The sequence below is a fragment of the Rosa rugosa genome, chromosome 6 (genome assembly GCF_958449725.1).
Source record: "Rosa rugosa chromosome 6, drRosRugo1.1, whole genome shotgun sequence".
NCBI lineage: Eukaryota > Viridiplantae > Streptophyta > Magnoliopsida > Rosales > Rosaceae > Rosa > Rosa rugosa.
Genome location: NC_084825.1, coordinates 38,503,517 through 38,575,300, shown reverse-complemented (window position 1 = coordinate 38,575,300; position 71,784 = coordinate 38,503,517). Strand labels below are relative to the sequence as shown.

Genomic DNA, 71,784 nt, shown 5'->3' with positions numbered 1-71,784 from the left:
GCGGAAAGGTGGTCGATGACTTCCTTGGGGATTAGCCATCCCTAAACCTCCGAAGGGTTAACTACACCGGTCAGACGGTGCGCAATCGCAATGACGACCCTGTTCCGTGTGTGTAGCTAGTGTGTTAAGTTTGGCGCTCTGTGACTGGTAAGGTCAAATGTTGGTTCTACGGAACCAGGCCATCAGGTAAATCGCACGTAGTTTTCTAATCATGCATCGAGTTTTAAGATGAATGATATTTTAAGTTTGTCGTTCTTACATATATATTCGCTTTGTTTTCACACTGGGCCCAAATCCAAATTATTAATTTATTACAAAGTTTTAGTTGATTTTTCAAACTTAGCCGGAGTAGGTCCCATAGAGCAGCGAGGACGAAAGCTCACCCCTACAACAGTGTATGTGCAGGTACTGTGCACTGGTAACGGGATTGTAGCGGACGGAGCTGGGTACGCGGAATTTGATAACCCTTCCAGACGGTAAACGAGTTTCTGATGTACTCTTGATCTTTATTTCTTGATCCACGCCATTCTAAAACTTGTTGTTGAGTGTTCATTGTGTGGTTAAGTCTATTAGTCCTCGACTATTCAAAAATGACAAGTTCTAGACGAACAAAGTGAATTTTGTAATTTCAAGAAGCTTTCACCTCAAAAGTATTTTAAATTCCCGCTGTGCGTTTTACGAAAAGTTTATCAACAAAAATGCCTTGCGGTTCTCTAGAATGTAATTCAAGCTTTCGGTTTATATTTTAGAGACTCGCGGCACTGTGACGTGCTCAAGCTGGCAAGGTGCAGTTTGGGGCGTTACACCTACACTGGTGGCCGGAAGACTAGAGTTCGATTGAGGGCTCGAGGCGAAGAGATGAGAGGTGAGAGACTGAGAAGTAAGAGGCAGAGAAGTGAGAAGAGTTCGATACTTCGATTTGGTGTCGTAATACCTAGTTGACTTCATCAATCACATGTGGTCATGTCTATACTAGTAGTATAGACTTCAAAAACTAACCTATAAATGGAGGACACATACACATTTTCGGGTTTTCCGGTCCACGAAGTCAACAAAAGTCAAGGATCGGAACTGGACCGGCACCTCTGAGTACTGGGACCGAACCGGACTGAAAGCAATAATTTTAAGTGTAAAACCCGGCCCGAACCTGCCTGTCCGAATCCGTTCCCATCAATTTTTCAGTCTTTCGGTCATTTATGCCCAGCCCTAGGTGGGACATGGCCTTTTCTTCCTGGGAACCTCGCATTAGTAAATTGCATTTACTAGTGTTGAGAGTGTACATGCATGGTATTTACCGTGATGATGCAATCAATGAGGCAGTCCTAATTACTTAGTTTCCTCGAATATCTTAGAGAAATCAGCTAAACTCATTTGAGGTGTGTATATATATTCCAACGAGCAAAACAAAAATGAGAAAATACCACTGCTCTGCACCTCTCACATTGATCCTTCCTAATGGATAATATATAAATATATCAAAATCACAAAATTGTTATTAACATACACTTTGTATGTGTTTGGCTACTATGTTATTGTGATTCTTATATTCATTCAAAATATAAGGCTATAATCATATAAATCTCTCACAATTTTTTCTTAATGGACAAAATATTAGAATTACAAATATACATGCATACAATCCATGTGTTTGGCAACTATATATTGTGATGCTCATATTCTTTCAAAATACAAGTGTACGTAGAACCATACATTTGTTTTTGTTAACCACACAGCTTGGTTGCTATAATATTACGAATGCAAAGCTGCAAATATAAAACAAGCCAAAAGACAATACTAGTGTTGGAGACTAGAGTCATCCCCTACAAGGCTATAACCATGCATTGATGGAGCCAGCCTTCATCTAATCAAGAATATTTGAATAAATTGTTCCCTTGCACTACCCGACAAAAGAGGCAAGAAAATTCAAGCCAACAAAATATTGGGAAAACTATCTCAATTATGTGCATGGATATATATTCTTTTTTTGAAATGGGCCTGGTGCGGCTGCCCTCAAGTCTTGATTAAAGAAATTGCAGAATACAAGGGGGGGACGTAGAGTCTGAACCCCAAATTACAATAAGCATAGAGAGAACATCCTAGAATAAAACCCGGATTCTCCACAAAATCTATGTATTCTAACAAGCACCAATTAGCAAAGAGTGCAGGACAGTCTTTTAATTTGTTTTTCTTATTGATGTTAGAGGATAATGGACATTACTTCGCTAACCAGGGCTGGTTAGCTTGGGCTGACCACGGCCAATAATAGATCGACACGTGTGTGAAGTGGGAATTAAGGCCAAAGCAATGAAGAGCAGGAGATAATAACTCCTTAGCCCGGCTGATCAAAAATACGGCGTCACTGACCTTCAACCCGACGACTCTTGAGCGGCACGAAGGTCTCGAGAATGGAAGCGCTGCTGGTGACGAGGTCCTTGATGATGAGGTAGACCTGGCCGGGCTTGAAATCCTTGATCAGAAAAAGGAGAGAACTTGACGAGTTAAAGCTTACCGGTGGAGTGATTGACCCAGGAGACGACATCGGAGACGAGTTGCTCGGTCTTGAGGCGCGAATCACGGATACCCCACTCGTTCTCGACGGCCAATTGAAGCGTCGACCACCGCGATAGAACTAATCGGACCCATTCTTGGAACACAGCCGTAGCCGGCCATGGGGATGTCATGGGTTTGTGATTTTGATTTGAAGGGTTTGATTTCATTCCTCTCTGTCCCGCTGTCCCGAAAACCTGAAATTTTGGGTGGATTGGATTCGATAAAATTTTGGGTTTTGTTTTGTGAGGAAAATAGATGAACAAGTTCGTATCTTTATTGGAGAATTGAGAATAGATGAACAAGTTTTGTTTTCAGAATTGAGAATTGAGAATTTGGTTAAATTTTGTTTTGTGATGAGAATAGATGAACAAGTTTGTATCTTTATTGGAGAATTGGAATTGGACTTTCTCTGTATCTTGATCTGGCTTTCTGATTGTGCTCTTAGAACTATTGAGTCTATGTTCGCTTCTCTGTTCTGTCTATTCAAAACCAGTGAAAGGGTTTAACTTTGCCTACTTTCAATTTCTGATCTTTGGCACAACAAACATTGTCATGATAATTGTAATTAGTGTACTTGGAGTTGTTGACTTAACTTTGTTATACCTGGAGTTTTGCTTTAGGATCAGCAATTTGGGAGATGGGGACACCGCAGATGAGGTCGTAGCGGGTGGTGGAGGGGTTCGGGTTTGAGAGATTTGGCAGAGGAGATGGGTAGGACTGTAGGAGACGATGAGGAGAGGCGGAGGTCGATGCAACCATGCTGAGTTATTATCTCCTGCTTTTCATGCTTTGGCCTCAGTACCACTTCATACACGTGTCGATCTATTATTGGCCTTGGTCAACCCAAGCTAACCAGGGCTGGTTAGCGAAGTAATGTCCTTACTTTTTATAGTTTAATAAAAGTGAAAGAGGTTTGCCATCACCTGAATGGACCATTGAACTTATTATATCAAAGGAAATAGACTTTACATAAGAGGTGCCACCCACCCTCTGGTTTCATGGATTATTGATTGTTTTAATCATAATGTTTAAGAACTGACATCAACTATTGGAACAAATCACCATCAGTCAAGGAGCTATACATTGTCATTTTCATTGGATAGAAAATTGTAATTGTTTTGTTTGTGAAGGATGAAGTGAGAATTTAATGGTTGATGATAGAATTTAATGATTGATGCAAAATTCAAGCTACTAAATTCCAAATCTCAAACTCGGATTCACCATTAACCCTAAAACAGAATGAACTGAGGGGAACGTGCAATTAGAATAAGTTAATACAGGTTTTATAATATTTGGTAGTGCACACAAGCCTTTAGGCCACAAGGCAATGTCCATTTGGAAAAGCAGCATCACCCAATTTCAATTTCAATTTCAATTTCATATAAATCATAATCTTTCCATCGTCACATCTCCACCAAGCAAAGTCCACCACCATTTTTAAAGCAGTGTGGATCTTTGTCACTTCTCAACCAACCCACACAAGGCAAGCGGGCAAAGTTGAATACCCCACTTTCAAAATGCACAATGCCACATCAAATTCTTGATCATTTTCACGTAAAATACACGTGAGTATGGAAAATGGTACTAAATTAAAACTTGGGTTATTGGCTGATTTGGCTCATTGCCAGATTCATATATTGTAGCAGAAAGGAACACAAGCAAATAAATTTCATTTCATAATAGACAGGAACTCAGGATTGGATATTTCCAATACAAAGAATAATATACCCATATGACCATGAATGAGCAGTTTTATCTGCAGGTACATTATAGTTATGTATACAGCTTTTAGAACACGGATGGGGTTGAAAGGGACGCTAACAGGGAACAAAAAAGAAAACAAGTGCAGAAACAAAGGAAAAATCTCAGAAAAAAAAAATGGTCTATACCACCACCAGATCAATTGTCAATCGACAGACATCTCAGGGATTTACTTCAAGCCGAGGTTCGAAACAAAAACCAGAAAAGAGCTGGAGAGGAAACTTCTTTGTTACCGGGCACTTCTGTGACCATCTCCAATGTTTCAAGTGCATGTCAAACGCAAGAAGAGCTGGAGCTCCATAGCTCTGGATGTATATGAGATCATCTATACCACTGCTGGCAAAAACATCATCCAATTCTCCAAATCCTTGGAAAAACTTGTGAGGCATACGGGCAATCTCTTGCCACACCTTCCCATTTAGAATCCAGATACCAATCCCCTTAATTATGTCAGGGCGATCTAGTTTCCCAATTCCTCCCACCATAACCAGCTTCTCCCTCAAGTTCATTAGACGGCCACATGTAAGAGCACAAGGTACAGGAATGAAACTACGGATCAACTGCCCATGGGAAGAGCGAGCAGAGAGATTGTAGGAGATTAGGCCATGACGATTCTCTGGCATCCCACCCCCAGTAGAGTAAATCAAGAAGTACAAAACCCCATCACAGACCACACTCTCATCCCCACCTCTCCATCCTGTCAGAACTTCTGTCACAGGGGACAGCCACATTGTTGTTTCTGAATCATAAATGTGAACAGAAACATCCCATTGGAAAAAATTTCCAGGAACTTGCTTAGATTTCACCACTGTAATAGTATAACTTCTTGAGATCCTGTTAGCCGAAATTGCAAGTGCACCGTAATCAGAAAATCTCAAGCCAGGAGGCTCCTCAAGCTTCTTGTATATTTTCGTAAGAGGGTTGCAGACGTATAAATCACTTCTACTATCATTGTCCATAAAGCAAACCAAACCGCATGAGGAAGCAATTGACCAATTTGATGTTTGAATGCAGGGGAGCTCAATGCCATACCACTTTCTAAGTACAGGATCGTATGCATAACCAATTGGTTCATTGCAGCTTGTAAACATAAAGTACCAAGGTTTTTGCGGTGGCAAGGGTGAATTGGTTGATATATATTTTTTTGAACTAACAATGCCATTCCACCTTTTGCACACAGACTGTGCTCTGAAAATGCTCGCAATTGGTAGATATGCTATTATCCGCTCCAACAGTTCATCAGGAAGGAAAGATTCAACTGACACTACAGTAACTTCTTGATTCCCTTCATCACTCAGGTCTGCAAATGACTCATACTCCCCAATCTCTCTTGGCCTGTCATCAAGGTTATGGCTAAACCATGACGTTTCTTCTGCCATGATCAAGAGGTGTAAACAGAAAAAACCTGATCATACAAAGAATACACAAAATTATGTTACAGCAGTACACTAGATAAGGATTGTGAGATATACTTTACATATGGAACCAGTGATCTAAACCAATACAAGTCAGATGAGAATTGAGGAATCAATTAGAATGTCAGATACAATAAGTCTGTTATCTAATTTTTCACTGTTACTAATCCCTCCACCTTACAAACATATATGTACTTGCATAACACAGAAAAAGCATGACTCAACATGCAGATCTCAGATTTAAGCCTGTCACTGAGTAGTTATAAGCCAAAAACAAATAACAAAACAAAATTCTGGCAAGCACATTAAAATCAAACCAACTTCCAAGATTCATATTCCTTATTCCCCTGACAGAGATTCATATCAGAATATCCAAACCAATCCCATCCCATAAACCTTCAAGCATTCCATTTGAAAAGTAAAAAAGAAAAATTAAAATATAAAGATGCAGCCACAGAAGAAACATATTTCTAAGCCTAGATACTCACCATACCTGAACAGTTTACAGATACAATAAATGCAGCATAACAAAGTTCAATCTTGGAACTGTCAGAGAATCAATTACATTCCAAAGAAACGAAAAAAAATCAAACCCAGACAAAAAACCAATCACATATGAGAATGCATGCAATGATACAATCCCAGACCCCAGAACACCAGAAGGTGAACATCAGAAAATGAAAACTTCCCAACAGGCCAATACTTTTTCTAAAGTTTTGTAATCCACATCCCAAGTACTGTTGAACAAAAATTAAACTAAGATAACACAAAAGCAAATTGACCATTAACAAAGAGGAAATTATACCAAAAATGAAAAAAAGAATGGAACTTTTTTTTTACCAGATTTCTTACTGCAATGGAGACCGGACTAAAACAAAGACTCCTGTTTTGCCAAAGAGAAAACCTTTTCTGGACCTCAAAATCTAAGAGTGATTTGTGACATGAGCAAATAAATAATGTTAGATGAAAAGCGATTGGTTCATGGATACCTATCATTCAAACATCACAACCTTCACAAATCCAGAAACCAACACCATCAACAAAACCAAATCCACACCTAACATTGATGACACAAACAAAGCACAAAACTGAAATTCACACAAGAAAAAAAGCAAAAGCAGATAAAACCAATTCCGTAAACGAAACCCATCAAGAAAATTTACCTGTGTGGCCAAATGGGTCTGCTTAGATTTGTTCAGAGACTCCAAAGAACTGAACTTTCATACAAAACATAGGTAATACACATGGGTTATGCCCAAAGTCACAAGCTTTCTCATTCAAATGGTTAGTCAGAACTGGGTTGCTATAGAATTGGCTTATGAGTTGTGACCCATATGCCTCAGCAAAACCCAATTTTAAAGAGAGAGAGATTCACAGAGAGAGAGAGAGAGAGAGAGAGAGAGAAACTGTTTCCGTTTCTTTTTCGATGCAACAAAAACGACAGGCAGGTAATGAAGTAGGGAGGCGTTTTGTTTCTCCTATAGGGGTCTCTGTTTGTGTGTGAGAGAGGGAGAGAGAGGCTCGTGAGGGCGCGTGGGAATGGAGTTGTGCTTGTGTGCATACAACACAGAGTGAGCTCGAGACATGGGTCTGTGGTTTTTATGGAGGTATTTGATGGGTTTTGAAGAAGAAAGGGATTTTGGCCACAACACAAAAACAACCAAAAGGGAAAAGTATAATGCTGTCTTCCTCATCACCCCTTAATATTTTTAACCTTTTCTTTTCCTTTATTTGTTGTTGTTCTCTTCATAATTTCCTATTGCAATTTGCAATTTTTGCACCCAAAATTTTTCACCTACTTCATTTTCTCCCCTTTAATTGCTCTTCTGTGAAGTAGGCATATACTTTTCCCACCATAAAACTATGCATATACTTTATCAACTATAACAAGGCAGTCCATACTCCATAATACCAAACCACATGGGGTAACCTTCTTTTCCTCTTTCCATGTTGTTTAAAAACAGTAAAAGAGGGTGATGGGGTTAGAGCCTTTTGGGTGGTTAGAGGCACAATGACCCTTCTTTACCTAACTAAAATGTCATGCATCATGCTTCATGCTTCTATTTCAAATCATATTGAATCTTTGATGTTAAAGTTTTGGTAAGGTGTGAGTGTGTGACAATTCACAAACCTATGCTTTCAACAAAAAGAAATATCGATATTTTCTACACAACTTTTTAAAAATTTAATAATAATTAAAAAATTAGTAAAAAGACGCATCATTTCTTTAAATTATAAATGAAAATAAATAAATAAACACAAATAGCTTTTATAGAGGCTATACATGGTTGCCATTTGGCTTTGATCAGAGCAAACTTCCTGATAAATTCTTGCCTACGTCAGCCGTACCACATGGCGGTGCGGTTAACCAATCAAAAGCCAGAAATTTGTATTCTTATTCTGAAACTATTCATACTTTTTAAAAGTGAAATGCCCAAAATACTCCCTGCTAGAGCACTGATTGGGCAGTCGTACCAAACATGTGGTATGGCTGACGTATGCAAGAATCTCTTGAACTTCCTTTAGAGGTAAGTAGGTTGTCGATTGACAATTGAGGCGAGCACCACTAGAGGCCTACCATAAATGTTGGACGCCAATTGGCAACTAACTTTACTGCATACGAGGCAAGACATGGTTGCTAATTAGCCTCCATAGGCATAACGTGAATGCCAGTTGAAAAGCCAATTTTGTAGGGTTGGGAGAAAATGACCAAAAGATCAACCCAAATTGGCCAGTTTGGTTATGTTTTTGTTCTAAAATTTCGATATTCGATGGGGTTTAGGTCTTACAGAGTAGAACCAGTTTGGTTCTCGTTTTTGAATAGGGTTTAAGGCCTTACAATGTGTGATCGATCGATGTTTTCTAGGTTTGCGTAGGTTCATGGTTTCTGAATATGTGATAGATCAATGGATTTCTGGTTGGAAAATTGGTTTATGATCTCTCTTTTAGACGGTTTTGAAGCGATCGTACTCATTAAAGTTAGATATACTTTCTACAAAATCGAATTTGTTGTTTGCGAAATCAATCATTGATTCCATCATGAAGAATTGAAACCCGAGCCAAACTGAATTGGTTTGGCCATGTTCAGTTTCAAATCCTAAACACATTAAACCTGAACCAAACATGAATTGTTGGTTCCAATCTCGATTCCACTAGTTTCTGGGATTGGACCGACCCGCGCCTAGCCCTACAATTTCGCTATATACAATGCATTTAAGCTAATGTGTCACCATTAATACCAACTCAATAGAGGCCTAGCATGAATGTCAATTAGAAGCTAACTTCAGTGGATACAGGGCATTGCTGCTGATTGGACACCATTGAGGCCAACCTCACTAGAGGGTAGCATGGATGCCAATTAGAAGCAAACTTCATTAGATCGGGGCATGGTTTTCGATTGGCTGCCATTAAGGCTAGCCTTACTTAGATATGGCAAAATATTATGTCGTGTTGTGTTCGTGTCTTATTAAGTACGTTTCGTATATTGATCATGGAATACGATAACAAACTATTAAACTAAAGTTTGGAGGATGCTAAAACCAAAACCGAAGCATTAAGTTTCATGTTAACCGTTAAAATCCATTAATTAAGACCCATTAACATACAAAATCTTATAGGCCTAAATTAATATAAAACACACAAATAAATATTTAACAAACAGTTACCTTTTCAAACACTAGCATACCTTGATATCAAAAGTGAAAACCCATGGAAAAAAAGGGTCGGCGGCGGCTCAACTAAGAGATTGCTCTCGTCCGGCGGCGGCTATGGCATTCGGGCTGGCCTTTTGGCCTCACCAATGACGCGTGATCTACTGCCGGACGGGACTTGATGGCTAATATCTCGGAGGCTCTGGTGTGGGTTTGCTCGAAGGTCTTTGCAGGTGGTTTTTGGTTCACGATCGACGGAATTTCTCTGGGATGCGTGCGGTGCAGTTATGGTGGGTCTCGGTTTGTAGATCGACGGCGTTGCAGATGTTGAGGAGCGCTGGGTCGTGGCGGTTTCGACTTCGGCAGCGGCGTAGAATCGTGGAGCGATGGGTCGTGGCGGGTTCTGTGGCGGTGTTTGCATCGTGACGGCGGGAATCCTGCCGGAGCGGGCATGAGCATGGTGGTGGCTGAGGACTACTATGCTTGCTGCACGGGTTTGGAGATGGAAGTGTGGTCTGGGCCAATCTTGGCTTGTTGGGCTTCAGTAGGCCTGCTATTGGAGCTCCTTGGGACAGAAATTTGATGGGCTAAGGTTTTTCTCTAAGCCCATCCCTATGTTTTTAGTTTATCTAATTACAACAAATTCCTTGTATTTTAAGGGACCTATGCACTTTTGTTTTTTATGTGCCTATTTACTATGAATGTTCATAGTTCATAGGCTCGCTGAATATGTGAGCACTGGTTGTCTAATGGGTGGTGCTAGCATACCACGTCCTAAACTTGTCCTAGTTGGCAAGGGAATGTATGTATCCGTGTCATTCTGGCTTGAGATGAATGAATGATTATTGGATCAAAAAAAAAAAAAAAAACAAACAGTTACCTTTTTATATTTAAAATTTGAGAACTGAGGTTGTTATCCTGATCGAAAACTGAGAAAGGGGCTACGATGAATTAGAGAGATGCAGAGAAACTCAAGCTTACAACAATACCCGTTTGTTAATGGTTCTTATCATGTTAACAAATTAACACTAAACCAAACTATTAAAATTCGTGTTCTTATCTTTGTGTTCCTATATGAAATCAAACTAATAAACCTTAAACCAAATTCATATAATTTCTCCGTGTTCGTGTGGTGTGTAATTTTGTAGCTAACCTCACTAGTGGCCTTATATGGATGCTAGTTGGAAGCCACCTTGTTGTATACAAGACATGGTTGCCAATTGCTCACCAACAAGGCCAACTTCATTAGAGGCGAAGAATGACTACCAGTACGAGGCCAATTTTATTGAAGATTAGCATTACTAACCCAACTTTGGGATGCTTGTTTTTAGTTTTCATTCATTTTGTGTTTTTAGATGTAATTTGCTTCATTCAAAAAAAAAATTATATGTAGTTTGTTTATCGTTTTCAATAATTTCCGACCATCTTATGATTCGGATACATACTCTGTGTGCCTTGTTTGGCCAATCGAGGCAGCAAGTCTCTCGTATGATTAAATGGACGCAACCTCTTAGTGACGGGATGAAATAAAGTGTAGCCGGTTTGAATCATGGTCGTCAACATAGTGGGAAAGTTGTTTTAATTTTATTATAGTATTGGTTTAGCATTATCTTTCCGGTATGCCACCATTTTAAACTAAATGAAGTTACGCAGATTGTTGGTATGGCAACCCTTGCTAATTGGTGATAGTTGAATACATAGGATTAATAGATGTTCATGTTATTATCATGATGCTATCTCGTACACATACATATCATTTTAGGAATATCATTAATGCATTTAAGCATGGGTACGAGATAAAGGCCAACTTTGCTGGAGTTTAAAGGAAGGATTTATGCCAAAAACCTTTGCTATAAGGACCAAGCATGATTGTTGGTCGTCCACCATCAAAGCCGACCTCACTAAACCACGGCTCCAATTGGTAATAGAAGTCAACCTAGTCCAAAGTAAGCACAGAGTGACCTTTTCATTTAAAATATGTCTCGAAGTTTAAAGAAATAAAATCTTAGTATTTTTAGAACATTGTAAGAGTTTGGTCACCAAGCTTAAGCAAAGCATGGAAACCAGTTAGAGGTTAACTTCGTTAATAGTTAAGCATGATTATATCGATGAGCCATGACCTGTTGGTTAGATGATTTAATTAACTCCGTGGAGTTTATAGGTTTAAATCTCATTGGCATTAAAGATTAGGTGGGGTGGGGATTTATAAAATAAAATAAAAAAATAAAATAAATAAAACTAAGCATGATTTTCAATTTGTTTTTGTTTTTTTTTCTTAAATATATATATATATATATATATATATTTTTTTTTTTTGAAAAAAACCCCACCCCATTCCCACCCTTGATGGGGCTCGAACTCCTGACCTCTTATATATGAGACCAAAGCCTTACCACCCCACCAAACACACACACCCATGATTTTCAATTTGTTGTCATTGAGTATATTCCTAAAGATTTATGTACTATTTGGGAATTACCGCTTATTTTCTCAACATTATTGTGTCTCTTTTCTGAAGTATAAATTTTTCTCTTCACATTTTCTAAAATTCAAATAAGTTTTTCATTAAATGAAACATAAACAAGAATTAAGTTGAGGCAGAAGCAGAAGCAAGTCATACAAGAAACTGAGGCAGATCTAGAGTGCCAATTAAATTTGCTCATTACAAAAGGGTTATTGACCACATGATATATAGTGTCAAACACAAAGTAGAGAGGCAAACTTTTACAGTTCTAGCAACTGAAACTCAACTCTGAGATAAAGGAACTGCGCGCCATAAGAAAAAACAAGTAGAGAGAATAGACATACTATAGTATATACGATCCCAAAGTTCATTTCTATAAAGTTATAAACTAATAATAATTATTGAAATGGGAATATTTTTAGTGCAGTTTCTGCATAATACCAACAAAAATTGCTCAAATTATATAATCGTAAAATAACCCAGCTCATCTAAATAATGCTTAATTGCATAGTGCGTGGAGCCTCATCAACTTTTCTAGAATCCAAATAAAAAAGAAAATTGGCTAGCTCAATGGGCAAACCAAAGATCAAAGAATTGACCTTAATTTGGATTTACAGAGTTTTGATTCTGTGCTGTTTAAGAAGAATTGAAGAAATGTAACAAATTGTAGTGGCAGTGGCTGCACCACTATATATATAATTATATATATATATATATATATATATATATATATATATATATATATATATATATATATATATGAGCAAATCTCCTTTCTGGTAAAAGCCACTTTGTGCACATTAAGTCAGGCCTCACTTGTAATAGTCTATTGACAGTCTTTGCAAAACAATAGTAATATGCATGTCTTGTTATGTATAGGTTTTGTCAAGGAAAAGCGACCAAATTCATTTGAAGTTTTCAGACATGGATTTGAAAAGAGAGATCTACTGCCAACCAATCAATGAAAGTGATGTTTGAGAACTAAGCATGTTACATCTAGAGTTCAAGTTAGAATAATGAAATTAGGTCATGTTAGCCCCTTTTTCAATCAGATTTGTTGGAATGTTCATCTAACCCCATGCTATGGCCTTTTAGTAATGCTTGCAGCCGTGAATCTTGAAATTAACTTGTATGACTCATTGTCTCATGAGGTATATATGAGATCTCAAGATAAATTTCAAATATATGTTGACTTTTTCGTTGCACCTGTTCATAAGTTTCTACGAACTTAACAAAAAATTCGGCTACGTAGTCAAGATTATACCGCGTATTATTTCCCTGCTTTTAGAATAATGTTTTATGTCAAGTTCAACCGTATTCTAAATGAAGAACGATATTGAATCAAAATATGTCATAGTGTCATTATTGGTAGGGCATGATTTTTACGAAATGATCCAAATGATAGTGCTTGAGGAGACACTATTAGCTTGTTTTGTAATGGGCACTGTTAGCCTCACTGAAGGCATGGCCATTACCACTTCCCACAAATTTGACACTCAACTAGCTCAAATTGATTCCGCTCACGATTGTGCATCAATTCAGTTGAAGGTTCAAAATTTCTGTTATAGGCTTTACCTTAGTCTATATTGTTGAAGTTTTGAATCATCAAATTGGCTGGTACGGCTAACTGTCTCATCAAGTATAAGATTTTAAGACAAATTTTGTTACATGATATTTGACTTTTGTGTGCCTTATCAAACTAGAAGTACTTTCTATAGTTGTAATAGGAGAGAATGTTCTAGATTCCTATTTCTAATTAGAATAGGATTCCTTGTACTCAAAGATTATGTACTTGTACTCCCTATATATAGGGGCTCCTATTATCAATGAAAGACACAACTATTCTCCCAATTCTCTCTACAATTCTCTTTTCCTTAAACATGTTATCAGCACGAGCCCTAACCCTGAATCAGAAGCCAAAAACTCTCTTCTTCTTTCTTCTTGCCATGAAACCCTAGAACCCTACCCTAGGACCACCTCCTGCGCGCCACCATCTCTACGCATGGCTTTGGGAAGAAAACCACAAGGCTACAAGGAAAAGAACAAGAAAATCAAGCATCAAGAAAGCACCAAGTAAGTTTTAAATTAAAGTTCTTACTTTCTGAATTTTAATTTTATTTTCTTTTTCTTGGGGACTTCCAAAATCTCTTCTCCTACATCCCACCTTTCTTGTAACGTGGGTTTGATTCATAAAAGCGAAACCGTGGGGAGTTCACGCTAAATTATGAACTAAGAGTATTCGTAAGCTACGGACTAAGAGCGTTCGTGAGCATCAAAATTTGAACAACTATTCAAACATCATTGTTTCGGTCTAATCCAAATTTCTTGAAAAAATAATTTCTTGGTAGCAAAGAGGCTCAGAAATCCTTAATTAGTGGTCGTGGAAGTATTATACTCCGAAACTAATTTATTTTCCAAGAATATATGTAATGGCATTTTGACTTAAACTATTATCAATAAAGACATTGGTTATAACTCTTTCACAACTAGGCTTGTCCAATTAATTGTGATGTCTAGGAAAATAGTTGAGATAATTGGTACTTAAGAGAGGTTTGCTTGATCGACATCTCCTCTTACTTTCCTGGTTATGCTTAATTGGAGTTACCAAAAGGATTGAGTAACGACTATTAGTCGAGAATTGATTATAATTATTTTGAATTAGAAACTTTGATGTAACTGTTGGCTATTATTAATAAAGTGTCAATTCTTTTAATTCGAGCTTTATTTACTTAGGTATGTTTCCGGGAGAGCAAGAATGCCTCGCAGATAGTGCTACTACGCACACCATATCTTGACATAGGCAATTATTCTTTGAGATGATGCCTACTCGATCTTCTGTGACTACGATGACAGGGCCATCTAAATTGATTCATGATTAAGGACTAGCTCAATTTCTGTTGCCAAATGGCACATTGATTAATGTCACTGAAGCTCTCGATGCTCCTGGGGCCGGAAGAACCCTTTTGAGCTTTAGAGATATTAGAGACAACAGTTTTCATGTGGAAACACATAGTGAGAATGGACATGAGTTTCTTTGCATTACCTCTAATGACTGCGGACGAAAACGAGTATTAGAGAAGGTTATGTGTCTCCCTAGCGGGTTATATATAACCACTATTTGAGTAATTGAGTCCAACAATGTTATAAGAGATGACATTTGGAACACCGACACATATAGGCTTTGGCATGACCAACTGGGGCATTCAGGTCGTGATATGATGATTTGTTTATTAAAGACTTCACACGGACACCCATTCTTTTGAGCGAAAAGAAGTATGAATCAAAAGTTGATTCGTGGAGACACTCGGACCGCCACAACACTGCCGTCGTCCATCGCCAGCAGAAAAACGGCGATGTCGTCACTTACGGCATAAACTTGGCATTGACGACAAGAATGGCATTTTACCACCTCTCCTTACTTCTCAAGTCAATTGTGACTTTGTGGCTCAACCAAAATCCTCGTTGGTTGTTTCTATGGCCCATCGCTCGTTTTGTAAAGCCTGTTCCTTAGGAAAATTAGGACCAAGATCGTCCTATGCAAAGGATACAAGTGTTCTCATTATGTTCTTACATAGAATCCAAGGGGTTGCTGTGGACAGATTCAACTAACTTGCAGACCGCTTAGATGTTTTATGGTGTTGGTTGATATGCGAACATGCTAGTCACGTGTCGCGCTATCGTCCACTCGTAATGTTGTTTATGCTAAAACTCCTAGCCCATATCATATGGCTAGGGCTCACTACCCGGATCATCTTATTCAGTCAATTTGACTTGATAATGCTAGAGAGTTTTACATCAAACATTTTTGATGACTATTGCATATCATTGGAGATTGATATTGGGCATCATATTTCCATGTACACACCCAAATGGTCTCGTGGAAAAGCCACTATTAAACGATTACGATGGTAGCCCGGACATTGGTAATGCGCACCAATATTTCCGCTTGGGGTTATGCAATATCACATGTAGCTATGCTAATTCGTCTATGACCTACCGCCACTCACCTTTCTTTGCGTTACAGCTAGTGACTGGGTGCAAGTTTGTTATCTCGTATTTATGCATATTTGAGTGCGTGGTTTATGTGCCAATCGTGCTGCCATAATGCATCAACATGGGTCATTAGCAACGAATGCATACATATTTGTGTTGGATATAAGTCCGCTATGTAGAACCCTTTATAAGCGATCTCTTTACCGCTAGATTTGCAGATTGTCATTTTGATGAGACATTTTTTCTGTCGTTAGGGGGAGATTAGAACGTCAATGTTCAACAGGAACGACATGAATTGTCATGGTCTGTCTCCATTATGTCTGATCTCGATCCCCTAAAAGTGATGAGATCACATATACCTGCTGCAAACATTCCTGCAAGGATTGATGTCCCTTCAATATGACATGGCGCCACCAAGTGGAGATGGGTACAGCACCGCAACCATGGATGATGGCATGGTGACGCCACAAGGTGGCATAATGTCGACACAGGCCGTGGGTTCCGCTAGAGAGTGTAGGAGACTCGGCCCATAGGTTCGATGGATTCTCGCCCTAGGAAGAGAGCGAGTTTGGCACAACATGATCCATTGATCATTGGTACTCAAAATCCGTCTCATGAGAATATTCTGGATTGTTATGTCCAAGAGACATCGTTGGGGGACGCCTCAATGTTGGAACCAATTCCTGAGAATATAGAGATCTCTACAAACTACACTAGTATACATGAGGACGTGGGATTATTGAGACCAATGACATCGAACTTACTCTGTTGAAGAATGTCAATGTAGAGAAAATTGACATAAATAGAAAGATGCGATCCAGGTTGAATTAGATTTACTAATGAAGAGGAAGGATTTCGGGCCTGAGACGCCAATGCCTCCTAACATAAAACCTGTTGACATTTATAGGTCTTCGTTAGAAAGCGTGATAAAAAAAAATAATAATAAAAAAATAAAAAAAAGATTATAGAATCGTCTCATGGCGCAAGACTTCTCACAATGCCCTGGAATCTACTACGAGGAGACATATTCTCTCGTAATGGATGTCATTGCACTCCACTACCTTTTTAGTTTGGTAGTTTCCGAATAACTGAATATACAGATTAAGAATGTGGTCATTACATATCTTTATTGGGATCTAGATACGAAAATATACATGATGTTCCCTAATGGACTTCATTTACCCAAACCAAGTGGCTCTAGACCACGGAGCGCGTTTGCAATGAAGATGCAACGCTCACTAAGTGACTACTTGATTTGGAAGGGATATGATGAACTATGCCCACGCGTTTCCATGACAAGTTCCAGATTTGCAATTTCGCGGTTTATGTTGATGAACATAATTAGAACCCTTGATAAGTTAAGGGAAACTGCTGAACGCCTTAAATTCGAGTTTGAGATGAAGGACCTTGGGAGAACACAGTTTTATCTAGATTTAGAACTTGAATACCGTGTCAAATAAATGCTTAGACATTTTGATAAAGTCAAGAAGCACTCCCATGGTTGTTCGTAGTCTTGACCCTAAGAAGGATCAGTTTCGTCCCAGGGATGATGGCGAAGATGTGTTAATTGGCAGAAGTGCCCTACCTAAGTACAATATACGCATTATTGTACTTAACATAATACAAGACCGGACACCTCATTTGTTGTGAACTTGTTGGTTAGATGTAGCCATGCACCAACGCAACGCCATTGGACTGGTGTAAAGACAATCTTTTGATACTTAAAAGGTACGATAGATATGGGCTTGTTCTATTTCTGTAGAGAGAAAAGAATGGACGACAAGATGGAATCAGACTCTATATGCCCGAAGGCTATCATCACCGCCGCCGCCACCAAGGGTAGTTGGCGTCCTCCCTCCTTCCGTCAAAACGATGGTGATGTTTTGATGGGGTTTGCTGATGTAGGTACCTCTCTGACCCGCACAAAGGTTGTTGCCAAACTGGTTATGTCTTTACCATGGGAAGCATCGTGATATCTTGGAGGTCTACGAAGCAGATCATTGTCGCTACTTATTCGAATCATGCAGAGATTATTGCTCTTCATGAAGCAATTCATGAATGCATATGATTGAGGTCCATAGTTGCACATATTCGAAGAACTTGTGGTTTGAAGTCTACCACAGATGAACCTGCGTGCATTTATGAGGATAATGCAACTTGCATTGAACAAATGAAGCAAGGTTTCATCAAGGGCGATAACAACAAGCATATATCGCCTAAGTTCTTTTATCAGCAACAACACACACACACACACACTTCTAAAGAATGAAGTGAATCAAATCCGATCAGAGGATAATGTAGTGGACTTATTTACTAAGTCATTACCTAAATCCACCTTCGAGAAGCATGTGAAAAGTATCAGAATGAGGAAATTATCCGAACTCCCATGATTGTAGCAATCAGGGGGATCTCGACATCAGAGGGAGGCATGATGTCTACATGTTTGATCTCAAAGAGTGAATGGCGTGTTGTACTCTTTTTCCCCTCCTCGAGGTTGTGTTTGTCCCACAAGGTTTTTATTACTCGAGCAAGGTTTTTAACGAGACAACATTTGAAGCGCCATGGTGTCATGATGACATCAAGTTTGAGCAGCACAAGGGGAATGTTGAAGGATATTTAACTTTTGTGTGCCTTATCAAACTAGGAGTACTTTCTATAGTTGTAATAGGAGAGAATGTTCTAGATTCCTATTTCTAATTAGAATAGGATTCTTTGTACTCAAAGATTATGTACTTGTACTCCCTATATGTAAGGGCTCCTATTATCAATAAAAGACACAATTATTCTCTCAATTTTCTCTACAATTCTCTTTTCCTTAAACAAATTTAAAATTTTTAAATATAAAACCCAAATTCATATGAATGTAGGATTCACTATCATACCAAGTACAAAATATTTTAAAGCAAATATATCCCAGAGGGTTAAATACTGTTTACTCCTTGAACTTTCAGGGAAAAAACAGTTTAGTCCCTCCCTTTTTAATTTCACACGTTTACTCCCTCATCTCTCAATTTTGGACCAATAGGTCCATTCCGTTACTCTCCGTTGAAAAGCTCTGTTAATTGGATGACGTGGCAGTCTTTCTGCAGCAAAATGCCTATTCTACCCTCACATCCTTTTTTTTTTCCTTAATTTATTGTTTTATTTTTTATCTTTTTTATCTCCTTTTCTGTTTATCTCTTCTTCTCCCAGCTCTCTCCCCTCCACCGCCCACCACAGTCTGTTTCTCTCACATGCTCTGTTCTCCTATTCCACCCACCTCACACACACTAATCTCCACCGCAAACTCACATCCACCAATCCTCCTCATCACCCATCACTGCCCTATCCTATCCTCTCCACCGCAATCTCACATCCACCAATCCTTCTCATCACCCATCACCGCCCTATCCTATTCTCTCCGCCGTTGCACAATTGTCCCTCATCTCACGCTCGACACCCTTCCACCACCACCATGTCCCCAAAATCAAAACCCAAAATGCGCAAAACCCCAAAATCAGTAATCCAAACATAAACACCATTACCCCAAACAACATTACTCCAAATCAGAGAGTTTCAAAAACAGAGAATGAAAAACCCATATCGATCTTCCTCCAATGCCGCCTACGAATCCATGCCCCAATCCCCACTGCCATCACCAACGCCGCTGCTCCGCCGCCTAAAACCCTGCTCCCCAAAAACAAGATCAAATCTTGTCCCTCCGTCGCCTTTCCCAGATCCTTTGTCGCCCACCAGAGCTGCCGTCTAGCGCCGCCGTCGAACAAATCAAATCAAATCAAATCTTTCCTCTTATCATCAAACTCAAATCAAATCCATCATAACAGAATCTCTAGGGTTTTCTTCTTCCAATCTTTCTCAGAAACATAGAGTTTGAGAGAGAGAGAGTGAGAGACAGAGAGAGAGAGACATGGAAGATATGATGTACCACGAGGTGCAGGAGTCGAAGCTGTGCGCCGTGCATTGCGTCGTGGTGGCGTTGCAGGGTCCTTTCTTCTCCAAATTTGATTTGGCGGCACTCACCTCTAATCTCGACAGGAAGGCCCGCCAGACGATGCAGCTCAACCTCCAAGCCGGACCCAACGCCGCCGCTAGCGATTTCCTCTCCGAGGAGTCCCAGAACGTCTCCCTCAAGAGGAGTAGGCCTTCACCGCAATACAGAGATAGAGAGAGAGATCTGAGGAAGGAAGAGAAATAAAAGAGAGAAAGTTTAAGAAGAGAGTGAGGAAGTGAGGGCACGACATTGAGGAGTCTCAGAGGAGGAAGTGAGGAGGAAGAAGAAGAGATAAACAAAAAAAGAAAAAATAAACGCATCAAAAGAAAAAGGGTGGTTCTATTCAGACCTCTCTATTTGCTATATGGACCTCCTTTCATATTTTTACACATCAAACTTCCAATTTTGCCCATATTTTTTCTTTTTTCAGTTTTGCCTCCTCTTCCCCGTCTCAACTGTTATCTTTGCGACCTAAACCTTGTGACTCTCTCTCTCGACCAAAACACTCTTAACATAATTGTTGTGAAGCAAGATGGATGACTTCATCTCCGAACTCCTAAGTTGATCAAACTCTTTCTCTCTCTTTTTGTTTTCTTCCATCGATGTTGATGGAGGATGAGAATTGAAGGAGCTTTCGTTAAGCTCTCACCTTGAATTTTGATTAATAAACCTTAACAAAAATTCATATAAAAAATCAAGACCAATTAAAGTAGCAATAGTTTTGAGAACTGAGAATGATTCACAACCAAAGGTATATTGAATTGTGAATAATGCTTTACCCAGATTTCAAAATGAAAACAATTCTAATAATTGTAAAAGACAAAATGAAGCATGAAGAAATTATGGGATTTTTGTTCATTATGCTTTGGTTCTTAATTGTAATCCATCCCGTCGTTAGCAGATTGAAGGAATAAACTTTGATGTCATAAGCCAGAAATCACTCTCCTACGTCTAGGAGCAGTGACAGCAACGATCTTGAAGACCTCAATTTCCTTTTTTTTTTTTTCTTTTTTTTTTTCAGGGGTAGATTTGGATTTTAAAATTTTTTAAAAATTAAGGAGGTCCAAATATTAAATTTGGAGGTCTAACTAGAATCACCCAAAGAAAAAAGGAAAAAAAAAAGAGGAACTAAGGGTATATTAGACATTTTAGCGGGGAGGATGTTGCCACGTCACCTACTTAACGGATATTTTGGACAGAGAATAATGGTGTAATACCCGAAAAAATCCAAATTAAATTCCGTGGATTTTTAGAATGATTTCACGATAGTAGGAGCGAGTACGAAGCTTGGAGAAGTCGTGGAATTAGTTCGAACGATTTTATTTTCGAAAACGAACGTTTTTAGGGGGTCAACAAAGTTGACTTTTTATACGTTCAAAATTTGGGAAAACTTCCTTCATGAAAGTTGTAGAGCTCGTCGATACGAGTTCGTGGACATGTGGAACGCAATATTCGGAGTTCGTATGATTAAGTTATGAATATTTTAAAATTGGGTTTTTTCTATAAATAGAGAAATTTTCCAAATTCTTTCATTAAGGACGAAACTTTTCCCTTTTTGCTAAATAGTCCCTCCGGTTCTCTCTCTCTCTCGATCGAAAACCCTCAGACCCGGAACTATTCGACTGACCCGACCCGGACCCATCTCCGGCCTCCGGCGTCCTCCGGCCACGACCCGGCCCTCCTTGTGATCGCCGCAAGCCGCCCAGTCGCCTGGTGCCACTGTCTTGCACCACCGTTGCCCCCAAACCTGGATCGAAGCGACCCCAGGCGAAGTAACCGACCCGACCGGATCTCATCGACGCCGGTGTTGCACGGGCCGATCCTCCCCATTTTCGTGATCTCCTCCTTCCCCTGATCATCCTCATATCCTCCTTGCTTGACGATTTGGAGTGTGGAGTGAAAGATCACGAGTTGAAGATTTCGACGTCCCTGATTCAATCTGGAATCTGATCAGACGCACGAGATTAATCCAACTTCAACGCTTGATCTAGGACGATCTAGGCCGAACCAGGCTTAGCTCCAGGTATGAAAGTCGACCACCCTTTCATTTTGAACCAGTTTGTAGTTGGTCACTTTGCCATCTGAGGTGGTTGACCGGCGTTGACCGCCGCGTTGACCGCCCACTGACCACCGTTTGTGGCGGCGCATCAGACCATATTTCGAGTTTTCATTATCTAGGCGATGATCTATGCATCCATACGAGCGTTTTGATATATAACATGGTCATGTTAGAAAAAGTTGATAAATAGTGGATTTACGTTTTGACGTTACTATTTAACGTTTTTACGTTTATCTTCGGGTTACGATCTGTGAAGATCTGACCATCGGTTTTGCTTCAATTTTGGATATGTTGATCGTATGACTGTCCCGGTGACCTTGTGAGGTCACGGGCGAAGATCCGACCGTTGGATCTTCGTATAATTGAGAAATAGTGATTCGGAAGGCGATTCGTGAGAATCTGACCGTCGGATTTTCATATAATTTTGTGGAGATGTTAGTAAAGGCGATTCAGGAAGATCTGACCGTTGGATCTTCGTGATAATTTTGGAGGATGATCCTAAAGGCGATCCGTGAGGATCCGACCGTTGGATCATCATTAAATTCAGATCCGACCGTTGGATCATCGTTTAATTTGAATCTGAGCGTTGGATCGTCGTTTAATTACATATTTGAGTTGTTGGCTAAGTCAAGATCATTATTGGACTAGGTGATTGACGGTTTGAGTTGGTGGACGATTGTGGATCGTATTTTGAGCTGAATTGAAGACGTAGCGGGATTATCGAGGTGAGTAAACCTCACGTGGTTCATATTACGAACCCAATACAATTAATTGCTTTATTTTGTTGCAATCATATGAACTATTGTTGGTGTTACTAGACATTCCTGTGTGAATGTCTGTATATATATTATTACGTGAAATAATATGTATTGTTGGAGTTGTGTTGAGTTATTGTTGAGAAACAATATATTGTGAGAGATATTGAGTTTATTGTTGAGAAACAATATATTGTGAGAGGTGTTGAGTTTTATTGTTGAGGAACAATAAATTGTTGTGATCTGTGGAGATCACTAGGTCACGAGGTGACCATGGCATCTATTAGTGAATCACGCTCTCGTACCGGGCTGGTGGTTATTAATAGTATTAAATCGTAATCACGTCTGTGGCCGGACGAGTGGTTACGTTCAGTTAGAGCTCTAGTCTGTCTGCCAAATGTGGAGTGAACTTATGAGTGAAATTGAGAGTAACTCATAAGTGTCAATATATATATGGTAACCTTATGAGGGAAATTGAGAGTAACTCATAAGGGTCTATATATATATATGAGTCTGTCTACCAAATGTTGGGAAATCTTATGAGCGAATTTGAGAGTAACTCATAAGTGTCTATATATATATATGAGAGTGAGTGATCTTATGAGCTAAATTGAGAGTAACTCATAAGTGTCTATATATATATATGAGAGTGAGTGATCTTATGAGCTAAATTGAGAGTAACTCATAAGTGTCTATATATATATATGAGAGTGAGAAAGTAACGTGGGTTTGTGGTAGTCTTGAAATCTAATAAATCAACAGTTCTTTCTTGTTTACTCATACTGGCTGTAAAAAGCTTACCGGGTTTTGTGTTGTTGCAACTCCCGGTACACTATTCAAATTGTGTAGCGGGTAATCCTACAGGACAGGAGAACCAGGACGGTGATCGTGCGGTTAGAGCAATTGTTAGAGTTTTACAACAATTGTAAGTTGTGAGGTGTGTTATGCTCATTTGAGCTTTATAATATATTGTGAGAGTGAATTGTAATAATGAACTCGAAGTTTCGAGATTTGGTTTTTTGTAATTGTAATTATTCAGGTTTCGGATTTGAATTTATTATTCAAAATTCGGGGCGTGACAAATGGAAATGACTTATTGGTCTAAAATTAAGAGATAAGGAAGTAAACGTGTGAAATTAAAAATGGAGGGACTGAACTGTTTTTTCTCTGAAAGTTCAGGGAGTAAACAATATTTAACCCTATCCCAGAATACAAAACTTTCTTAGTTGTTATATGCTTGAATTTGGCTTAACAGCATACCTGAAATGGAGAGTTGACTTAATGTGGCCTGTAGTTTTCCAGTTGAGCACGCCTTCAAAATAGACCTAATGCATGATAGGAAAAGGTAGAAGTAAAGGAAAGATAGTGGAGCAAGTACTCAAGGAAAAGCGACAGCACACATGGTTGAATGGCCAAAAGAGAAATTATTACAAACTCATGAAGTCTTGCAAATTTGGTGATAGAAGATGAGTGGGGGTTATAATGTTTTTCTGAAGCCAAAGTACCACACAAGTGCTCGTAGTCTCGTACACAATTGTGGGTGAGAAATGAAATGTGGAAAATGTGCTTCTGTTTTGTGCTCTGGCATTGCAATTAGTAGTTCCATTTTTGCATTTTGTGGGGTCTTGAATATCCATGAATGGGGCTTGGTGACAGAACTTTTCCTATTTGAGGCACAAAGAAGAAAGAAATGAATTGTTTTGTTGAAAAAAAAAAGAAAAAAGATGGTCATTTCTTTTCTCCCCGAAACACGATAATTTGAATATTACAAATGATGGGACAAAGATCACTTTGGAAAAGAAAACCAAATTGATTTAACAGAACACTCAGATAAATAAGCTGTTGATCTTTGTAAAGCCGGTTCTTTATTGATAAATTAAGGAAAAGTGGAAGAGAAATAGGTCGCCACTCTCCAAAATGTACATATTATTTTTGTTATGACTTTCACAACCTTTAATTAATTTAAAACTAGAGCAATGCTTATAATATGATTTAAGTAACGATAATGACCAAAGAATCAAGTGCATTTTGATTGTTTCATGATTAAGTTCTTGAGTTTGGTTGTCAATCACATCTCCGGCACGAGTCCATTAAATAAGAGACAATATTTTGTTCCTGAGTTTGGTTGTCAATCACATCTCTGGCACGAGTCCATTAAATAAGAGACAATATTTTTTTTTAATATTAAGAAAATTTATAGCAAGATGCCAATAATCCAATGGCGAGATAGTTTTGATCAGAACTGTAATGGTGACTAGAGCTGTCAATTCTAACACGACTCGAAACCTGCACGAAATAAAACGGGTTGAACTTGCACGATAAAAAAGCGGGTCGGCTACAAGTCAACCTGCCATGATCCATTTAATAAAACGGCCGGCCTAGCCTGATTATGATATACTTCTTCTTGAAATTTTAGTCATTGGGAGTATTTGATCCTAGAATTAAACAATTTGATATATTCTTCTTCATCATTATTGGAAATTTTTTTTTTTTAGAGAATTGTCAACTCATTACATTGATCAGCGAAATTACACATACTGACCCATCCATGTGGGACTTTCAAAAGGGTCACTACCTAAGTAATTCAACATTTTTAAAGATCATGAAGTTAAGCTAAAATCTATAGCAAATTACCAATAGCTACAATCTCAGCCCATTTATTACCAATAGCAGGCCTGTTTTTTGCCAATTCCCTTGCGGTACTGTAGCTGAACCAATAGCAAAGTCCAAGCCCGTGCGGCTATTTTCCTTCCATTTTTTGAATTGTTCTGTTAATGAGGAAATTACCAAAATAACCTCAACTTACTTCTAAACAGATACGAAGGCTTTAGACCACAAAGCTATCATGATTTTCAAAGCTGGTTCAACCTCTGCGTCATTGAAGCCACTGGAGCACATCAGAGCTCTAATTCTGGTGGAGGTCTGAGTGCTCTGTGCGTCTGAATGTAATCGAAGCCTCCGTTCATCATGGAGAATTGTGAATCCAAACACAAGCTCAGGTTCTAGCTTAATTGACCCTCAGTAACATACTGACCCCCAGTAGGCTTGTGAACTAAACGAAAAAAGAAAAGAAAATGAATAACTGATGTCATTGCAGATTAAAAGGGGAAATCCAATTACATGCATTGCTATCTAATTGCATAAACCAAAGCTAAGCATAAACCGAATCATATATTCCACAGATATTAGCTAACACCAAAACAATTCGATCGAAAACAACAAACTCAATGGGCACATTCTAGGCTAAACAATCGCATTCGAAACACATTCAACAAATTCAACCACAAAATCACTTCAAATACTCACCACTTCTTGCTCTCAAAGCACAAATACTCACCAAGCCTTAAAATTGAAGCAAATGTCTTCTTCGCCTGATCTATTCCTGCACAAAAGAACAACATGCATCAAAAAAGGAACCATGGTCGGTAAAAACCCAGAACTCGTCCAACTGATTTAGGAGGAGGAGATGTAGAGATGGGAGGTGTCCGTGTGTGGAAGAGAGAGATGGAGAAGAAGGTTGCGGTGCTCTGATTATGTTAAGACGAAAAAATACCTTTGATTCGTACTGACCCCCAGTAGTCTTGTCCTCGGAGTCGGCGGAGCAAGCGACGACCTTGAGCTCTTCCTCGTCCTCTTCGTCTCGATCGGCTCCTCCTCCTCGGAATTGGATAGGGCTTCGTCGGAAGAGACCTCGGGCTTCGTTTTGGTGGTCAGTATACTACTGACCCTCAGCAGTTCCTCTTCGCCGCTAGCATCGCCGCCTGGATTCGCCACCTGCTTCGCCCCCTGGATTAGCAGGAGGATTTTGATTTTGGGACGGTTTCAATTTTGGATCCGATTGATTTTGGAAGAAATGGCTTGTTAGAGTCTGAGTGGCATGTTTCGTAATTTTCTTAATATTGGAGTGTTTTTCTTTACGATGGGCTAACGGGCCGTTGCAGTTGTTGGCCGCACGGGCCATTAATTTTAGAGTCTGTTATTGGTAAATAATAGTGTCATTTTGTAGTTATTGGTAAAAAAACTCTAAAATCTACCCTAAAATGTCCTAGAAAATCAAAAGGCCAAGACATTTCGAGTATTTTTTGCGACAAATCTCAGAGAGAAACTACGAGTTCATTCCCCATAAGAGAATGAATTCTTACATGAAAATAATTAAAAGTAAAATAAACTAGCCCAACTACAACATGTGCTAGGCAGAGGCCTAAAACAAGGACCCGTCCGGAATATCACCCTGAAATCTGAGGTGGCCCTGTGGGACCCGCCTTAGGAACAACTCTACAAAAAATTCAGCAGAGTTACCCAAAATCCTGTAGAAAACGCATTCACACTTCTAATAAACCATCTTTATTCCTCTGGAGCCACCCTGCTCCCTAAATCACAATAACTCCACAATAAACAACTGAAATCCGACAATACAACATAATCCCAATACACAAGTGTAACCCCCACACTTTACAACATTTGTCCCACAGGTTATCAAAGCAATCTAAAAGACGAAAAAGAAATCAAGATACAAGTAGGTTAAATAAATAACATACAATAAGGAAAACAACAGCAGCAGATGCTATGCCCCGAATCCTATTAAGTCGAACCAGCTACTTTGCAGACTGGGCATTTGAATCCGAAGGGCCCAGGGGAAAGTAGATAAAAACTTAGCGTGAGTGGACAAAAATAAGTAATTGTAAAGAAAAGGGATTCTAAACTTTCCCACGTTTATTTCTTTAAAAGTCTAATGCATGAAACATTTATAAAACACATTTCTTTAAGCTCAAAAACTAGTGAAAATATATCAGCTCCGCTGGTTAAGAGACATCGGACTAGCCCCGCTAGTCAAATAATAGTAGAACATGAGGAAGGAGTTATCACCATACAAGTAAGGGAGCCTCCCAGGTTCTGCTCAACTCAGCCGCAAACACATAGTAAGCCGGGAGGAGTACTAATAGGCTAGCTAGCAATAAAATAAAACGACCTAGGTATGGTGGGTTAAAATCCATACAAAAATCGTAAATCAGTAAGGCTTCCCCAAAATCTCACGAGAAAAATATATATATACCAATGACGTGATCCCGCACATCAAAATAATCTCGAATTCATAAATCAATATATATAATTTTCTCGAAAATCCCATTTTTGAAAGCCTTTCAAAGATCTCAAAATCAACGAATAAAATATAATGTTTAATTCCAAAAATCACCTCGGAAAATAATTCGTCGAAAATCAACATAAATCAATAAATCCAAATCCGAGCATAATAAACTCATATCCGAAATTCATGATGGAAATTCAATCAATAAACCAAATTATAATCCGGAAGCAATTCATTTCTGAAATCAATTTATAATCCGAGATCAAAATATATGTTCGATAATTGAAACGATAAATGAATAAATCAATAATTCGGAAAAATATTTGCATGCATCATTTAAATCAAAGGTCCACTCACAGTATTCGACTAACGTGGTACCCAAGCGTAAGGATCCTTGTCGAGCGATGGATCAGTACCTCGTCTTGTACACAATTATATTCCATAAACAACAATTTGATAATTAAATACGAATCTAAAACGAAACCTGAAAACCCCTCGTAAACTAATATCTCCATTCCTTTCTGGATTCAACCCAAAATTCACCACTAATATCAATCCGTCGATTACAGTATTCCATAGCGGAAAATAAGGGAAACCCGAAAGTCGGATTCCCATAAATCGACATCCGAAACTCCAAACTTCAGAAATTCACAATCGATAACAAACTTTCTCCAATTTGCACCAAAATCACATTTACAAGTTCTACAACTCACAAGTAATTTATCTAGCTAAAAACAGAAGCCAAAATCATGCCCTACATGCCTCCACGTGCCACCTATAGTGGCGGCGCGTGGGCCCCACTAGCCGCCGGCCAACACCACCTCCGACAACCAAATTTTACCAGCATCTTCCTCTCAACAATCCAAATATCTTTCTCAACTACAACAAATTCATAAAATACCTTGAACTGGCGGGAAACCAAGCAAACCCGAAAGGACCCGACGAGGAATAGTGCAGAAAATTTCCCGTCGTCATTTCTGCTTCCACACTTCGATCTGGATTATGAAACTTGGAGGGATTCAAGTACACTCCAAGGCGCTTCTAAAGGACCTGGTTTCGTCGCCGGAGGTGGCCAGAGTTGGAAGAAAACGGTGTTGACCTCCAACTACTACAGTGAACTTCCACGGCTTGTATCTTCCTTTTTCTGCCACGACGCGATGATCCACCACCACAAACGTGTTGAGGAGGAGGAGACGAATCGAACGGTGCCGGTGGCATGCTCCCAGGCGGCCGGACGGCGAAGTTGCGACGGTGAACAGTGGAACGGAGAGAGAGAGCTCAGGGGAGGAGAGAGAGGGAGTCACCGGGTGGGCAGGTCGAACCTACCTACCCACAGTAATTTTTCAAATTTATAGATTTTACTCCAAACAGTAACTTTAGTACTTCGCTTATAACTTTCGCATACGAACTCCGATTTGAGCGTACCACATGTCCACGGACTTGGTTTAACGTCCTTTACAATTTTCATGAATAAATTTTTTTCAAAAACTGACCCGAATAAAAAGCCAACTTTTTGGGCCACTAAAAGTATCGAAATGAAGTAAAAAGTGACAGTAATTGTCGTTTACTGTCCAAATGACTAGTAAACAGGTAAGTTGATATACGGGACATAACAGTTCAAAGCCCAACTGGACTTGCTAAAGCCACCCAAACCCAGCACGACGTAGTACCAGTCCACCTTCGTTTGATGATATCGGCCGAGGAAGTCTTCCACCACCTCCCACTGCCATCTTCGTCGCTCCCAACTGCAGCCCTCTCCACTCTGGCACAGATCGGTGGTGTCATTGCTAGCCTGACACCGCCATCATCATCGATCTCACCATCCGCCGACAGCCCCCAGCCACCCGACAAAGCATGAACACTTAAAGAAGATCGTCGCCCGGTGCTACACTGCGCAACCCATTGAACAACACTGGTCACTGGTTCCGTTCCTGTCCAACCATCCTCGATCCAGAGTGACTCGGATCCATCATATCCGCCACGAGAAAATCCTCGCTACGCAAGGACACCACCGCCCCTAATTTTGAGAAGCTGACTACGAGGATCCCTGCAGCCCGCAATCTCCCAGCGACTATACTAGAGGGAAATTCCATCTCCTCTAGCCCAATTTGCAGATCCGCCGCCATGGGGCCACGACCTCCACCTACCTCTCAGAGAGAGTAACCTAAGCATTTTTTTAATTAAGAGCATCTTTAGCAGACTCTTTATTTGGCTCCTTACTGTACATCTTTGCATTGTTGGATTTAATTATTTATGAATTATATACAATTATTTATATTCTTCTTCTTGTGGGATTTTAAGTCAATTTAATCAATTTATGCATCTTTTTTTTTAGTTAAATGGGTCGTAGTATTAACCTTTAAATTAGTCATTTTGTCCAGCACGATACGACCTATTTATTAAATTGGTTAAAAGGGTTGGAAACGGGTAACCAATTTAATAAATAGGTTGGGTTTGAGTTTACATTTTCGACACAATTATTAAATGGGTTGGGTTTGGGTTTGTCTCTTATGACACAATAAATATCTTGACTCGACACGAACCTAACATGATACGACCTATTAACAGCTGGTGATATAGATTATTAGACAATCTCAATACAAGATATGATCGTTTAAAAGGACTAAATCCAAGAAGAATTAATCATTCCACCTAAATTATTTGCCCGAAGTCTCCCAAGGTTGTCAAAACTGGGGTGACCAAACTCATAACCGTTGAAAGATATAGACTAGAGAGACTTGAGCCCCGTGTATAAATGAGAGGTAGACAAAGATCCCAACTCTATATATTGAAAAGGATAACTGGTCCAAATCCAAACCAGGTACTAACCTAGATCTTAAATCCGAAGTCATAAACAACCTGAATTCTAGATTCATATCCTTACCTGGCTAGAATCTGAAACTAAAACCAAAACCCGACCAGTAACCATATACCAATCCAAACTTGACTTGGATCATAACTCGGAACAAAATGGATCCGAGACCCAAGCCTCCAACAACAATATAAACTTCAGTAAGAGTTACATGTGGGTTTATTAATTCAACTGATAACCATACATTATTAATATGTACTTATCTCAATATATAATTTTTCCAAAGAAAAAATATTTGAACAAATCTTAGTTTCAGAAACTTTATTTGAGCATGTGTTTAAAGAAGCTAATATCATTTTTCTCAACAAAAAAAAAAAAGAGAGAGAGAAGCTTATCCCCTCATGGTTGTAGTGACAATCCAAAGTCTTGCTATCAAAATTGTCATGTTTAGCAACAAAAGCTAACTACGACATCTGTTTTTTTAATTTTTTAGACTTTGTTTGTATTGAAAAAAAAAAAAACAGTCTCCTCCGTAATTCAAACAACACACTTGAGAGTGTTTGATGCATTCAATGATAAAAATATTGAAAGTTATGGAAATGGTGATTGTACGAAAAAAAAATTAATGTAAATATCAAGAAAATATTGGATATTGGTGGGTGTGGATTTTGCTGGGTGTGAGTTTTGCTGGGTTTAATTAATAATAAGGGTAGTATTGGAAAAATTGCAGGGTGTAATTAGAAATTCTATCATTTTGTTGGGTGTAAAAAATTTACTGGGTCTACATCAAAATTTGCTGGGTGTTTTAGAGAAACGGGAATTGAGAGAAAATTTCTGTGTATTCTCATTGATAATAGGGGTCTCTTTATATAGAGGATTACAATGCATAGAATCTGAATCGTACAAGGAAAGATAATCATACATTGAATGAATATCTCTAAGATTCTCCGAGATTATCTCTAATTAATAACCTTATTACCACTAGATCAAGTAACCTAGAGTTTGGGCCAGACACAATTTGGATTTACTTAAACACTCCCCCTTGTGTCGCCCAAACGTGGTGCTTCTCTTGTTGCCTCGTTAAAAACCTTGTTGAGTAACAAAAACCCTGTGGGACAAAAATAACCTCGGTCGAAGGGGAAAAAGAGCACAACACACCCTTCACGTTTCGAGACCATACATGTAGACATCTCCCCCCGATGACTACGGTCATGGGAGTTCGGATAACTTCCGCAAACGATGCTACCAACATGTTCCTCGAAAGTGGAATTTAGGCAATGACTTAGTGAGCAAGTCTGCCACACTGTCCTCAGATTGAACCTAGTTCACTTTGATCTTGAGGAGAGTTTGTTGTTGCTGATTATCCTTGGTGTTGTTGCTTTTGATGTAGTCTTGCTTCATTTATTCAAAACAAGCAGCATTATCCTAAATGCTCGTAGGCTCATCTGTGGTAGACTTCAAACCACAATTTTTTGAACATGCGTAATTATGGATCCAATCCATATACATTCATGAACCACTTCGTGAAGAGCAATGATCTCTGCATTGTTCGAAGATATAACGACTAGGGTCTGTTCTGTAGACCTCCAAGATATCACGGTTTTTACCCATGGTGAACACTTAACCAGTTTGGGAATGACCTTTGTGTGGGTAAGAAAGATACCCAATATCAGCAAAACCTTTCAAAACACATGTCGTTCTTGCATGGGGATAGAGGACGCAGGCTAGTGTTGGCGGCGTTCCTGGTGTGTGATGGGTCCGAATCCATCATCTCTCTGTAGGCATAAAGCATGCCCCTATCAGTCGTACATCTCTAGTATCGAAAGATATCTTTTTCCACCAATCCAATGGTGTCGCGTTAGAGTACAGCTATACCTAGCTAACAAGTTCACAACATATGAGATGTCCGGTCTTGTGCATTGAGCTAAGTACAATAATGCGCCTATTGTACTCAAGTAAGGCACTTCTTCCTCTAGCACATCTTCGTCATCATCCTTCAGACGAAGATGATCATTTTCAGGATCAAGACTACGGACGATCATAGGGGTGCTTGAAGTTTTGACATTGTCAAAATGCCTAAGCATCTATCAACACAATGCTCAAGTTCCAAACTGAGACATAATCGTGTTCTCCCAAAATCGTTCATCTCAAAATCGGATTTCAAGTGTTCAGCGGTTTCCCTTAACTCTTTAAGGGCTTCTAATGAAGATCATGTCCAACATGAACCGCGATAGAATCCGAAATTTGTTATGGAAACGCGCGGGCATATCCCTTCCCAATCAAGTAGTCACTTTAGTAAGCGTTTCAACCTTATTGTAAACGCGCTCCGCGGTCTAGAGCCTCTTAACTTTGGTAAATAAGTTCACCATGAACCTTATTCATGTATATTCCGTATCTAGATCCCCATAGAGATACGTAGTGACCACATTTGTAAGCTGCATGTTCTGTTATTTGGAAACTATCAAACTGACAGGGTAGTAGAGTGCACTGGCATCCAATTACGAGAAAATATGTCTCATCGTAGTCGATTCCAGGGTGTTTTGTGAGAAGCCTTGCGCCATAAGGCGAGATTGCCATATCTTTTTCTCATCACGCTTTCTAACGAAGACCCATTAGTCAATAGGTTTTATGTTAGGAGGTGTTGGCATCACTGGCTCGAAAACCTTCCTCTTCGTTAGAGAATCCATCTCAACCTGGATCACATCTTTCCATTTAGGCCAGATTTCTCTACGTTGACATTCATTCATCAATGGAGCGTGGTTCGATATCATCGGACTCAACAAACTCATGTGCAACGAAATGCGCAACTACATCATCAATTATGATGGAGTTTCTATCCGACGTCTCATGTACACTAGTGTAATTTTCAAAGAGCTCTATATTCTCAGGAATAGGTTCTGATGTTGAGGCATCCCCCAACGATAACCATAATCTGGAAGATTCTCATGAGACGGATTTTGAGTGTCGATGATTCAAGGATTGAGTTGTGCCAAAGTATCCTTTGAATCCACGGGCTTCCCACGCATTCTAGCTTGGGTCATGGCCTGTAACGCCAAAGTGCCACTCTCTTTGGCGTTGGCGCCATGCCTACCTCCGTGTAGGGTGGCGCTATGTCTTCTCGTAGGGACGTTCATCCTTGCAGGCATATTTGCAGCAGATATGTGTGATCTCGTCACTTTAGTGGGGATCGAGATGAGACATAGTGGGGACAGACCACGACAATTCATGTCGTTCTGCTAAACATTCGTGTTCTTATCTCCCCCTAACGACGGGAAGACTGTCTCATCAAAGTGATAATCCGCAAATCTAGCGGTAAGGAGATCGCCTAGCAAGGGCATTAAGTGGCGGACGATTGTTAGAATCTAAAATCCAATGTAGTTTCCCATTCGTCTATAAGGACTCATCATAGAGCGTTGTGGCGGCGCAATAGGCACATAAATGACACACTCAAAGATGCGTAAGTACGAGATGGTACCTAGTCACTAGCTGTAACGCAGAGGTAGATTGAGTAGCGGTGGGTCGTAGATGAATTAGCATAGCGGCATGCGATATTGCATCACCTCGAGTGGATATAAGGAGATTGGTGCACATTACCAATGTCCTGACTACCATCGTAGTCGTTTCCGCGAGACCATTTGGGTGTGTACATGGGAATATGATGTCCAACATCAGTCTCATTGCAATAACCATCGAAAGTCTTCGATGTAAACTCTCTAGCAAAGTCAAATCCAATTGACTGAATATGATGATTCGGGGAGTGAGCCCATTGTCATATGATATTTGCTAGGAGTGTAGCATAAGCAGCATTACAAGTGGACAATGGCACAACATGTGACCAACGTGTTTGCGTGTCAACCAATATCATGAGATATTTAAACGTCCGCAAGTTGGTTGAATTAGTCCATAGAATCCCCGTTCTATGTAAGAACAAAATGAGTATTTTCATATCCTTTGAATAGGACGGTCAGTCCTAAATTCCCTAAGGAACAGGCTTTGTAAAATGAGCGAGAGGCTTTAGAAGCAACCAATGAGGATTTTGGTTGGGCTTGAGCGTCTGAAACGCTATTTGAAGCAAAGTCGGTGATTGCAGCATCACCTAAGGCGTCATCACCATGATGTACGCTATCCATGGCGTCATGGATAAGGACTGTGCGACTCCGGAGGCAACGGTGGCGGTCACACTTAGTCCAGGAATCAACTTTTGATTCATGCTTCGTTTCGCTCGAGAGAAATGATGTCCATGTGAAGTCTTTAGTAGACGGATCATCATATCATGACTAGGATGACCTATCCTATCGTGACAAAGCCAATATGTGTCTAAATCCAAGAGATCTTCTCTCATGACTTTATTGGATTTAATAGCTCGAATAGTAACATAGAGTCCACTAGAGAGACACATAAACTTCTCTAAGATGCGCCTTTGTTCGCAATCGTTAGAGGCATTGCAAAGGAACTCATTTCCGTTCTCTACATGAGTTTTTGCATGGAATCCGTTGACTATTCATAGGTGCGATTTGCCCTAGGAGCGTAGAGAGTTTCAGTGACAGTAATCAAGGTGCCATTTGCCAAGAGGAACTTGGGCTATTCCATGTCCTTGAATTAATATTGATGACCCAGGCATTGTAGTCACAAAACTAATATGCTCAGAATCGGAATGGAGTCATAATGAAAAGAACTCGAAATTTTATTCATAAGCCAACGGAGTACATCATCTCTTTGCTCAGACTCCATTGATTGAGGCGCTTTGAAAGCGTCATTTAGATGGCTTTTAGTGTTGGTGGCGCCACCAACATGGCCAGAGGCGTTGCCTCCCTCTCACTTTCCACGTTGACCTCTTCGGTTCTGTGTTCCCCTATTTTGGCGGTTACCTTCCCAAGTAGAGCGATTATATGGACCAGAACGTCCAGAAGTATCCCTAAGATTAGGGTTTCGCTCTTGGCACCCTCTCTTAGGGTCGCGACTATAATTGGATTCCGGAATATGCTCTATTTCCACGGATCTCGAATTATAGTTCTTCACAAGGATGTTGTCATGCTTTTCAGCGACATTCATAGCTCCAATGAGCTCATGAAACCTTGTGATCCGTCCTGCAGTAACGTCGATTCGATAGTTCTTAGCAACCATCAATGTAGAGACGGGGAAGGTAGAGAGAGTCTTCTCAATCAACATCGCATCTGTGATCTCTTTACCACAGAATTCCATTAAAGATTTAATGCGAAGTGCTTCCGTGTTGTAGTCAAGAACTGACTTGAAATCGCAGAAGCGGAGGCTATGTCATCTCACTTCTACATCAAGAAGCAGGGAGTCACGGACGTTGCCAAATCTTTCTTCAAGTGAGACCTACAGCCTTCTGGGGTCTTCTTCATTCATACACTCGTACTGGAGCGAATCATCCATATGACGAGTCATTAGGATGATGGCTTTTGCCTTATTTGCCTCTAAGGCTGATTTATTTGCTTCCAAAGCTTGAGCTTGCTCTACAGTTAGCACGTCCTGGCTAGGCTCGAGAATCATATCCAGGATTCCATCGGCCTTGAGATGCTGGCGAACATCACGAACCCACCTGTGATATCCAGAGCCAGTTGTTCCCAATGAAGCAAATTCCAATTTGTTCAGGTTACTCATCCTGAAAGAGAACAAGAAAAATGGTTAGTTTCGGAGCGAAAAAGCTACCACGAAAACATATAAAATTCCTGAGCGTAATCGTTTCCAAGAAATTAGAAATTTTTGAGCGTAATCGCTTCCAAGAAATTCAATTCCAAGAGGTATTAGATTACATCGAAACAATGACGTAAGTGGTCGATCATAAATTTTGTACAAACTTTAAGTTTGGAGATCTCAGCAAGCTCCAAGCTTGGAGTGAGCACGAACCCCCACAATTCGGCTTAATTAGGTCTCCCCTATGATGAATAAAGGGGGGTAGAAGAAGGGAGTTTGCAAGTCCCCGAGAAAAAGAAGAGAAAAGAAATAAAAACTTCAAAAACGAGAACTTTTAGTAAAAAATACCTCAAAATAGGTCGCCGGAAAATTTGACCGGAAACGGTCAACCGGTGTTGACCGGTGCTGACGTGGCAGTGAGGTCCATAGCTGCCGTGGCAGTGGGGTCTGCTGCTGAAGTGGCAGTGGGCCGTGTCATTGGGCTTCTGGGCTGCCTTCTTTTTTTTCTTTCTTGTGCTGGTTTTTCTGTAGGCCGGTTCAACAACTTTTAGACCTGTTTTTAAATTTCTGTTTCCGGTTCCTGGATCCTGGGATCGAGATGCTGCTGGTTGCAAAATTTGGTAGCAATCGGAGGTCCGGAAGGTGGTGAACCGGTGCAGGGATCCTTTTTTTTCTTCTTGGAGGGCTGGTTCGATACTTCCGGTGGCCGGTTTGGTGGTGATCCGGCCAGTTCTGGAATCCTGGGATTGAGGGCTTCAATATATGCGGCGGTGGTGGCTAGGGTTTGAAGGCTACGAATTTAGGGTTTCAGGGTTAGGGCTTCGTGCTGATAACGTGTTTTAGAGAAACGGGAATTGAGATAAAATTACTGTGTATTCTCATTGATAATAGGGCCTATTTATATAAAGGATTACAATGCATAGAATCTGAATCATACAAGGAAAGATAATCATACATTGAATGGATCGATATCTCTAAGATTCTCCGAGATTATCTCTAGTTAATAACCCTATTACCACTAGGTCTAGGTCAAGTAACCTAGAGTTTGGGCCAGACACAATTTGGATTTATTTAAACACTGGGTACATTTTTTTTTTTTTGAAAGGTTGCTGAGTACATTTAGAAAAACCCAAAATAAAATATAGCAAAAATGTGAAAATTAATATCGGCTCGTAAAAATCAGAAATTTTGGAGAAATATCAAGGATATTTTAGTCCTTGCATGCATTTCTGCATTTTGTTCACTATTTTCTCCATTGGACAATACTTCGCTGACCAGGGCTGGTCAGCTAGTGCTAACCAGGGCTATCGTGGCTCTCTCAAAGCCCAACACGTGTGTTTTTTTTTCTCCATCTGAATGGAGTGAATTCCTTCTCTTCCTCCAGCTCTCTTCTTCCTTCTCAAATCCTAAGGAAAATCCACAATTGCTATCCAAACCCGAACACTCTACTCCAAGGCCAGCCCAGGAATCCAAACTAGAAATGAAGAAAGAAGGCAAAGATTCGGCGCGCAGCAGGCACCGATAGCGAAGAAACTGTTCGTGGTGGCCGAAGTCGAGCAGTGGCCGGAGTCGAAAAAACTGACACTGATGGCAGAACCCTTTATGCTTCTTCTTTCTTGTTTGATCTCTTCCCCTTTGCTTGTTTCTTTGCCCACAGACCCTTCTTGTGATTATGATCATCACCATCCATTGATTTTGGATTTGGGATTTGATGAGGGACAGAGGAAGAATGGATCTAATATTTTTTTTTTTTTTTGGCAAGTATGGATCTAATATTCTGATGGCCGAGGAAGAAGAGAAGGAATTCAGCTGTTTGTGTTGTTGTGTGTTTGGGGAGAACACGTGTCGATCTACGAAAAAGCCACGTCGTGGTTGATTAGGACGGGCTGACTAAAGCTGGTCAGCCAAGTATTATCCTTCTCCATTAGGGCAAAGAAATCCATCTCCTCGGAATTGGGGCAGAGCAGGACGTCATTATCGGCGAAAAAGAGTGGCGTTAAAGGTCTAGTCCATCGCCTACTGCAATAAATATGTATCGGACTGGGCACGCGATCCGGTGAGGCAGCAGCTCGGTACGTATCAATCAATCAGACATCAAATCAGTGAGAGATGTGTGATTGGTTTTGGGTTTTGCTTTTCTGCTTCATTTTCAATCAATCATGTCTATGGCGTCGAGCTCTGTAGCCACCAGTGGGTGGCCCTAGTGTGCACTGTGCAGCTAGTACTGCTGCTGCTACACTGTAGAGAGTAGCTAGCGTAGCATTTTAGAGATGCATGGGGATAGGTGGTACGTTATCACTATCCAGTGCAGGTTGCAGGTTGCAGAGTACTAGTGCCTGCCGCTGCGTCTGCCTCGCTGATTTGCTTCTGCTACGCCACTCGTGCTTCTCTCTTCTTTTCTCGGGTAAGCTTGCTGTGTCACTTTTTAGGTATATAGTATGATTAGTATCTGCTCGCTCTGTTCATTGACACGTGCATTCAAAAGTTTTCTGGGCAATATTACAGAATGTGATACCAGACCTACTATTACTATTCTACCACTTATCTGTACAAAATTTTAGAGTGAAGACGGAGGTACTCCACATTTTACCATTTACACTATAATGCTTTTTTTTTTTCATCTGTTATTTACAATGCAAACATGAAAATTTGGCACCAAACTCAACATGTTACACAGCCCTTAAAACTATGCTTTTGAGTCTCCAACGTTAAGTAAATTGAAATCGCAAAGGCAGTCTACAATTATAGGATATATTGGGTCGAGAAATGAAAGACCTAACAATAATGGTCACAACTCAAATTTGAAAATTGATCTCCACATATCATCTCTCTCCCACTGAATACATCGCCATCGAAGAACAAGGGAAGTAGGGGACAATATGTTTATGATGATATCTGGTCTTTGTCAAAGCACTCGTAGATGGTAGAATCCTAAAGGGGAGTTCCACTCTTCCATTCCAAATTGGGACTAGATGGACATTGCATCCATATCATCGGCAACATTTGGTTCCAGGCTTCTCAGTAATTGAGGGGAAGTAGGTTAGAGCTAGCATACAGTCGATTGATGGAAAATATTGGGTTTTGAAGCTTTATACTCCACTTTTAACTATTTAGGCGAAAGCAAAATGGCAAGAATTAGTTCAATTGTCTTTTTCTATTACAAGTTAGAAAGAGAGAAAAAGGGAAATAAAAATGGATCATTGTTAGCCACCGACTTTTCTGTTGCAAGTGAAACTTGTCTTGACGGATGTCGGCATCGTCTTCTCCATTTGTTCCTTTTTCTTTCATTCTTTTTCTCTCTTGGCTGCTAGATGCATGCAAGCATGGACTTGAAGTGATGAAAGAGGGTGGTAAACAAGAGTCGGGGTAAATGAGAAAGATAAATCAAATGGACTGATACAACGCATGCAAAATTTAGGGTTGATTTAGAAAACAATTATTGTTTTGGCCCACAGATAAAACTTGGGCTCAACTAAGGGCATGTCTCAACATTTCTATCAATCCACAAAAAAACCATATAAGTTCATGGATGTCTAAACCCAACCTTACACTGTTTTTGGCCTCGGTCTCTACTATATGTACAAATTTTTGAGAATTTGGCCGAGGAAAGTTTTGGGCTGAAGGAAAGTTCACAATATGGAACCCTTTAATACATTTGGCGCCAAGACAAGTTTTAAAAAACTGGAACACTCAAGTTGTGGTTACTTTAAAATTCAAAAACTCTGGTAGTTCAGAGCACCTCATTTTACCTAAAATACCGACGAGGACACATAAGAAGATTTGAATTTGATGATTTATCTAAAGCCTTGCCCGAGAGTGAAAATTTGGGATCCGTCTTTATCCGTCTCGTTGGCGTACTTTAAGGTCCAAATCATTTTAAGAATTAGGTCGCAAGTAATGTAAATTCGTAAATGTAATACGCATTCTAGAGAATTATCCTTCTCATATAGACAAAATGTTGAAGCTCCTGGTAAGGCAATTCCAGGCACCATGCATATTTGCATTCTAACATTTACCCAACTGGTAATACTAATCTTGGGTTTGATTAATGATAGCAGCATTAAGGTAAAATAACAAAAAATGAAACCAAAAAAAAAAAAAAAAAGTTAAAAATATGGAATACAATTTGGAGCTGCAGATTTCTCTCCAGTGCCTACCTGAATCTCCATCCAGAGAGATTTGAGAGTCAAGAAGAAACTAAAGCTCTTCTCCTCCAGCGAACAAATTTCAGTATTTACCCAAAATGCTATATGCTCAAACCCACAAAAACGACGACGTAGCCCCTCCACGCAACTCAATCAGAATTTCACACTCCCTCCATTTTCACCACTCTTTTTTTGTAAAATAAATTTTACAGTTTTACCTTTTCACCTTTCTGCGTTCTTATCCGACGATGACTGAACCTTCCTCTGCGTCGTGAGCAAGCAGCACAAGAATCGCGAGCCGTCCGATGCGACAGCTGTCTTCAGAGCCCTGGTTCCGGCCGCTAGATCCCTCACGCCGTTCGCCTCCTTCAGCGCTCTCTTCTCCGCCGCCGGAGACGTCGGTTTAGACGGCGATTTATACGGCGGAGACGCCGATTTGAACGAGTCGCCGCAGTCGGAGTTCTCCACCGACTCAGCGCAAGAATTCTCCCTCGACTCGCTGCCGGAGAAATTCTCGGTAGACCTCGTCAAGCTGTCCCTCCGGCGCCGGCGCCGGAAGCTCTCTCCCTTGCCCATCAGATCTTGGTACCCGATCGCCGAGACGTCGTCGAGCTCCTTGGACCACTCCGACTCGTGATTGACCAACGCGGCGACGTTCAACACGCCGTGGAATCTTCCAGAAGGCCGGCGAATCTGCAGCGCCGTGAACGACGGGATCTTGGATTCCAGGTCAAGAAAGTTGCTGAGGATCAATCGGACGGTGCCGACGAGATGGTCGCGGATGACACCGACGGCGTAGATCTCGATCGTGATCCCGGACGTCTCCCTGGCGAGGAATTCGGAGGAGACCTTGAAGAGGAACCGGTCGTTCCAAGTCGGGTTCTCGGCTCCGACTTTGTCGACCCGGGTCCGGATCTTGTGGTCCGAGTCGACCCAGGCGATTGCGTAGGTCTTCATCCGCCGTAACTTCCCGGACGGGACTTTCAAGCCCTGACCGGAGATCAGGTTGATCTCCAGCACGTGCATTTTCTCGGCTACTCCTCCTATTCTCTTCATGGTTTCCGGCGAAGAAGCGAAGCCGACGGCACGGATTCGATTAAGAAGAGAAGCTCACTGGGGAAATGAACGGTCTTGATTTGAAGTGAAGGCAGTCGGGGCAAGACATTCCGGTGAAGAACCCTAGAGAGAGAAAGAGAGGAGAGAGAGCGCGGGGGGGGGGGGGGGGGGGGGGGGGTTCTGCAAGAAACGAAGTGGGGCCCCGGGCTGGGGTATTTGAGAGAAAGTCCAGGGTGGATTTAGTGGAGTAAATTGTATGATCAAGCTGTGGTAAAAAGTAAAGCCAGTGGATTTTCCATGACGTGATTAACCGTTTTGTTTCATATTAAGTAAATTGGCCTTCAAGAATAGTTAGTGAAGACAGGAGAATTTGGCTGGATGCTTGAAGAAATATTTTCTTCTATTTTTTTTTTCCTCACTGATTTGTTCAAGATTATTCACAGAATATTCATGGAGCTACCTCCTCCACAAGTTAGATCGATGGTTCCTAATGATTTGTGAGACTTTCCTAGAATGCGCGGGAGATGTAAAAGCTCCAAGAAGTCCAAGAAGTTATGTTAGTTTTGTTGGTGTTCTTGGGTTTTTTGTCCCTCATTTATTAGAATAAATGATTTGAGAAATGTATTTAACTAGAGAATTTTGATTTCTTCCGTTAATTTATTTTAATGTTCTTGGTAAAATTCTATGATCATGATTCTTGATCAAATATTAGCGTACAATATTGAAAATAAAATTCATATATCAACTAATATTGAAAATATGTTATATATATGTAGAGAACAATTTTGGAGAATATTATGAAAATTTTAGACCATGGTGGTAGGTCATGGGGAGGGGAAGGGAAGTGCTTTAATTTGCTGTAAAGAAGTACTTGTGATGGAAATGAAAGGACTTTTGTTCCTGGTTTAGCTAGGAAGCATTTTGTTTTTACTCCCATGTCTGTTATCAATTTTGTTTCTTATTGCATTGTCTCTGTTTGACATATTGTGAAGTATAATGCTACACAGATTTGATGAAAATATTCTTTATTATTGGTAAGTGAAAACAGATACAAGGCTCACATAGTATAGATACAAGCAGACTCACTCACCCACATTAACACATTGCATTCCTGTTACAAGAAAGCTGCAGAATCAAGTAACCTCTTCACATTGCAACACCAGTCCTCTCCTTCAAGTGATTGCTTGATGGTTTGACACACGAAGACCGAGATGATGCAGCCCTACACCTTTTTGTTCTTAATTTCTTCTTCTTGGCCAACTTTTTCTCCAAATCTTTCACTCTACCGGTGAGGTCGGATATCACTTGTAGTTGGTCTTTTCCTGCTACCATCAACTTCTGCAACGTTTCCCTTAGCTTCTCATTCTCTTTAATTAACTTCCTAGCACCTTCGTCTCCCAAGACGCTTCCATCACCGGAGGAAACCTCAGTCGCGATTGGCGATGCAGGCAATGGCTCACTCTTCTCAGTGAGGACATCCTCTTTGGCAGTTTCAGCATCTGCAGGCAATGACTCACTCTTGTCAATGAGGACATCCTCTTTGGCAGTTTCAGCATCTGCAGGCAATGGCTCACTCTTCTCAGTGAAGATATCCTCTTTGCTGTCTTCGCTTTCAGCTTTGTTCTCTTTCATCTCTGTATCGTCTTCTATGGTCACTGCTTGCAGGTCTTTATAGGCTTCTCTACTTTTCTCAACCTCATCCTCATTAGGCGTGTCAGCATCAACCACTGTAGGCAAGCAAGCGTCAACACCATCAATCAGGTCTGAAGGCCTATTTTCATGCACCACTCCACGAGTGCTTGTTTCAACAGGTAAGCGCAATGGTTGGGATTCGACCATTTGAGAGACTGCTGGCAGAGGATCATCTATAGCAGCTTCGTTTTGGTGACGGTGCTCGACCTCTGGATCAATTACCTTATCTCCTGTGTGTTCCTCATCAACTAGGCCTCCTAACTTGGTCAACTCCTCCGCTGTTCCCTCCTCTTGTTGCAGAGCCACTATTTCTTCTTCCCCACTTTTTGAGACATCGTTTTCTTTCACCATGTGGACTTCTTCGTTCTTTTTCAATTCAGAAACAGCACCACTGTCTTCATCAGTTGTGCCTAGTTGCAAAGCTGCAAGCTCATGCATCTCCGCTTCTTTCTCAGTCGCATCATCAGTGGCTATTGGAGAAGTTATATCAGGTGACATGGTCAATTCCACCTCTCCACCTTGTTCCATTTCATCCTTGCTCATTTCTGATGCTTCAACATTTTCAGGCTCTGAAGCAGCAGGCTCAGTATTAACTGCTACTTGAGGCAACTCTGGACTTATTGTAACTTCTGAAGCAGTTGAAACCACACTATGGTCTGGCGTGTCCTCTACAGGAGATGGAGCTTCACCACATTGCTCAAACTCAGTAGCACCATTGGCCATTTCTGCATCCACCACCACTGCCTGTCCATCAGCGATGTTATCTTTCCATTCCATTGTAGGTCCCGAATCAAGACCTTTACAATTCAAATCACAAGCCCCAGGGAGTTCATGCTGTCCATTCTCAGATGCTGTATCCAGCTCTTTATGTTCAGAGAGTTCTGGTACCTCGACTTCCACGCCAGGGAGAGAATCCGCGGTTTGTGTCACCTGCCCCTGGCAAGGCTCTGTGGCAACATGACTGTTATCGCTGGCAGCAGCAGGGAATTCTTCACCATCTTTTGCTGCTTCCTCTGCTTGCTTCTCTGACATGCAGACACTGTTGTTGCCATTGGCATTGAGCTCTTCCACAGTTTTAACAGAGGACACCTCTTGTGTCGTGTCTTGGTATCTCTTAGACATTATATCATCAAGCTTTTCCTGCAGAAGTACAAGCTCCCTTGCCAAGGATCTTCTTATGTCTCTGAGACTTGGAAGCAAACCCTGTTAAATAGCAACAAACAAGGAAGCACATGAGCATTACATAAAAACAAATGCCAAAGCTTGACATCGCATCTTCAAACCCTAAACCAAAAGGTGTACAGATTCAGATGCCTAATTACAAGTTACCAAAATCAATTAACTATTACTCAAATTTCTTCAGAACAGATTCTAGATTGTTTCAATCTGAAAGTATGCGCATAAGAGATTTTCACATGTATGGCAGATTCTAAATCTTGGTTTCATATATCCAGGTTAAACAAACTTGCCTGCTTTTACAAGATAAAGATACACAAACATTAAGCAAATCAGTCAAGTGCATACCTGAATGGTATCCAGTCTTAAAAGAAGTCTCATGATGGTTTCCCCGATTACCACTCTTTGTTTATCGTCTTTGTTGAGATCAGAGGTCTCCAAAGATATGATTTGATTCCGAATATCAGCCACTTGCTCACGTATCTCAGCTATTTGCTTCAATTTCTTCAATGATTCCCACCTCCTAACCATGAATCCACGGTAAGCAGATTGAATAAGCACAGCAGCTGATACATCTGATAACATCTTTCTCTCAAAATTACTTCCCTCAACAACTGATTTAACTGACCCCGAAGTTTTCTTCGTCTCTTCCACATTCTGAGCTGTTGTTTCTCCTATATTTACTGTGCCTTGATCCTCATTGACCTCACATTGATTCCCATCTTTGCCAGCATCCCCAACAGTTGGCTTTGAGGAAACCTCTTTGGAATTAACAGGAATCTGAGATGTATGCATTGAATCATTGTTTTCGCCGATTCCCTTATCCATAACATCAATAACCTTCTCTTTCTTGAAAGGCTCTACCTCATTTCCATTGCTTGAATTGTGGGGCTTCATATTTTGTTGCGAGTCCTCTGGCAAGCTAAACGAAGCAGAGGCCTTGGAAGTGTCTGCTGAAGTCTCTTTTTGAACTTTTTTATGACCAGGAGGACTAGGAGATCTGGAACTACCACTGCCTTTCTTCTTCTTACTTGGCAAAGGATCGACTCTCAGACAAACAGGAGGTAGCTGAGATGATTTCTTCGGGGATGATGACTGGCTTCGAACACTGCTACCAGAAGGTTTGTTAGCTAAATTGTCATCCACATGCTTCACAGGGACTTCTCTTCCTCTTCTCTTAGCGTCTTCAGAGTTGTCCTCCTTTTTAGGTAGATCCTCCATTTGCTTCACTGGTATGACTCTCTGATTAGCATCTTTTCCCTTTCTGTCTAGAACACCCAGCCCGGCAGATTTATCTTCGTTAACTCCAGTCCAATTGTCACTACTCTCAGCGTGCTTCGTCGGAACAATCCTTGCATTAGCATCAACCTTCCTAATTTCCTCATTCTCCTCCTCCCTCATGCCAACATCCTTCTGTTTATTTTCAAGAGGGAGCCAGAAGAATGGGAATGGGAGTTGCCTCATTCGTTCTTCAGTCTGCTGATCCTGAGATGCATCCATGTCCTTGTCCTTCTTTCCAGCTCCATCACGCTTAGTATCATCATAAGAGGGCATCCAAAAAATTGGAAATGGAAATTCCTTTTTTCTGTCCTCACTCCGTTGATCCTGAACCCGCTCCCCATTTCCACCGTGCATCAAAGATCCAATATTGGCCATGTCAAAAGGTAACAAACCACGCCTTTGATCTCCTTCCTGAGATTTCAAACTCACAGGAGGCCTTTCATGATCATCTGGATGCATCTTTTGCTCTACAATCTCTGGACCAGAAAGTTTCCTTTGCTCCTCACCCTTCATGTTTCCTGGTGGAATCCAGACAACAGGATAAGGGTAATTTGTCATATGACCCGGAACCAATGAGTCATTCACCTTTTCGACAACGTCCGGTGATTCTTGTTCTTCAATCTTCACACCCTTATTCTGGTGGCTGTGATTAGGACACCCACAGCAGTGATAATTTCCTGGCATCTTCTTGTCATAATCATATCGAGGAAGCTCCATAGAGTAATGAGGAGGCGGGACATATTGAACAGGGTAGGCTTCATGATATGGAGCAGGATAACCACCAGCAAAATGTATTGGTGATGGCATTGGAGTTTGAGGGTAGGAGGGTCTGAAACCATTATAACCAGGAGCATTACCATGGTTACAGCAAGAATAGCACGGCACGGGGTTTGGGTAGCCAAAGTTGCCACCATAAGGCCAAGGCACAAATGCCATAGGTGGGTTTGGTTGGTGAGGCGGGTAAGGATATTGAGGGAAAGAGAAGGTCTGGTTTTTTTGCTCGGGGTGTGAATCCATGTATCTGTACATCGGCATCATTATTAACTAGCTTTCTCTATACACACACAAAATCAAAGGAAATCCTCCACACAAAAAAGTCTTGACAACTCCAAAAGTTTCTGTCAACCCACAAATCAGGATCACAAATCAGTAACAATTTCGAAGGGCTACAAGGAAGCGAAAATGTCAAACTCCAATTTGCAAACTGTAGCAGACACATCAACTAGTTGAAGTTGATCAATTTATCGATAGCAACTAAATAATTTGAACTATATGATACAATATCAAACATTTATAAACAGAGTATTTGTAAAGCAAAATCACAAACTTCAAAGATTCACATAAACCAAGGAATTCCTCAAGGAACATTCATATCAGTGAGTATGTAATACCCAATTAATGCAAGTGCAGAAATGTAAGATCACAGCAGTATATATAACAACCAAATTTCTCTCTATTCATCCCACATTTACAGCAGAAACAGAAACTCAAAGCGCAATTACAAACTGTTGACATCATAAACAACATGGAAGATGAAGAACTTACAGTTCAATTGATCAGCCAAACGGTTCCACAATCCAAATGACACAGTTATCGGAGGCGAATCGGTCCACAAACCCAAAAGGAAGAAATGGATGCTTTGTTGTCTGGTCTCTTTTTGGCTTCGGTTTTTGTGATCACAGTCTGTCTGAGGAGAGGAGTTTGAGAGGGCACCCGTTTTATATACGAAGGGGAAATAAGTGAAGGAAAAATCTAGAAGCTGCAAACGGAAAAATCTAGCTTCGGTCAGAGCTTTTGCTTCGAGATGTTTCCCGCGTCTCCTAAACAAACAATGAAATTTCTGGAGCTTTCTAACAACGTGGACACCATCTGTGTCGTTCACGTGTGCGGCTGATATTTTGAAGGCTCTGTGTTTTTATCATAAAAAACGGTATTATTTGAATATTCAAACTACTTTATTTATAGTTAGTAAAATACATGAGATGTATAATACGAGAACAATATGTACTTATATTATTCGGACAATTTCACTTATAGTTTGTTGAAAATTCAGTAAAATTTTCTCAAGTTATTAAATAATTAATTTTGAAATTTTAAAATATTAACTTATATTCATTTTTCTTTAATAATATATGTAAGATATGGAAAAACGTAAAAAAATCTCGTATAATATATGTATAATATTTTAAATTTAAAAATATGAAAAATTTAACAAGACCCTTTCAAAATATAAAGTATGGAAGAATTCTTAAAAAAAAATGTCATTATGTGTATCATTCACGTATTGAATGAAAAATTATTAACATAGATTTTTATACACAATCTCTCTTTTTTTTTTTTTTCCAAATGTCGGAAATAAATCTCATTCCAGACTTTGTACATTCGAGGCTTTGAGCAATTTTGGAGTTGGTTTTACATCGTTAAGGCTCTGAATATATAGGACTGAATCAAACCTCAGACTGTTTACATCATTTTAAACCCATTTGTGACTAAATTTTTTGAAATGCCTCGATACTTCCAAATGAACCAACCATGTCCACAAGATTTGCCACAAAATTTCTTCTCGTGAAACAGATGCAGCACTGTAATGCCCATTTTCTGATCAGAAACTTGATGGTGCATTAACTTCTGGCCAATTTGACATTGTTTGGGTTCAATTATACAACAACCACTAATGCGAATAGCAGTTTCGATATTCAGGGAACAAAGTGGAACTATAGATGCTACTTGCCAGACTGTTTTGTGCCTTCAATTTAGATTGATGTTTACTAAGTTTCTTCCTAAGACATCGGTGGAAACTCAATTTGACTACTACTATCAAGCCTTCTGCAAGTTCCAATCCTAAAAGAATGAATCACAAGAAATATGAGAAACCAACAATATAACAATTATCTTTTCAACCCCACCTAGCTCTCTCCCTAGTCCTTACTGGTGTGCTTTAGCATGGGCAAACACCCAATCAAGTTAGCTGCTCACTGTGATCGAAGATCAAATGGTTGGCAAAAAGTGATCACAGGCACAAGAAATTTCCAAAACTATCAAGGTCTTGCTTTTAATTGGTGTTGGTTATAGGAACTATCAACTATGGTATCATCTGCAGATATGATACTAGCAGAGTATATATGGAATAAATTCTTAGGATTGAAATCGAACTCAAGGCCTCTAGACGATGCAGTTTAGGACAGGTGATCGAAATTTTAACAATGAGAAAGGTGAACCTGACTTTTTATGCTGCATGTGCTGGGAGGTTGTCTGAGTATAACCAAAGAGGCAGAAAAGTGTACTCACGAGTTAGGAGCAACACCACTATGCCCATTTCCTGTTCTGTATTAAACTGGTGCACTATCCACCGGCCTATTTGACTACATTTGGTTCAATTCTACAGAGATGTGAATGCACCTCTAGCAATACTGATGCGGAGTGTTTAAGTACGAAAAATCTTGTAACCAAAGTGTTGCCTTTGTTTAAGACATTTGCCAAGTAACCATATATAGAAGAAAAGAAATAAAGAAGGGAACAAAGTTGAATGCGAGACAGCAAGAGTGAACATGCAAATGTTTCCAAAACTTAAAAGGATGCTTGGTTGAGAAGCCATGTAACAGAAGAGTGATCCTGCAACTTCAATGTGCATGTCTTGGGAGTTGAAAGTGGTAAGGGAGCTAATTGAATTAAAAAAGAGATTGTGAGAAATGATGCAGAAGTTGATGGAAGCTGTAAAGAACCGGTTACCAGTTATATCTGACCTGACTGGTAGGGTGAAAGAGTCAAGAGATAGAAAAAAAAAAAAAAAAAAAGGGCAAGAGGGCAAGAGGGCTTGCATAGATGTCCTTCATTCTTATCTCGTAGAAACCTATAGTTATGTGTCCATATAATCTCATCCCATTAAATTTGATTACATTGCACTACCAGACTCCTGCCTTTTACTATCTCTTTGTTTCATAATTGTTCTACTTGTTCAAGAAAGTCAGTCCATTTCAGGCTCATTCTGCATGTTTGTAGAATTGCGAAATGGATTTTTGACATCGTTTTGCAGAAATGGTTACAGTGCTTTAAGGCTCATGAAAACACCTTTTAGTGCTTCATGAAGAAGGGACCACTCGGCTACTTTGAGAGGAAGCACTTTTTATTGCCCTTAATGGAAGCAATCAGATTTTAATGAGAAAATATTGGTGAGAATTGTGACAGAGTAGCCTCTACTGAATACAAGCACTTCCGAGTAGGCAGCTGCAACTTCAAACGGTCCAGTAGGCAACAGTAGTAGGAGTGTAGGCATGCTTGACATGAATTTGAGTAAACAATAATGCATTTTCCTAACATTTTTCCAAGAAAGTTGTGTACATATAATATGAAATGAAACCCGATATAACACACACACACACACACAGAGTGTATATAAAAGGCAGATTCTCCCTTCAAAGATCTCATAAAGGAGGACAGAACCTCTAGGCTAGTTGGGTGCATTTGCTACAACTCCATATGAATAATTGGTACCATTTGTGCACTCACATATTCAATCTGCTTTGAGCACGTATACATATCTTCTGATCTTCTGGTTCTTACCATTTGTTATTGCTGGTATGGCTGGGTAGTTGACTCATTCTCGATCTAGTAATTATTTGGACAGTAAGAACAATGCAGACGTCGCTTGTTTATTAAAAATCTGATTCTACACTCTAGGTTTGCTGATATTAGAATTAAACTTCATATTTATCATAGTGATTGACTAATTGGTAACAACTTGTGTAGCCACTTGTGAGCAAAGTTCAAGAATGTCTCTATACTACAGATCAACCGACCATGTCCACAAGCTTTGTTTCAAGGAATCTTTCACAAATCGATTAGAAGCAATTCTAAGTCTATAAAATCCAACAAAACATAAGGTATCATATTTATCATAGTGATTGACTTATGAATTGGTAACAACTTGTGTAGCCACTTGTGAGCAAATTTCAAGAATGTCTCTATACTGCAGATCAACGAACTATGTCCATAAGTTTTGTTTCAAGGAATCTTTCACAAATCGATAAGAAGCAATTCTATGTCTATAAAATCCCACAAAACATAAGTATCAAACTCATATCAGAGAACAACTATGGCTGCCTTGTTCGCCAAGTTTTGTTCTCAAGCTGTCATTATTTTCCTTCTCATTGTCCCTTCCTTGGTTTCCAAGTCATGTGCTGCACGCATTGTGGTTTACTGGGGCCAAAATGAAGGTGAAGGTACACTAACAGAGTAACAGACACATGTGCAACAGGGAGATAAGGAATCGTCAACATTGCATTCCTCTCCCAATTTGGCAATGGCCAAACACCTCTAATCAATCTAGCTGGTCACTGTGATCCAGCATCCAATGGCTGCCAAGGCATCAGCAAGGGAGTTCGAAACTGCCAAAACGAAGGGATTAAGGTCCTGATTTCAATTGGTGGTTCCAATGGGAGCTACACACTATCAGATGCAGATGATGCCAGGCGTGTAGCAGACTACATATGGAATAACTTCTTAGGGGGGAAATCAAACTCAAGGCCTTTAGGCGATGCTGTTTTAGATGGTGTGGATTTCGACATTGAGAAGGGCGAACCTCACTATGCTGCACTGGCTAGGAAGTTATCCGAGTATAGCGCAAGTAGCCAAAAAGTGTTATTATCTGCAGCACCACAATGCCCATTTTCTGACCAGAAACTCAATGGTGCATTAACTACAGGCCTATTTGACTATGTTTGGGTTCAATTCTACAACAACCCACAATGTGAATATAGCTCTAGCAATTTTGATGCCTTCAAGAACTCATGGAACCAATGGAACACCATAGACGCTAGATTGTTCTTTGTCGAGCTTCCAGCTTCACATGCAGCTGCTGGCAGTGGTATGTGCCTTCAATTTTCTAATAGACGTTTTGGTTAATCTCTGTCATTAAAAATCTTCAAAAGTTGTTTGGATCGGTTCCTATCCCCAAGAAGCGAGTAATGCTTTTAAATTTGATTATTTAGGGATTTGTCTCCCCATAGGCTTTGCTTTTGTTGTAGCAAAAGAGAAAAAAAAAAAAAAAAAACCGACAGATTGCTGAGAACTGAATTTGATTCCAAATTTCCAATATTGAGGCGTTTCTAAACATTTCAAACCCTCAAAGGACTAATCAAAATAAATATGAGAAGCCAACAAAATAGCAAATATCTTCTCAACGTCCAGCCTAGCTCTCTCCCTAGTCCCCTACTGATGCATGCTTTAGAACACCAACTAACAAACCTGTGTTCTCAACCCCTAACCCTCTCCCTACTTCTCAGTAATGCTTCCCCGTCTCTCTCTAAGTCTAAGCCTCACTAAACTCATGCTTTGAAAGATGAGTTGATTCATGTCTTTGAGTGAGGATGGGGTGTGCAAGAATTGGTTCACTAAACTCCCCTCACCAATTGGTTCACTAAACTCCCCTCACTAATCAAAGCCTCACTTGTTCTCCACTCGGTGTGAGTTGCTCAGGAATATCATAGGCAAAATAGATTAGGAGTAGATAATTGGGACAAAGTAGCGTGACACATATCCAAACCAAAGTTCTGATGCTAAACGTGTAAACCAGAGTTGTGGTCGAAGTACATAGCTAAAATTCGGGATGTAAATAAGCATAACTATTATGTTAGAGTCTGAATCTTTTGCTAATCTTTTTAATACAGATCTTGTGCTTATGTCTAAAGTGGCACCATTGGGGACCTAAACAGAAATAAAGTCACGAGAGGGCCGGGTCATAGCTATTTCGATCATCAGGCAGCAACTGTCCATGTCAGATAGAACCATATCTTTCTTTTAGTTTTTTTTGGTCTCTTTCCTAAACGTATATTAGAAGTTGGGCATATCAAGCCAAGTTGGGCATGTCTCGAAGTCAAGAATATGTTTGCAAGAGAGACTTGTGGAAGTCTACATATATGTCCAAAGAAAATATATATGGAGATTTGTGGTTTGGTTTTCACTACTTAACAAATATATCTTTGGTTCTATTTCCTTGGAGAAGTGCTGCAGGAACCGGAAGTCAAGGAAATAAGGAATTTTCCAAAAAGACAATGACAAAGATAAAAGACCTAACTAAAGAGGTTGATCGTCCACCGGCCAGAAATCCAGAATCTAGTATTTTCTTTACGAAAATATTAGTTTATTACGTAGTTTGGCCAGAATTTAAGCAAATCACGTTCATAAAATTGATTAAGAATGAAGTACTTGCACCAAAAGATTGACCAAGACCTTCCGACACATCGTTCAAAAACCATATCCAAGTCTACAAATAGATACCCAAATACCAAATTGATCAGAGAGCAAATATGGCTGCCATGTTCACCAAGTTGTGCTCTCAAGCTCTCACTATCTTACTAGTAATGCTCCCTATTTTTTTTTCTCAAGCTTGTGTGCTGGATCCATTGTAGTTTACTGGGGCCAAAATAAGGGTGAAGGCACACTCACAGCAGCCTGTGAAACAGGAAGATACAGCATTGTAAATATAGCATTCCTCTCACAATATGCCAATGGCCGAACACCCCTAATCAATTTAGCTGGTCACTGCGATCCGAGATCAAAGGGTTGCGTGAAAGTGGGCACATACATCAAAAATTGCCAAAACAAAGGCATCAAGGTCCTCCTTTCCATTGGCTGTGCAGATGGGAATTAGTATGGACTATCATCAGCTGCTGATGCTGGGAAAGTAGCAGACTACATATGGAATAACTTCTTAGGAGGGAAATCGAACTCAAGGCCTCTAGGCGACGCTGTTTTGGACGGGGTAGATTTCGACATCGAGAAAGGTGGACCCCACTATGATGCCCTTGCTAGGAAGTTGTCTCAGTATAGCCAAAGAGGGAGGAAAGTGTACTTAGGGGCAGCACCGGTGCCCTGCCAAGTATGGTACCACAGTGTCCATTTCCTGATCAGTACGTAAATGGTGCCCTGCCAACTGGCTTGTTTGATTTCAAAAGCCAAACGATTCTTTGTTGGGCTTCCGGCTTCTAGAGCAGCTGCTGGCAATGGTTATGTGCCTACAAATGATCTGATACACCAAGTGTTGCCTTTTGTTAAGAAATCTGCCAAGTATGGAGGTATCATGCTCTATGATAGGTTTGAAGATGGTAAGACTGGATACAGTTCTAAAGAATCTAAAGTTAGAAGCAGTGTTTAATCCAAGTCATAATATAAACTGGATTTATAATATGTAGAATAAAAGTCCTCAACGGGCCTAAAACAGTTCAGTCCAGCTTAATAATATATTAATATTTCAACGGTTTAATGGTTTAATGTCTGATACTGCTTCATAACTGAACGATCTTAATTATTATAACTACTTTTACATGACGATCCTTAAAATGTGTGATTGTTTTATAGATAAATTTAAATAATGATTAGACAAATAAACGGTTTCTACTCGTAAAACTGGTTTGGACACCGATATTATCATTCATATAGATCTAATAAACTCATACCTTGTAACTTTTAATTCCAAAATGGACGTAAGTGCCACGGCTTCCGCTCATGAAATTTGGTTAAGTGCAAACCAATTTGGACTCAAATCTTGTCTTTCAAAAGTACAGTCAACTCATGCCCATGTAATTGTCTCATTCCAAAATTAAATGAGTGCAAGTGTGACAATGGGAATAGGTTTTTTATTTAAGTTTCATGATCAGTACTCTTTTTTACCTTATCCTGACTCACTCATCTCACTATGCCAATGAGAAATGAACTATAACACTCACGGTGTTGATTATTCCAAATAGCAAACAACAACCAGGGTAGCTTATTAATATAGGGACTTCTAGCTAACTCCTTGACTATCTTTTTCCTTTGAACTTCTGACCCTTATCTTTCTAAACTTTCTTTTCTTTCGCAATCGTTCTCTACTTGGTTTAGTTACTAGGAAAATTCATAGCTTTTTAAGTAAAAATAAATAGATTAGTGGTAGATAATAGGGACACAGTAGTGACACATATGAAAGTTTTGATGCTAAACAGTTGTTGCTGAAGTATACAGCTATTATGTTAAAGTCCTGATCTTCTACTATTAATCAACTGTGGTGTCGATCTTGTGCTTATATTTAAGGTGACATCGTTGGGGACCTAAACACCAATAAAGTGACGAGAGCATCGATCCTAGCTAGTTCATGAGGCAGCAACTGTCTTAGATAGATCCATTTCTTTGTTTTTGTTTTGATGGTCTATTTCCTTGTGGCATAGTAGAAGTTGAGGCATAACTGGCTTGACCTAAAGTCAACAAGACAACGATGTATATGCTTCCAAGAAACTTGCGGAAGTCTACATAAATGTTTAAAGAAACTATATATGGCCAGATCTCTAGCTAGAAACCTCAACTATACGTTGTTCAGAAAATGGAGCAACAAGACAACCTCAAGTATATGCAGGAACCCGGAAGTCCAGAAAATGATGCAACTTATTAGGACAGTAAGAACCACAAAGAGATCTTCAGTCTGCAAAACCTGATCCTACAGATACCTAGGTTTCTCCAAGAGAAGTCTTGGTGTTAATCTCTTATTAATGAACGTCACATTTGTGAATTCATGTGGCATATCAAGTCGTCACGTTTCTGATGAGGTCGTATTTTGCCTCTCAGATGCAACTTGTAAGAGTACGTTGTTATAACTTGCAAATTAAAAGAAGTGTGTGATTTAAGCCCCAGGTACCATCAAATGCAAAGGCAGCTTATGGTGTATGCCCTAAACTATCAAAATGGCTCTCTTATCAGTTCAAGTCTCTCGAAAAGTTTCTTGAAATCTTGAACTACAGTATGAGGTCCTGAATTAAGAATCTTATTGTTTAGTACTCTGTGTGCTTTTGTCTTGTTTGAATATTATCATCTTATACTGTAAAGTTTATTCTGATGATACATACACTTTATTAAGACCCCCAAATCCTAACACATATAACAGGTAAACGTACTAACTGATATATAGCTGGTTAAGAAAAGGAGAAAAAAAAACCTCCAATAAACCATTAAAACAAAGTAAAGGAATCATATTTCAGAAAATAAAATAAAATAGAGAAACTCACAGATGGTATAGCCACACTTGATCAGGCGCAGTTGGAATGCTTGCTTTGTTCTTATGAAACACGTTGGCGAGAACCGATCGAATTCGACTCAAATGATGCCATCTGCAATTATAAACCCTAAAAATCAATCAATCACAACAAATATGAAATTGATGCAAGCAAAGTAAAAGACATTAAGAGGTATTTTAATAATTAGAACAAATAAAGAGTAGAAGAAATTTCCAACCACCTCATTCATGCTACATGAACCACCTTCATTTCAAGGGTACCAAAGCTTCATGCCTTCATACTGAAATCAATTGGATACTGGTGGCCTAGGATCCATAGAACATATTTGAGATTTCTAACTTTTCTTGGAGATTTTGAGCTGAACTTCTTGGGTTTAGCCCTACACCGTACCAAAACTCTTGCTAAACCCTGCCTAATTCTCGCCGTAGTCCCTATTGATATGCTGCTACAGAACGGGCAGCAATTAACTAACCTAGCTAGGTTCTCCAACTCTCTTAGTGATGCCCTCTTAATATTGGCACCGACCTATACTTCCCAACCCCGGCCCTAACTCTCTGTAAGGTCTAGACTCACAAAACTCAATATCGTTGGGGCCAAAATCAAAATTGTAATACAAGTTTCTTTTAATTATTATTTTTTATATTGTAACCGAAGTTATGTTCTTTCTTTTTGTGTTGTATTAATAAGCAAATTGTTTGCAATTGTTCCATCACATATTCAATATGTCTTTGTAATGTTATTGCATATTTCTAGTTACCTAGTTGTGGTTTTGATTCATGACCTGCCAAAACGAACTTCTCATATATTTACTAGTTGAAAGTTCTTTACGTGATTAACGGATGCAGAGAAAATTCGACCTCAAAACTTTGGGTCTTATCTGTGAAGACAAATTTGTCACACTAGAGGTACAAATCACACAGCTGGAGTGCAATTAGTTTGGCCAGAAATTAAGCAAGCCACGTTCATCATGAATAAATTGGGATGGTCTTTTGTCTTTGGTCGGGGACCATCCTAGTAGTGTCGAACTATGTTTCTACAGCACTTGAGCTTCATCTCATGGATTCATTATGTTTGATTAGTCTAGGTTTGTCTTAGATTTTTCATTCATGACTCTTTCTGTCGTTGCCCGGAGTCCGGGTGAGTCATCTCTTGTAATGTTTCCTACTTTACTTCAATGGACTGACACCCCCGCGTTCAAAAAAAAAAAGCAAGCCACGTTCATAGAGTTGACTAAGAATGAAGAACGTACACTTAAAAAATTGACTAAGAACTCTCGCTAGATCTCTCAAAAACCATATCAAGTTTATAAATAAGCACCTAAATACCAAATTCATCAGAGAGCAAATATGGCTGCCATGTCCACCGAGTCGTGCTCTCAAGCTCTCACTGTCTTACTAGTAATCCTCCATATCTTTGTCTCAAACTCTTACGCCGGATCCATTGTAGTTTACTGGGGCCAAAATGGGGAAGAAGGCACACTCACAGCAGCATGTGACACAGGAAGATATCGTATCGTAAACATAGCATTCCTCTCACAGTATGGCAATGGCCAAACACCTCAGATCAATTTAGCCGGTCACTGCGATCCAAGATCAAATGGTTGCGTAAAAGTGAGCACAGGCATCAAAAATTGCCAAAACAAAGGCATCAAGGTCCTCCTTTCCATTGGCGGTGCTGGTGGGAATTATGGACTATCATCAGATGCCGATGCTGGGAAAGTAGCTGACTACATATGGAATAACTTCTTGGGAGGTCAATCGAGCTCAAGGCCTCTAGGCGACGCCGTTTTGGACGGGGTAGATTTCGACATCGAGAAAGGCGGACCCCACTATGATGCGCTTGCTAGGCAGTTGTCTCAGTATAGCCAAAGAGGGAGGAAAGTGTACTTAGGAGCAGCACCGCAGTGCCCATTTCCTGACCAGTATGTAAATGGCGCATTGTCCACTGGCTTATTTGACTATGTTTGGGTTCAATTCTACAACAATCCACAATGTGAGTTCACCTCTAGCAATCCCAATGCCTTTAGGAACTCCTGGAATAAGTGGACATCATCTATACAAGCCAATCAATTCTTTGTTGGGCTTCCAGCTTCTACAGCAGCTGCTGGGAATGGTTATGTGCCTACAGCTGATCTGATAAACCAAGTGTTGCCTTTTGTTAAGAAGTCTCCCAAGTATGGAGGTATCATGCTCTATGCTAGGTTTGAAGATGATAAGACTGGATACAGTTCTAAAGTTATAGGCAGTGTTTAATCCAAGTCATGACTCATGACCATGAAATGGTCTTACAATATAAGTAGAATAAAAGTCTCAAATTGGCTTAATAATATTTCGACGGTTAAATGTTTGATACCGTTTGAATAGTTGTATGATTTAAAATACAATGATCGATCAATATTCTCTATAGAGACGATCTTTAAAATGTGTGATTGTTTTTTATGCAGTTCATTATTTGTGTGTATTGAGATGGTCGGTTCATAAAAGCTGGTTATCTTTCAGAAGATGTGAAGATTGTTAAGATTTCCTGTATCTTTGTTAAGTGCATATGGCTAATAATTCTTCAAGTGAGTTCAGACTCTGTTTTGAGGGCATCATCTCTGAGACCTTGAGCACCATGTAGCACAACTGCTTTACTTTTTTTTTTTTATTTATTAAACAATAAGTAGCACAACTGCTTATTGAGCTTGGCTTTCTCTACTTTTTCTCAAATCCAGCTTCGAGTCATATCCTTCTTGTTGAAGGCTTTATTCAAGGGCTTCGCAAAGCTTGAATAGCAGGCTAGCTACTCCATGAATCCTGTTAAAGGTGCTTCAAAAGTCTTCGTTCACTACATCAATGGTAAACTCTAGCTTGATACTTCCTGTAGAATCTGAAACATTGTTCAAGAACTTTATCACCTAGATCAGTTATTTCAGTTTATCTCATTCAGTCACATCTTCCGATAAGCTAATTTTCTAATAGACGTTTTAGTTAATCTCAGTCATTAAAAATCTTCGAAAGTTGTTTGGATCGGTTCCTATCCTCAAGAAGCGAGCAATGCTTTTAAATTTGATTATTTAGGGATTTGTCGCCCCACAGGCTTTGCTTTTGTTGTAGCAAAAGAGAAAAAAAAAAAAAAAAAAACCGACAAATATTTTTGTTTTCTCCTTAAAAAGGTAAAAAAATCTCAATATATATACACGACAGCCAAAATTACTACTGCTAGTCTGCTACAAAAGTCCAACCCAATTTACCAGTAGGTCGAGCTCTCATTATAAACCACTCGCCGACTCTGTTTTTTGTTCCTTTCTCCAATACCTTCTTTCACTCAGGTCTCCCTCTCTGGTCTTGAATAGGGTTTATACTTTATATAGCAGAGAACAAAGGGTTTTAGGGTTTTTCGCAAAACCTCAAATTATTCATCTTGGTTCGCTCTGTGCTCGAAGAGATGGGCAAGGCAAAGAAAGGCCCTAAATTCGCCGTCATGAAGAAGGTGGTCACCAAAAAAGCCATTAAAAAGTAACCCTTTCTTTCTTTCTTTCTTTTTTCTGTTTCATTCTTCACTGCTGTGCTTCAAAGACTAATAATTTCATCTGTTCTTTGCTCTGTCTGTGTTGATTTCAGCTACAAAGAGGAGGTTTTGAATCCAAACAAGAAGGATCTCAGCAAAGAAAAGCTGCCCAGAAATGTGTAAGCTTCTGTTTTTCAAATTCATTGGAAGATTTTGTTTGAATTTGATAGTTTTGTTTGTTGGGTTTTACATTTTGTGTTTTGTAATCTAGGCCAAATGTTTCTTCGGCGCTGTTCTTTAAATACAACACTGCTTTGGGACCGCCTTACCGGGTTTTGGTGGATACTAACTTTATCAATTTCTCTATCCAGAATAAGGTGAGTGTTTTGATGCTAATTGTTTCGAGTATGAGCTATAGCTTGTTATAATTTAATGTATTGTGTCAAATTTGATTGTTTTCGTTCGCTTTCTGCAGTTGGATTTGGAGAAGGGAATGATGGACTGCCTATATGCAAAGTGTGAGTCTTATAGTTATTTGCGTGTATAAATGTTTAGTGTTTCTTAGGAATTGGTTTTGAATGTTGAGTTTCTTAACAAGATTGATTGAGTTCTGTTTGTAAACTTATGATAGAGAATGTAGGGGAATGTTCCATTTCGCTTTTCTTTACTTTCTCTAATGGTTTATCTGACTTTTGAATTTACAGGCACTCCTTGTATCACAGATTGTGTAATGGCAGAGCTTGAGAAGTTGGGTCAGAAATATCGGGTGGCTCTGAGGTATTTTCCTCTGTTTTCTACAAATTGTTTTCATGAGCAACAGGGTTTGAAATTGAATGTGTGTATGCATGACCTGCACTGCTGTCCCTCTTCATTGTCCTGTCCATCAGTTTCTTGAACATTTTTTAATTAAATTTTTTTTATTCATTTTTGCTAAATTTCTGTAATAGCTGATATATTATATCCTTGTATACTACATGTTCAGAACCAAAGAGACTCTTCTCATGACCAAAAAAGAAAAGGAGAAACATCTAACTTCACTGATTGAGCATTGATAATTTATCTTGTTCAAGTGACGAGGCTTTCTTTACTAACGTAGTTTACTAAATTGTCAGGATTGCCAAAGATCCCCGTTTCGAGAGGCTACTGTGTACTCATAAGGGAACCTATGCTGATGACTGTCTTGTTGATAGAGTCACCCAGGTATTATTTAAACCTGTAACTGCTATCTGTTTTTCTTGTTTGCCCTTTGGAGTCTTTAGACCTCCGTCCTTGCTTTTCTGCAAGAGAGTTGGGAGGGTGAAGGCTGTGGCTTTGTAGGTTATCTTCTTCTACTATATAATGAAGTTGTTCATATGTAGTATGATTCGAATTGTTAATGTGTTGTATGATCCTTAAAGTTTCGGTTGAAGTGTGCTTCGTGTTTTCCATATCAACTTGGCTTAACCTTCTGCATGTTAGAAGCCAAGATTCTTCTCATTTCGACATATTCCTGTTCTCTTTTTGCAAATGAGAATTAGTCTACTCCATTTTAACCTTTTTTTTTTCTTTTCTTTTTTTTCCTTTTAAGTAAAGAAATTTTAAGGTTTATAAAGCCACAAAGCATCTTATCCAACCCTTATTGGACTAGATGATGTTGTTCTATAACTATAATTTTGAATGTTTACCCCTATTAAAAAAAAGTGAACGCTGGATGTTTGCAGCGTTGTGAATTTTAAATTTGTATTATAGTTATCTACTAATGTGTCTCGACTGCCACAGGTCCCCTTCACATTCTTCATGTACAATTTTGTCTGTTACTTAAACCATTGCATCTAATGTTTAGGTTTGGATGGCAAATGTGATAGACAAAAAGTGGATTTAGATATTCCATATATATATATAGGGGAAATTACTGGTCACTCCCTCAACTTTTGGGGCGTCGACAGTTCAGTCCCTGTCATTTCAATTTTAACAGATTACTCCTTGCACTTTCAAATTTCGCCCAATTTGGTCCAAAGTGACTATTTTACCCCTCACCTTTTTTTTTTTTTTTTTTTTAAATTCTTCAATCTCTTTTCTTTATTACTTTTTCTGCTTCTCTCTCTCTCTCTCTCACCCCCCTCTCCTATAAACAAAGAGAGTAGCCAATTTGGGACCAGTTCAGTCGCAAGACCAAAACTGACCATAACCACCACCACCAAGCTCTCTCTCTCTCTCTGCTGCAATCTTTTCTTCCTCTTGTTCCTTTACCCAAACACCTAGCTCATCAAAAGCCTTTTCTTCTCTTTTTCAAGCCACCATAAATACCACCCATTCCTTCTCTTCCCTAAATTCCTTCGGCGATTAGATTGCGAAAATCTCAGGAAACCCAAAAACCAGAGTCTCCTCGCCGATGGTTTAGTGATCCGGGAAGTCCACGCGGATAGCCTTGTTCCCCGTTGCCGCGAGGATATCGGCGCACAGCGTTAAGGGGGGTGATAGGTCGTGATCGAGAAGTTGCTGGAGGCGACGATGGAGGACTTTGTGGACTGGCAGGTGGTCGGCGACGGCGGCGAGGGGGAGTTGGTGATGGAGGCCGGCGAGCCGATGCTGAGGATTGGGATTGCTTTATTAATCTCAGTGCTTCGGATTGATTGTTTTCGGGTAATTTTGGGTTTCAGAGAAAGAATTGGGGTTTTGTGAGTTTTGTGAAATGTGGAATCGCTGTTTTGGGTGTTTGGATTTGTGGGTTTTGTGAGGATTTTGGTGGTGGTGAAGGTAAGGATCTGAGGGATGTGCAGGTGGTGTTTGCGGCAATGGTGACGATATAGGTGGTGACCGGGAACTCACCTTAATCCCACCACCATCTCCAGAATTGGGATTTGTGTTGTGTTGCTGGTGATAGCAATTCAAAAAGCAACAAGGCTTTGGATTAGAGAGTCATCCTGGCATACTGTATTTACGAAACTTGTGGGAAATATTGTTGCCATATCAGGCTTGAAAAAGAAGAGGATGAGGAGATTACAGAGAGACAGAGAGACCGAGAGAGAGAGAGAGAGCGGAGAGGAAAAAAAAAAAAAAAAAGAGGAAGTGAGGGGTAAAATAGTCACTTTAGACTAAATTGAGCGAAATTTGGAAGTGCGAGGAGTAATATGTTAAAATTAGAATAGCAGGGACTGAACTGTCGACGCCCCAAAAGTTGAGGGAGTGACCAGTAATTTCCCCATATATATATATATATATATATATATATATTTGATTTCAAAGTTTGTCTATTGCATATATTGGATGTGCATTTACTAGCTGCGTATTCATATATTCTCTTTTGCTTTAGAGCGGTTTTAGTGACCAGATTGTGGTCCTTTAGTGATTGTCATATTCTAATTTCTAATGACTGACATTGACCTTCTTGCTGGGAACAGCATAAATGCTACATTGTCGCTACATGTGATAGAGATTTAAAGCGAAGGATCCGCAAGGTGATATAGTAGTTTGCAGTTTGGAACCATGATATATGACAATAGACCTCCGCGTAAATTGGCTTCTTTATGTGCAGGTCCCTGGTGTGCCGATCATGTATATCACTCAACACAAGTACTCAATTGAACGGTTGCCTGAAGCAACAATTGGTGGAGGTAAGATAGACAGCATTGTTACAGAAGTATTGTTAATTGGAGAAAATATTTTTACTGTTAGGTTTTTGACCAGATTGAGGTACTTTAAAGTTATGGGGTGATGACATTGATGTTATTGCCGAGGTGTTGTAAAATGAACCCGAGATATAAGGCTGATCTTTTAAATCAAATGGAGAGATAGCAAAACTTGCTATATTTTATTTATAGGAGTAAAACCCACCACTAGGGTCAAAAATTTTCTCCACCGGACAAAATGATACCAAACTTTCAAAAGTGATCAAAATGATACCTAAATTTTTAAAAGTGATCAAAATGATACCTAAATTTTTAAAAACAAATCAACTTAGATACCCAACTTTCAAAAGTGATCAAAATGATACCTAAAGTTTTAAAAACAAATCAATTTGATACATCGGTTTAATTTTTTGTAACTTTTTGTTAAAATTGATCACGTGTGGTGCAGTATTTTATGGGGTTATAATAATATTTTACACAAAAAATTATTTTTCAATTATTTTTTATTTTACTTTGTTAATTCTCTTCTTCTTCTATCTCTGCCCCTCTCTTCCCATTTTTCTTTGTTTCTTTAGAAGTTGGGAAACATCCGAACTTTATTTGTTTCTACGATCGATGGTAGAATTGAAATTGAATGGAAGATTTTTTTTTTTTAATTCTATAGAAGAAGAATATTGGGTTATAGATGATTGATGGCCCTCTGACCACAAATCACTTCAATTTTTGTGCTTGATTTTGCATTTGATTTAACAAAGTTTAAAAAAAAGGGCTAAATACTGACTACTACGTAGTTTTGGTCCAAAATCAATTCAGTCCCTAAACTTCTAATTTCATCAAGAACACCCCTGCATTTTCAATTTTGATCTAATACGTCCAATTTGTTAGTCTTCCGACAATTTAGTCATTTAACTTGTTGATGTGGCTCATATATGACCTATGTTTTATGATGTGGTGTTGAGGTGGCCTGCATAGTCAATTTTGGAGTGAGTCCCACTATTAGAAATCTATCAAATAAATAATTTTTCAACAAATAATCCAACTATAACTTGAACCCATAACAGAATATTAATGAATTGGATCTATTAGATCAAAATTGAAAGTACAGGGGTGTTTTTGTTGAAATTAGAAGTCCAGGACTGAATTGATTTTGGACATAAACCACAGAGTAGTAACCAGTATTTAACCCTAAAAAAAATAAACTGAGGTATCAAATTGATTTGTTTTTAAAACTTTAGGTATCATTTTGATCACTTTTGAAAGTTGTGTATCAAGTTGATTTGTTTTTAAAAATTTAGGTATCATTTTGATCACTTTTAAAACTTTAGGTATCATTTTGATCACTTTTGAAAGTTGGGTATCATTTTGTCCGGTGGAGAAAAGTTTTGACCCTAGTGGTGGGTTTTACTCTTTTATTTAATGGGATGATGTGCTTTATTCAGTGTCATTTAATCTTACTATTTAAAGTCTGATACTTGCGTTCTGTTTTTATGCAGCTCCAAGATATTGATGATCCTCCTGAAGCCTGGTTTCTACCTGTGATTCACACATATGTTCAGACTACAAGAAAACATCTATGCCAATGGTAGAAAGGTTTTAGCAACTTGTTGGAACTTTGTTTGAGAAGACATGTTCAGATGTATTACTGGAGTTAAGAATTTCCTTATGGGACTCTGCTAGCTGTAGCTTTGATCCTAACTCCAGAAGGAGCTATCATTTGTATTGGAACAGCTTATAACCGTCAGGTTGCCACATGCAAGAGTAAGGCAGATGTTTTTATTCGATCTCTCACTCCTTAAAAGGTTTCATTCATCAAAATGCTGAGTTTAAAAGTTTTCTTTGGTAAGTAATTTATTTTAGAACGACTAGAAGATCAAAAGAAAGAGAATGACAACTCGAAAATCAAAACCAGAGATAAAACAAGTTTCCTAGAAAGCCAACTACCTTGCTTTATTTTCTCAGCCAGATTAAAAGGCCACGTGTTGCAACATGAAAAGAGAGCCAGGCTGACCTATTTAAAATTTTGGAGGTTTAGGAAGAGCTTTTGGACGTTTTACAATTCCCTCTGTCACTCTTAATAGAAAAACAAAAACTATACAGCAGCAGCACTTGGTACTCTCCGACCAGCAATAATGTTTTGGCGTGTTTGAACCTCTTACTTATATAAAGGGGGTATGTTCCATTCGATCATTCATTGCGAAAGAGAAAATTGGGTCGTTTCCACCAAGTCTACTCTCACCTTCATCAGCCGTCCTGTGAACCAGGCAGCTCCCTTTATCGACTTGTTTCAGTGTTTTTCTTTAGCTGGTTTTAAAAAGTATCCCCAAAATGGGGTTCCATCTAGGGTTATAACCCCCTTTTGTTTATTCTGCTGCATAAATTTCCACCATAGAGCTGTGTTAGGATGAACTTGTGGTAAAGGATACCTATGAAGTCGATCCTGTTTCTTTCTCTTTTTCTCTCTTAAAGCTCTCTCTCTCTCTCTCTCTCTCTCTCTCTCTCTCTCTCTCTCTCTTATTACAACATTTTTTATTAATATTTCTTTACAATTTCTTTGCGTGGATCCAGCCATGTGCCGGTTGGGCTCAAGCCCTACCGAAATTCTTATTATTGACAAAAAAAAAAAAAAAAAAATCTTATAAGCCACTCAAAATTTGCATGGATCAACCACTAGCGGTGATACCTCCATTATTGCTGAAATTTCATTAGACCTCAGTCTGTATGTTTTGGTTTTTCCTCGTAATTAGTCATGGATTAAAAGCTCGGAAAATATAATCAACTAGTGGTATAGCGATGGGAAGTAGAATAATTGTAACAACAATATGTTATAGTTGGGTTTCCGAGAAATATGTTTGAGATCTTAAATCTCAAACTTCAATTATTTCACGGACAAATAATTGTCATTGATGGTGTTTGGAACCCAACTTATTTATATTAGTGAGAGTCCAGCTTAGCGAACGGGTGGTATAAACAGTCTCTTTAAAAATTTCATAAACCTTTTTGGAAATACACATGAACAGCATGATGTTATAGTCCGAGAGCTTTTAACTCTTGCAGGTATTTCTACATCGTTATTTATATTCTGCAAAGATAAGACTTTAATAGCCCTCAACCTCCTGCAGGAATGGCAACTGTGTTTTCTAAGGTACCAAGTGATTACGGTCTTTCCTCTTCTTCATTTTGGAAGCGATGAAAAGTGAGTACGTTCATTGTTAAAACCAAGGCTGCACTGCATTGGGATAAATGACTAATTTCTTGCCTTCTTCGCTCCTGTCGGCTCCATTGCCTCATCCTAGGATTCTTTCTTCAAACAATGTTAAGAATCAAATTGTTAAAGCAAAGACTGGCCGGCTTAAAATGCTTTGAGGAAGCAAGGCTGGCCGAAGATAATTAAGTGGAACATATGATGAAGACAAAAGTGAACACTTCTGTACACAAGCCCCAACTAACGTAAGACATAAGTATCAGCCGGCTGGGTTCTCTCGGTCATGTACTTTGGGATCATAATTAATTACTATCTGTTGTTTTGTTCATTGAATAAAATTAACATCTTACCAATACTTTCTACCAATGTCTGATGTTTTTTTTTTCGATATTTCCTTAATAATGTGGATATGATATTAAAATCTTGACTGGAACGTCCGCTGGTTTTGTTATCGATGGTGGCATGACTGTTAAATACCTTAATCATTATTTAGCTCATCTTTTGCAAAACTGATCTATGAAGTGAGACTTAAAAGGAACAATTTGGATCTTCGGAAAGGAATTGCATTTCCACGTGTAATCTTTTAATTGTTGAATTTAAGGGATCCTTCGTGAAAATGTCATCTATATTAAGCGAAAGATTGTGAAAGAATTACATGTACATTTACCCGTGGCAATAGACTCGATCAGGACACAATAATGAAAGCTAACCCGGCTCAAACTAAGTTTTTATCACTCTGTCAATTCTTCTTTTCTTTCTCAAAATTAACTTGGAATCTTCAATTCAATCTTCATATATGACATCCATGAGAAAATTGACCAGGTCTTATTTTTTTTTTTTATTTCATTTTATAATATAATCAGTAAACTAATATACAATTATACAACCACAAGAGTTGAGCACAAAACTTCCTATTTATAAAATGGACTTATGCCACTAAATCAAAATCATCAAATGGTCATAAACAGTCTCTTCTTCATCTTTAAACTTCACGTTTACCCTTAAAATAAATAAATAATTGAATAAATAGAGAAAGAGTAGATATCCTTTACTGAAATTGTGTAATACCGTCTAACATTCTAACCAATGAACATAGCCACAGAAAAAAAAAAGAAAAAAAAAAAAGGAAATTTAAAGAGAAAACTAATGAACTTATTGTAGATGCTAAACTCTAGCTAGAAATGCAGCACCCTTTTATATTTTTATTTTTTTGCACCAGCTAAAGAAAGGAACCATCATATTATCATAATATCATATGGGCTAATATTGGTATATAAGATAAAGAAGAATTGCTTGTAGACTAAACAGCTGTTTATATACGTCGCTTACTAAAAGACGGATTTTTATTTTTTGTCTATCCCAGAAATTTGAATTTTTTTAGGATGTGAATTAGTTCTTAGTTGCCAAAGATATGAGACACTTCAGCAAGTAAAAGCTAATGCAATAGAAATCAGTTCTGGAACACTTTATTACGTAAGTCTGTTATTACAAAAAAAAAATGCACAAATATATAAACTAGGGATTTTACCACTCCACAAAAACCCTATTTCACCGAAGGTTACAACACACACATATCCACGACTTTCCTTTTTGAATATACCTACTAGAAAAGTTGACAAAAAGTAAAAACAAAAAAAAGAAAAGAAAAATTTACGTATCAGTTCTCATGACTGGAGTTAAAGATGACTGTCAGCGGCAACAGTGCAGTGCGACTTCTTCTCCGGCGACATACAACTGATTGACACTTGCCTATGACATAGAGGTATCCGTTGACGGCATGTTGGTAACCCAAGAGACACAAGACTCGGAGTAAGCCCCGACAGTGGCCCAAGATATAGAAACTGTAGATGATGTAGGGGAGAGGTTACCAAAAGTCAGGAAGAACAAGCGACAGTAGGGAAGCGAGTGCGAGTAAACTAGAAAACCGCATGGCAATTTGGAAGCTAGGAGCGTGATTATTGGGGAAGGTTTGCCTAGCCCTAAGGAATAAGCAATATGCAATTAAGGATACAATGGTGAGCATGACTGTGCTATGATGTGTTTCAAATGGGGAAGAGGAGCTGTGTTGGAATTTGATGTCAATGCACTCAAGGAGTGTGGAGACCAAAAACACAAGAATGACATCGATCGAAGTTGCAGCAGCTGGAGGCACTACTTCCAGTTCTCTTACCATTAACAATAGCCATTCAGTTCGAAAACTATGGGTCATTTGTTCTGTCAAAAATGATAATCGGAGGACTGATAGAGGGATATGTAATATAGAAAATGATTAATAGAGGAATATGTAATATAGAACCACAAAGTTCTCTAGCTAGCTACCCGGTGGAGTTCTAGATCAAACAAGTGGTATGATACATTAAGTAGGCATGCATAATACAGTCAGCTAGTCGACAAAAACATTGTTGCAGAATTTGACAAACATTGTTGTTAGATGGATTTTCCTAAACTATTTTGTCATTATATGGAGATAATAAGGTAATCCATTACATGTTTTTGAGTGACACGCTGGAGTGACTTATGTTTTCTCAAGGATGATGTACGTTGAAGGCTTGAAGTATACCAATATGTATTCAAACTCTCCAAAAGAAGACTTCTTTTAAACAGCGGAATGAAGCCATAAGCTCGTTTGACCTTGGCTTTTACAATCGGAAAAAGTACTTTCAAATTATCAAAAACACTTCTGGTATTGTTAATAGCTAGCATCTTCAATAGAATAGTCAAATTCAATTTTTAGTCATGTATATTTAACTAGGTTTTGAAGAAAAATATAACTCCAACAGAATAGCCAAAAAGAGGTTGCATCTAACTTTGTGTAAAATGATTGGCTGCTAGTGTATTGTGAATAGCTAAAGCAGTAGTCATAATTTTCTCTCCACTTCTATGTTCTTTTTGGCCACATATCGACTTACAATTTGATAAATATGTCACTAACAAATAGCTAGTATTGTTGAAAAACAACCAGTTAATGAAATAGTAGTTGTATTCCACTTTGTTAGCTATTTTGGCTCAAGTTTTCTGTTGAAATTGCACTTAGGCAAAACAAGTTGAATGCATTTTCTGATGATCAAAAGCTGTTTAGACTGGCTGGGTGCTTAGTTAAGGCCTTGGGCCTGTATTGGGCTAGGGTGGTGTAGGCCCAGATTTCCTGCAAGTTGGGCTCTTTTAGCTAGTATTTTACAACCTCATCCGATTAAACGCGGTTTCACAAGATAGCCTTGAGCAATATCCTTAGTATATAACTGTGCGTCTCTTGACTGTAATGGTTGGGGACTTGGGGTTGCTCGAGGCTTCTATTTTCGCTAAACGCCCCAAAGAGGGAGCTCCACACTCTAACTGGCCGGGTTTACGAAGCTATGATTCAAAATCCAAAAGAAATAACAGTAACCTTTGTAAGAAACAGGAATCTATTTCTGACAGTGCTGGTTCATGAATTATACAAAACTTACATATTTCTTCTTACGGAGGGAACAAAGATACAAATTCCCTAACCCTTCCTATATCTCTCTTTGCTTTCTTCCTTATGTGAAAACACATTATATATGATAATGATTCACGCGCGGTTATAAACTTTTGGAAAGTTCTAGGATTGTCTAGGACTACTTTATTCGTGAGGGGTTGATTAATGCAACTTCTAAACTAACTCTATGAGATATAATTGAAAAAATAAATTTTCCCATTTCCCCCTCAACTTTCTGTACACAATGTTCTGTCTTATATGTAAAACTGTCTTCCGCCAATCCGCCGTAGCTCTAGGTCAAACCCATTTCTGCTGCAGTACAAGGAGGCATCAGCCGCGTTATTTCTTATTGCAATCCAAATGTCACGTATTCATTGCTCTTTGATCCCTTTTCAGATTTTTGCGGCTCTCAGGTTTTTGCAATCCAAATGTCACTTTCCTAACCACCACGGTTTAGTCGCGACTTGCGAAACTCCAGGCGCGTCGCACGTGTGAACGACAATCGGATTCTTCATCAATTCCGCCTGATTCACTGAACCTATAAATGCAAGTTTAGATTAGGTCGATCTGGTCTGGTAAGATGGCCACTGATAATCATCTTCAATTTCAATGGCAATCCACAGTTTTGAATAATCAACGTGGTCACGTGGAAGTGTACCTCAACGTTGTAATTCCAACTGTATCTGCTTCATCATCTTCTTCTTCTTTTACGACTACTGCTTCACCCACTAACAATCTTGCTTTCATCGTTCCGGTACTCTTAACCTTCGTTCAGATCAAGTTCCCAGGGATCAACATGTGGTCTTCGCTGTTCGAAACGCACCATACAACCACCATGGCCGCCATTGCAAGCTTGCTTCTGTATTGGCTGGCGCTAGAGGCCATGCAGAGATTCCCCGCTTACACTGTCAACTTTCGAGTCGTTAGGACGTTTTCAGGTTTGATCTCAATTGCTTCACTGCTCGCGCTTCTGCTTCCCGACTGTTGGGAGCATGTACCATATTACGTGTTGTTCATGTCATATTGGGTGAGCCGGGGGTTTGGGTTTCTACGAATGATGTATGGAAGGGTTTACCGACGAGTTGTGGAGGAACTTCTTCAAAATATATGGTTAAGCCATTACTGTCAACGAGTCAGAAGAACTAGTGGGCTCTCGCCGTCGACGGTTATGGATACACATGATCGCACTTCGATCTGTGGGCTCTTGCCATTGACGGTGATGGATATGCATGATCGCATGTCGTATTATGCTTGAAAAATTTTGCATTAATTATACATTAATTTTACATACCCATCCGGCAGAGTTAATTATATGGCACTGAAATTGTACACACCCTGGTTATAATGCAATCAAGGGTGCGTGTGATTAGGGCAGAGTTAATTATATGGCACCGAAATTGTAATTTTAATTTCTCAAGTGAAATATTTGAAATTTCTGATTTAGTAATAGATATATTATCAGACTATCAGTTGGTATGTTCAAGTTTTTTTCTTTCATTTCTTTCTCGCTCTGCACATCGATATATTTTGTCACTTGATAAGTAGAAGAAATTGATGGTTTAGTTTGCATGCATGATGCATTCCATTCCATATGTATCCTTCTCATACTACTGTTAGTTCGATTTTGAGTCCAACGATATATATATATATATATATATATATATATATAGCTCTTCTATCTTTCTTCTTTCAATCTTTGATTTTGGCTTGCTAAGCACTATCTGAATGACCGCATTGTTAAAACACACTTTGCATCCGGAATCATCTTACTGGAATCAATGACTAATGAGACTAGAGATGAATATTTGATTCTAGATCGAGATCGACGAATTGATATCTAACCTTTGTTTTTCTAAGCTTAATTGTTGCATAGGCTGAATATTTGATACTACAGAGCTTCCCATTTACCTTAACAAGAAAACATAGGATTATTCATAAAAAAAAAATTAAAAAAACATAGGATACGTACTATAAACCGAAATAATGGCCGAAATAACTATGACTAAAGTAAGACAGAAATTGAAAGTAACATACCTCAACAATGTTGCCCAACAATTTCATCCATTCCTGATTCTCCTTTTGCCTTTTCCTTGACTGATAATTCCCACTCCAAGTCAATCTTTGTCAAACAAATAAATCAGACAAATGCACAAATATATGAAACTCCACAATTCAAACAAGATTACATAAATTTACTGATCTAGAGTGGATGGCGACGAAGATTGAAGAGTAGCTCGATCGCAAAAAAGGAAAATCCGGTTTGCTACAAATTTAGCATTCGGTGTCAGAATGACTATTACTATACATTTCCGAGAAGGGAACGATGTCATGAACAAAACTCGTCGCTGCGCCACGACGTATGGGTTTTTGACGTCCTTTCGGTCCTCAAAACATAAATTTACTACTTTTCAACATTTAAGTTTTCTAGTTCGATTTTGATTTGT

The 71,784-nt window shown here is 39.3% G+C and overlaps 5 protein-coding genes, 1 long non-coding RNA gene and 2 pseudogenes across 7 annotated transcripts in view; 5 read left to right on the top strand and 3 right to left on the bottom strand.

Annotated features, from left to right (window-relative positions):
- Positions 1–810, top strand: part of LOC133718703 (uncharacterized) — a 2,201-nt gene extending 1,391 nt beyond the window's left edge. The window contains exon 3 of the long non-coding RNA XR_009850533.1: positions 1–810. This exon is cut by the window's left edge and continues 215 nt beyond it. This is a non-coding gene — a long non-coding RNA (uncharacterized LOC133718703).
- A 3,390-nt stretch (positions 811–4,200) lies between these two features.
- On the bottom strand, positions 4,201–7,333 carry LOC133717279 (F-box/kelch-repeat protein At3g61590). Of its 2 annotated transcripts, none has more exons than XM_062143966.1 (2): positions 6,890–7,333; positions 4,201–5,716 (listed from the first exon to the last, which is right to left on the bottom strand). In XM_062143966.1, exon 2 carries the CDS (start codon positions 5,688–5,690, stop codon positions 4,473–4,475), a length of 1,218 nt encoding a protein of 405 aa, XP_061999950.1. In that variant the 5' UTR covers positions 5,691–5,716; positions 6,890–7,333; the 3' UTR covers positions 4,201–4,472. The 2 variants fall into 2 exon arrangements, with proteins under 2 accessions (XP_061999950.1, XP_061999951.1); XM_062143967.1 differs by lacking the exon at positions 6,890–7,333 and adding an exon at positions 6,567–6,866.
- Positions 7,334–40,152: 32,819 nt separating this feature from the next.
- LOC133715155 (BON1-associated protein 2) lies at positions 40,153–41,577 on the bottom strand. The gene has a single exon (XM_062141534.1). It carries the CDS (start codon positions 41,393–41,395, stop codon positions 40,562–40,564), a length of 834 nt encoding a protein of 277 aa, XP_061997518.1. The 5' UTR covers positions 41,396–41,577; the 3' UTR covers positions 40,153–40,561.
- An 826-nt stretch (positions 41,578–42,403) lies between these two features.
- Positions 42,404–47,248, bottom strand: LOC133717478 (BAG family molecular chaperone regulator 6). The gene is made up of 3 exons (XM_062144195.1): positions 47,090–47,248; positions 44,612–46,662; positions 42,404–44,290 (listed from the first exon to the last, which is right to left on the bottom strand). Exons 2-3 carry the CDS (start codon positions 46,580–46,582, stop codon positions 42,542–42,544), a joined length of 3,720 nt encoding a protein of 1,239 aa, XP_062000179.1. The 5' UTR covers positions 46,583–46,662; positions 47,090–47,248; the 3' UTR covers positions 42,404–42,541.
- Positions 47,249–50,636: 3,388 nt separating this feature from the next.
- Positions 50,637–51,445, top strand: LOC133716744 (basic endochitinase-like; annotated as a pseudogene).
- Positions 51,446–52,593: 1,148 nt separating this feature from the next.
- Positions 52,594–54,072, top strand: LOC133716743 (basic endochitinase-like; annotated as a pseudogene).
- A 2,826-nt stretch (positions 54,073–56,898) lies between these two features.
- LOC133718107 (acidic endochitinase-like) lies at positions 56,899–58,042 on the top strand. The gene has a single exon (XM_062144914.1). The coding sequence runs from the start codon at positions 56,931–56,933 to the stop codon at positions 57,834–57,836; it is 906 nt and encodes a 301-aa protein (XP_062000898.1). The 5' UTR covers positions 56,899–56,930; the 3' UTR covers positions 57,837–58,042.
- Positions 58,043–58,821: 779 nt separating this feature from the next.
- Positions 58,822–64,462, top strand: LOC133718329 (uncharacterized). The gene is made up of 9 exons (XM_062145152.1): positions 58,822–59,081; positions 59,187–59,252; positions 59,345–59,450; positions 59,549–59,591; positions 59,778–59,850; positions 60,186–60,273; positions 62,454–62,510; positions 62,588–62,666; positions 64,175–64,462. The coding sequence occupies exons 1-9, from the start codon at positions 59,011–59,013 to the stop codon at positions 64,186–64,188; spliced, it is 597 nt and encodes a 198-aa protein (XP_062001136.1). The 5' UTR covers positions 58,822–59,010; the 3' UTR covers positions 64,189–64,462.
- Positions 64,463–71,784: the final 7,322 nt, after the last annotated feature.

Bases quoted from the DNA above. Each gene is read 5' to 3' on its own strand.
- LOC133717279 (XM_062143966.1), bottom strand. From the start codon at position 5,690: ATGGCAGAAGAAACGTCATGGTTTAGCCATAACCTTGATGACAGGCCA.
- LOC133715155 (XM_062141534.1), bottom strand. From the start codon at position 41,395: ATGAAGAGAATAGGAGGAGTAGCCGAGAAAATGCACGTGCTGGAGATC.
- LOC133717478 (XM_062144195.1), bottom strand. From the start codon at position 46,582: ATGATGCCGATGTACAGATACATGGATTCACACCCCGAGCAAAAAAAC. The intron at 44,291-44,611 runs GTATGCACTTGA...GCTATTTAACAG, and splicing joins TAAGACTGGATACCATTCAG to GGTTTGCTTCCAAGTCTCAG.
- LOC133718107 (XM_062144914.1), top strand. From the start codon at position 56,931: ATGGCTGCCATGTCCACCGAGTCGTGCTCTCAAGCTCTCACTGTCTTA.
- LOC133718329 (XM_062145152.1), top strand. From the start codon at position 59,011: ATGGGCAAGGCAAAGAAAGGCCCTAAATTCGCCGTCATGAAGAAGGTG. The intron at 59,851-60,185 runs GTATTTTCCTCT...CTAAATTGTCAG, and splicing joins AAATATCGGGTGGCTCTGAG to GATTGCCAAAGATCCCCGTT. The intron at 60,274-62,453 runs GTATTATTTAAA...TGCTGGGAACAG, and splicing joins TTGTTGATAGAGTCACCCAG to CATAAATGCTACATTGTCGC.